Source organism: Aethalodelphis obliquidens, unplaced genomic scaffold (assembly GCF_003676395.1).
Source record: "Aethalodelphis obliquidens isolate GAN/ISIS:26980383/991018 unplaced genomic scaffold, ASM367639v1 scaffold40, whole genome shotgun sequence".
In the NCBI taxonomy this organism is placed as follows: Eukaryota; Metazoa; Chordata; class Mammalia; order Artiodactyla; family Delphinidae; genus Aethalodelphis; species Aethalodelphis obliquidens.
The window spans coordinates 18128404-18200492 of NW_020837984.1; the positions used below are offsets into that span (position 1 = coordinate 18128404).

General features: G+C 38.8%; 1 protein-coding gene and 1 pseudogene across 7 annotated transcripts; one reads left to right on the top strand and one right to left on the bottom strand.

The window, feature by feature from the left end:
• Window positions 1–4378: 4378 nt before the first annotated feature.
• Window positions 4379–47394, bottom strand: LOC113633667 (RNA/RNP complex-1-interacting phosphatase-like). Of its 7 annotated transcripts, none has more exons than XM_027132050.1 (12): window positions 46951–47394; window positions 45208–45307; window positions 34265–34387; window positions 28623–28669; window positions 27843–27926; window positions 19941–20016; window positions 16885–17008; window positions 13275–13335; window positions 8016–8062; window positions 7324–7399; window positions 6924–7095; window positions 4379–4870 (listed from the first exon to the last, which is right to left on the bottom strand). In XM_027132050.1, the coding sequence occupies exons 6-12, from the start codon at window positions 19983–19985 to the stop codon at window positions 4688–4690; spliced, it is 708 nt and encodes a 235-aa protein (XP_026987851.1). In that variant the 5' UTR covers window positions 19986–20016; window positions 27843–27926; window positions 28623–28669; window positions 34265–34387; window positions 45208–45307; window positions 46951–47394; the 3' UTR covers window positions 4379–4687. The 7 variants fall into 7 exon arrangements, with proteins under 7 accessions (XP_026987851.1, XP_026987854.1, XP_026987852.1 ...); XM_027132053.1 differs by lacking the exon at window positions 34265–34387 and having other exon boundaries at window positions 46951–47205; window positions 47304–47336; XM_027132051.1 differs by lacking the exon at window positions 34265–34387 and having other exon boundaries at window positions 46951–47220; window positions 47304–47330.
• Window positions 10853–13326, top strand: LOC113633668 (RING finger protein 11-like; annotated as a pseudogene).
• Window positions 47395–72089: the final 24695 nt, after the last annotated feature.

A 72089-nucleotide genomic window follows, 5' to 3' on the forward strand; every position in this document is an offset into this window, starting at 1 on the left:
TGGCCTACAGTCCTGAGATACGAGGCATAAAAATCAAGCTTACCAGACTGAGGTTAAACCCAAAACCAATTTAATGGCAAAGTCTCATTACACTGGCTAGATTGAACTCATGCCTATATCTCTACTCTTTACTCAAACCCTACCAAGAAGATAAGACTCCTAAAGATTAAGAACTCACAAGAGAATGGGAGGGATGATGAATGGTAGACAGAGAGAGAGAGAGAGAACAATAAAAATTTCAAAGATATTAACTCTTAGAATGGAGAAAAATAAAACCTAATTGTGTGCAGCAAGGGGAAACTAAACAAAAAAGTCAAGGTGCCTGACCACCTTATTTCAAGTCTACCATACACTTCCATCAGCTCTGAGTGCCTCAATCTTAAGTACTAAATGACAGGCAAAGATCACCAGATATTTCAAGATCACATCTAACAGGAGAGAAAGGCATCAACAAACAGGAGAAAACAAAAACAGCTGACACAGGGAACAGAAGAAACTTAAAAACTGATAACTTTAGAGAGAGAAAAGATAATGCATTCATTTAAAAAAATAAAAGAATGAAGTGCCTGGGGAAAAAAACTATTCAGAAAAGAAGAGCTAGCTCTTGGAGATTAAAAACATATAGCAGGGGACTTCCCTGGTGGCGCAGTGGTTAAGAATCCACCTGCCAATTCAGGAGACATGGGTTCGAGCTGTGGTCCGGGAAGATCCCACATGCTGAGGAGAAACTAAGCCCGTGCACCACAACTACTGAGCCCACGCGCCGCAACTACTGAAGCCCACGTGCCCTAAAGCCCATGCTCAGCAACAAGAGAGGCCACCATAATGAGAATCGCTTGTTGCTGAGGAGCAACTAAGCCCGCGCACCACAACGAAGAAGAGCCCCCGCTCCCCGCAACTAGAGAAAGCCCATGTGCAGCAACAAAGACCCAAGGCAGCCAAAAATAAATAAATAAATAAATTTATTAAGAAAAACACATATAGCAGAAAAATATGTATATAATATGTAGAAGAAAACCTAAACAATCAACAGAAGGGTGGAAATAAAGCTGAGAAAATTCTTGTGATTTAAAAAAAAGAAGAAAGGAAAGGTTAAAAATGGAAAATAAAAGAAAAAATTTAATTAACTTAGAGGTACATTTCAGAAAATCCAATAGTCAACTAATAGAAGTTCCCCAAAAAGAAAATAGAGAAGATAAAGTGAAAAGAAAATTTCCCAGAACTGATGCACATAGCCTGCCAGACTGGAAGACCTCACTTAGTATCTAGCATTACGAATTTTAAAAATACCCACACTAAGTCATATCATGAACTTTCAGGACACCTGAAACAAAGATCCTAAAGCTTTCAGAAAGAAAAATTACAGTTCACAAATAAAAGTTCTGGAATCAGAATAGTACAAGGCTTCAAACAGCAACAATGAACTATGGAAAACAATGAATAAATGCATTTTAAAGTGCTTACCTACAATTGTACAGTCTATCAAACTATCAATGCAGTGCAAGAATAAAATAAACCCATTTCAGACATGCAAAAGCCTCAAAAAATTTACATCCCATTAATCCTTGGGAAACCATGGAAGGATATGCTCCACCAAACAGGGAAGTAAACCATGAATGCAGCAGCTGTGGATCCAGGAAACAGAAGAGGGATATAAGAAAGGACCAGGGTGAAGGCAAAGAGAAATCTCAGGGCAAGAGCTATGCCCCAGGTGTAGAGAACAACCAACGTGCCTGTCATGTGTTGAGCTGTGCTCCCGCAAAAGTCATATGTTGAAGTTGTCCTAACCACCTGGACTTCAGAATATGACTGTACTTGGAGACGACGTCTTTAAAGAGGTAAGTTTAAATGAGGTCATTAGGGTGGGCACTAATCCAATATGACTGGGTATCCTTATAAGAAAAGGAAATCTGGACGTAGACACAGAGGGAAGACCTTGTGAAGACCAAGGGAGAAGATGGCCATTTACAAGTCAAGGAGAGAGGCCTCAGAAGAAACCAGCCCTGCCAACACCTTGATCTTGGACTTCTGGCCTCCTGTACTGTAAGAAAGTAAAACATCTGTTGTTTAAGCCACCCAGTCTGTGGTACATTTTTATGGCAGCTCTGGCAAACTAAAAGCAGTGCCCAACCTATAACAGGTCAAGAACAAGTCCAATCAATCCAGGAAAGATTTCAAACAAAAAAGAATCTGATGTGTTTACCCTATCCACACTGAGAAATGTTACAGTGGTGTTAGAGATTTGGAGGATGAATTAGTGATAGGTTCATAGGAAAAGACACAAACAAAAATGAAGGGGACAAAATGGTGTAAGAATGGAAACATACTCGTGCACGATGGTTCAGAGGTGAATGATACTTACCTAGCAAATAACATAAACTTAGAATATTGATTAACCAAAAGTTGGGAAATAACTATCCTGAAAAGATGAGGGGAACAGAAGTGTGTATGTGGACAGATGATGTGAAAGAGCTAAATTCTCGCCTTCCACAGTAGGAAGTCAATAGACAGTATCAGAAACTGAAAAATCAAGACGTGGTAATATAAGTCTAGTATTTAAATATGGAGGCAAATATTAGAAAATAATGCTAAAATACTTAAAGTGGTTGCCTTTGGGTAGAAAATAATGCAAAAATACTTAAAGTGATTGCCCTTGGGGAGTGACAATCAGGGGATAGGGCAGGGGTGCTGATGGGAAGACTACTCTCTTTCATAGACATCTCAGTAGAACTATTTGAATTTTAAACTATTGGGTTGGCCAAAAAGTTCGTTTGGGTTTTCCGTAACATCCTGCAGAAAACCCCAAATGAACTTTTTGGCCAACCCAATACTTACCTGTGTATTTTTAATAAAAATAAAAAAATTAAAAGCTTAAAAAGACCACTAAAGACCTTTAAAAAAAGTTGCTTGTCCCTTTAGCCAGAGGACTTTCAGTGGTGTGATGTGAGCAGAAGCCGGGAAAACAGTGTGTTGAAGAATAAATGAGACACGAGATAGCAAAAGGAGACTGGTTTTCAATAAGCTGTGTTGATAAACGAAATGGGATGGGGACAGAGAGGACAACACGATCAAAGAAGGTTTTCAAAGGTGGCAGTGCTTAAGATGACACTTCTGCTGGCAATGTCCTCCTCAGAAACTGCTTGCCCAGGAACTCCTTAAAACTATTAGATTAGCTGGACTCACATGCCTGTCCCTGGTGGTTCTTTTTTTGCCTCACCAGTTGTCTTGCTGCGCCAGTATCTTTCCAAGGGAGAGTTCACGATGTATGCGAAGGAACAATTCCACAGAGCAGCCTTCTGGCAAGAAGAACTCTTGTATCTCTGTTAAATGTGGCGGGCAGAAAAAAACTTTCTGAGCCACCACCTAGATGAAAGGTAGTAACCTGACTGAGCTCATCAGACACAGACCAGGGAGTAGCTGAGTTAGAGCACATCCTTAGGGTCAGGTTCCACATGATGTTCATTTATAACACAGAACAGAGAAAACAACTATCATATGCAATTTCAGACTTCCCATGATACAACACTTCAAAATCAGAGACTTAAACAATGCAGCCAATTTGCCCAAGTATTCATAAAATATTTACCAAGGCTTATGATGTCATGGCAGTTAGACCCTTTCTTGAGCCAACAAAGGTTTCTGGCTTCCTCTGCAACTAAAAATAATTAACACCTCCCACATGATCCAGCTGTGTGTTCCAGAGGTAAACTAGCAGAAGGGGCAACTTAGAAAAAGTCAAGGTCAAGGCACCATTCCACTGTGAGAGGCAAGTGGAGAAAGACTGCAGCAGGTTATGGTCAACAAAGAAGCAACAACACAAGGAGCCATGCAAGTCTCCCCAGATATTCCAGGCTTTAAATGTCGCACCCTATTCTGTTCATCAAGCAACCTTTATAGTCTATAAAAGTTTTCAAGTTTTCTAAGTAGCTCCACCCAGTTGATAACAATTACCTCGTCAGGTAAATTACCCAGCATTTAGCATTTACATTTACCAATTGGTCTCTCCTGCTCAATTGACAATAAATCCCTAAAAGTTTATCCAGTGTTAGATGGTGTATCTGACAATTCAGTGAAAGGAAATTGGTCAAATCCAACAGTAGACTGCCAAAAGAAAGAAAGAAATGTCTAATCACAAAAATACTACAACTAATTACAAATAGTGATTAGGTTCTAAAGAGATTATCTCCTAGGTAGATTTTGATAGAAATCTTGAACAGTTTGTGGGGGGGGAGATATCCTGATGATTGGGTAATAACAGAACATGACAGAAACACTAAAAATTTTCTGCACACACACACACACACACACACACACACACACACACACACTCTAACATTACAAGTCTAGTCAGAAGGAAATACACCAGAAAAGGAAGATAGAATTTTTAAAAATAATTTACAAGCGATGTTCTTTATTACTTTTTATCAGTTCTAAAATATCATCCTCCTTTAAAAAAAATTTAAGATTAGAATGACAGACTATTTCCTTCACTGTTGTAAATACTGCAAATTTATCAGCGGAGCTAAGTATCAATATAATTTTTCCTTAAGCTCAAACACATAAGGGAGCACTAAAATAGATTATAAACCTCATTTGACCTGATTTTATAAAACGTCACTCTGGCTGTCTTCAGTCCTGTTCTGTCTCCAGGTAGATTTCCAGGGTAGGCTTGTGTCACTTGGTCCATCTATAATAGGTCGGATAGGGTAGTCTGTAGTAATTGCCAGGATACCACCTTCTGTTCTGCGCTGCTTGACTGGCGTTTGGCTCTACATTCCAAGAGTACCTCCTTTGTAAACAGTCCTCTCCGTGGGGACCAGGAGTAGGAATATGGCCTCTCTGGTAAATGTTTTGATTCTGTGAAAATTTTCTTAAACAAAACAAAAGTAATACACCATTATTAGTTTTAATAAATATATATAATAAGCTTTATAAAATTATACATAGATACTCTGGTTCTACTGTTTTCTACCTGTGTGATTTTAGCAGATAAAATTGCTTAATCTGGGCTTCCCTGGTGGCACAGTTATTGAGAGTCTGCCTGCCGATGCAGGGGACACGTGTTCATGCCCCGGTCCGGGAAGATCCCACATGCCGCGGAGCAGCTGGGCCCGTGAGGGCCGCTGAGCCTGGGCGTCCAGAGCCTGTGCTCCGCAACGGGAGAGGCCACGACAGTGAGAGGCCCGCGTACCGCAAAAAAAAAAAAAAAAAAAAAATTGCTTAATCTTTGGATTTCGTAGTTCTTTATAAAATAGAGCTAATAATACCTTCCATCTTCATGGATTGTTTTGAAGGTAAATTAAGATGATATACTTCAATTACCCACCACAATGCCTTGGCACACTGTAGGTTCCCAGAAGCCTTTCCATCTTTCCCTATAAATGCCCATACTATTCTAATCAGATACATTCTCTCCAAGTGTGGCAGGGTTGACATGAAACAGAGTAAGCTATTTATTTTTGAAACCAGGAACCTACTTTCACTTTATAAGTAAACACATATATAAATTAATTATAAAATGTAGAAATTCTAACCATGGCACATGCAGCAAATTTGGAAAATTAGAATTTAATTGTTTCAAAAGTAACATCAGTAAATCTAATATAATCATACAAAAGAAAATTTGGAGATCTGAGAAAAGTAAACACCTCCCAAAACCCCTCAATCCCACTTAATCTAAGTAAACTGGTTAATATTACTTTTGGTCTTTTTCCCCCTAGCATCTTTTTTTGACTGCTGAATCATAACCTATTATTTTCACTTATCATAAGTAAGCTATCACTTTCAATGGCTTTATAAAATATCATAGTATGGATATAATAATTTACTTAGCTATTCTTCATCGTTAGAAATGCAAGCTGCTACCAATTTTTCCACTACTGTAAATAATGCTGGGATTAACATCCCAGAACATATACAACTGTATCCTAAGTACCTAGTCCAGAGTCTGATACATAGTAGGGAGTTTGAGGAATGTGCTGAGTGATTAAATGCATGTAGATTTTTCCATATTTTAAAGTATTTCTGTAACCTCATGGTGGAATTACCAGGTATGAACATTTTTATGGCTATTACAGTTATGTTTCGAAAGGGCTATACCATTTTTCAGTGCCCCTGGCAACACAAGCAACACCTTTTTGAAATGTTTACATCTGCTAAAAATGTCAAAACATCTTTTTGAAAACTGAAAGTTTACAATGTGCTAAAGTACTTTATTAACTCATGTAATAATCAACAACAATCCCAAGGTATACGTTATTAAAAATTTATTTATAATATTAGTAAAATTTCCATCTAATTGATAAGAAAATAGGAATTTAGAGATCTTACTCAAGATCACATACAGGGTGAACAGCAGAGCCAGGATGCAAACCCAGGTCCAGCCTTACAATCAATACACTGGACTACCTTGTCAAAAACTTGCTAAATTAATAGCAAAATGGCAAAAACTGTTGTTGTTTTAATTGTACTGAGGTTTTTCCTGTTTCCCAAGTAAAAGTATGTTTGTGATTTATGTGTTCAACCCCTTTGCAAGTTTCTCTACAGGAATTTTACCATTTTCCCTATAATTTGTATTTACTCTTTAAATAAAGCAAACTTCCTTATTCTGAAAACTATACCACTATTAATGCAGCCTAAGAATGTAAGATCGTTTCTGACACTCACATCAAATTATTGGCTTAAACTAAGTTTAAGAATCAATGAAAATTTCTAAGTCCTCTTCCCAACTGCCTCTAAAAACTCACCTATTCCCCCTCCTATACTTGACTTTCCATCTCTAAATGCAAAATATGGAACAAACAATACCCCCTGGTTGACACTGATCAGCAAGAAAACACCAATTCTTCACATTATAATGTGTTTGCACTAATTTATAATATTAATTTCTATTTCAATTCTAGAAAAAGGGAAAGCAGAGATACCTTTCTGCAAATCTTGGGTCTGGGTATGGAAATGCCAAGATGTTGGGTAACCTGGGGTCTAATGTAGGTTATACTTCCTTGGTTAACAGACTTATTAGCTGTGTGAACTGGTTCCATCATATGTGTTGAGTCATCAAAACCACTTGTTCTGGATACACTGGAATCCCGATTCCTCAAACAGAATGTTTCCACAAAATGTTACTGGTCTGCAAATTCAGTAGCCAATTTAGTGACTATATTTTGGCCCGTGAAAATAACAATTCCATCCTCCCCCCATTCCTATTTGTTTAGGTTTCCTCGAGCAAGTAAACAAGATACAAGAAGAAGGGACATGTGCAACTTAAATGATATAAAAATAGATCTTCCTAACCACAAATTTCATATATAAAATGCAACTTACTTTCTGATGAGACCATTCTGAAGGTTTTCAATGTAGTTTTGTCTTTCTAAGCAATGTCCACGGCTCGTATTAAATACTGAGGAGCGGATGAACTGTTAGAAATAACTGTACAAAAAGCAAATCTTTCCCAGAGAAAGCAGATCAAAGCTGAAATCCAGGGACTTCCCTGGTGGCGCAGTGGTTAAGAATCCGCCTGCCAATGCAGGGGACAGGGGTTCGAGCCCTGGTCTGGGAAGATCTCACATGCCGCGGAGCAACTAAGCCCATGCGCCACAACTACTGAAGCCCGAGTGCCACAACTACTGAAGCCTGAGTGCCTAGAGCCCGAGCTACACAACGAGAAGCCACCGCAATGAGAGGCCCACGTACCACAACAAAGAGTAGCCCCTGCTCGTGGCAACTAGAGAAAGCCCGCACAGCAACGAAGACCCAACGCAGCCAAAAATAAATAAATAAATAAAATAAATTTTAATAAGAAAAGAAAATGCTGAAATCCACTGACTAATTATTTAGGCTGTTATATCTCACTATTTCCAGATACATCCCTTTATAAACTTTTGGTAAAAGGTTATCTTATGTCAGAACAAATGAATTACAAACTTTTCTCTTTGTCCAAAATTTGAGAAATTCCCCTACACTTCTACCTTCAAATTTTATAAAAAGGGAAAAGTAGTGACAACCCTTATACTTATATCCAATTGCATCATCTGCCCACATGCCTTCTACATCAACCAAATATCTAAAAAACAACAAAATTCGAGTCATTTGTAAATAAAAAGAAAAGAAAATCAAGGTTTTGCAAAAAAGGTCCAATTTTGCTTTACAAATATAGATATAAAAATCCTAAGAAAATATCAGCACATCTAATCAATAATTATTAAAGAATGATATATACCATGAATACAAAAAGGCTTTATTCCAAGGATGCAAGGATAACGCAACTTTAGAAAATCTATTAATATTTTCTATTAATATTAATATAGTTGTATTAATATTACACTAATACAACAATTTAATTAATAAATGAAAGAGAATAAAATACAGGACCAAACTGGCAGATGTTAAAAAGTTATCTGAGGGCTTCCCTGGTGGCACAGTGGTTGAGAGTCTGCCTGCCAATGCAGGGAACGCGGGTTCGTGCGGCTGGGCCCGTGAGCCATGGCTGCTAGGCCTGCGCGTCCAGAGCCTGTGCTCCGCAACGGGAGAGGCCACAACAGTGAGAGGCCCGCGTACCAAAAAAAACAAAAAAACAAAAAAAGTTATCTGATAACATACAACAGTCAGTTTTGGTCAAAACGCTTTGTACACTCAAAACAGGAGACTTAATATGACACAGTATTCATCAAGAACCAACAAATAACAAAAGACAAATTAGGATAAATATTAACATCATATCTAAAAACCCTATCTAACCAACCATAGGAGCCAGAAACTTAGGAATCACCATCACTGACAGCTATTTCTCCCTCACCCTCATCCTCAACCCACCACCAGTGCTAACAATGATACTGCCTACATACCTCTAGAATCTGTCCACATCTTTCCACCAAAATGACCACCATACCCTGGTCCAAGCCACCATTATGCCCAATTTCTACAAAAGTCTCCTAACTTCTTTCCTCGCTTCCACTCTTTCTCCCTGCAGTGTATTCTCCACTCGGTAGCAAAATGATAGGTTGAAAATGCAATTGGGTATGTTCCACACACTCACCTTCAACAAAAAAAGTTCAATGGTTTTCTATTACTCTTAAATTCTGAAACCTTAAACATAAGCCTGCACGATCGAGCTCCTGCCCACACTTGTAGCTCCATTATAATCACATGCTCCCCCAACAGCCCCACCTTCCTGGCCAGTTCCTCCAACACAGCATATGCTTTCCTCTTATAGGGTCTTCTGCTATTCCTTATGCTCAGAAATCTGTCCCCAACGTCCGTATCTGCTTAATACCTACGCAACCTTCAGATATCAGCTGAAACATCCCTAAATAAACCTTCTCTAATCTCCATGATGAGATCAAATCCTCCCTAAAATATGCTCTCATGGTACCATGTCCCTCTCCTTGGCACTTGTCAGAGTTGTAATTCTACGTGCACAGTATGATTCTTGAATATCTATTCCCTCTCTGGACTGTTAGAATTCACAAAGGGGAGGTCAAGTCTCTTCACTCACGAAATTTCACAAGTCTTTTTACTAGCACCCAGCACAGTGCTTAAATATAACAGATGCTCAATAAGTATTTCCTGCATGAACAACCATAAATTGGTACAGAGTAGCAACATCCACAAAAAGCAAAAGGACATAAACTCTTTGATGCAGAAGTCCCATTCTGAGTGAAGTTAACTGAGACAAAGCATATATATTCAAAGATGTTCACACAGGAATGTCCATTACTTTGATGTTTTATAATATCAAAAACTTCTGACTTTTATATGTTCATCAGTGAGCAAAGGTACAATGCAGCCTTAAAAAAAATAAGCAAATGGGACCTAATGAAACTTAAAAGCTTTTGCACAGCAAAGGAAAGTATAAACAAGACGAAAACACAACCCTCAGAATGGGAGAAAATGTTTGCAAACGAATCAACAAAGGATTAATCTCCAAAATATATAAATAGGTCATGCAGCTCACTATTAAAAAAACAAAAACCCAATCAAAAAATGGGCAGAAGACCTAAATAGACATTTCTCCAAAAGGACATACAGATGGCCAAGAGGCACATGAAAATCTGCTCAACATCACTAATTATTAAAGAAATGCAAATCAAAACTACAATGAGGCATCACCTCAGACAGGTTAGAGTAGGCATCATCAGAAAATCTTCAAACAACAAATGCTGGATAGGGTGTGAGGAAAGGGAACCCTCTTGCACTGCTGGTGGGAATGTCAACTGATACAGCCACTATGGAGAACAGTATGGAGGTTCCTTAAAAAATAAAAATAGAATTACCATATGACCCAGCAATCCCACTACTGGGCATATACCCAGAGAAAAGCATAATTCAAAAAGACATATGCACCCCAATGTTCACTGCAGCAGTATTCACAATAGCTAGGTCATGGAAGCAACCCAAATGCCCATTGACAGATGAATGGACAAAGAAGATGTGGTAAGTATATACAATGGAATATTACTCAGAGATAAAAAAGAACAAAATTGGGTCATTTGTAGAGACGTGGATAGACCTAGAGACTGTCATCCAGAGTGAAGTAAGTCAGAAAGAGAAAAACAAATATTGTATATTAATGTATATATATGGAATCTAGAAAAATGGTACAGGTGAACTGGTTTGCAAGGCAGAAATAGAGACACAGATGTAGAGAACAAACGTATGGACACCAAGAGGGGAGAGTGGGGCAGGGCGGGGGTCGGTAGTGGTGAGATCAATTGGAAGATTGGGATTGACATATATACACTAATATGTATAAAATAGATAACTAATAAGAACCTGCTGTATAAAAAATAAATTTTTTAAATTCAAAAATAAATTTTTAAAATTAATTAATAATCATTTAAAAAAAAGAATGAGGTTGGAAGACTGTCAAAACAGCACACAGATCACACACTCAAGCCCCAGAAGATGGGGAAGTGCCTTAAGTACCCAACTTCGGATGACATCTCCCTGCCTCACAAGTCTCAGTCCGACTGGGCTAGCTTCGGCAAGGGGACAGAGCTGGATCAGGAGCCACTGCTGCCATATCTGGATCAAGTTCCAGTTTTGGTCTATCATACAACACCTAGCCAGACTCGCCTAGCAACTCAGCTGAGAGGAACAGAATAGGATAGCTCAAAAGAACAGGCCTCATACAGCATCAGCCTAAATGAGTTTATGATCCTGGAAGAAATGGATCAGAAAAAAGGATCCGGGGGACTTCCCTGGTGGTGCACTGGCTAAAGACTCCGCACTCTCAATGCAGGGGGCCCGGGTTCGTTCCCTGGTCATGGAACTAGATCCCACACGCATGCTGCAACTAAGAGTTTGCATGCCACAACTAAGGAGCCCACCGGCTGCAACTAAGACCCGGCGCAACCAAAAAAAAAAAAAATCAATAAATAAAATAAAACAAATATTAAAAAAAAAGATCCAGGAGTGTGTGATCTGTGTGATGGACTTTGTTTATGACAACGCAATTTGATTTCTGCTGTGTATGCAGGTCACCTGGGCTGTACAGATGACTGGCTGATGAGATCCTTCACGTGCCCCTCCTGCAAGGAGACAGTTGATGCAGCACTGCTTTTGTCCTACGAGACTAACTGAGCCAGTGTCTCTCACCTGACTTCAAGAGAACCATCATTTTTGGTGGTTTTGATCTTCTGTCGTTGAGCCCAAAGAGCCGGGGATTAGGAATTAAGATCATGCATGAAAGTTTCCTAATAATTCCTGAACGGCTGCAGATGTTGGGGAAAAGTATGTGATATTTTAGAAATTTAGGGGGAAAAGTAAGATGCTATTTTTATGTAAAGCCTTCACCCAGTGTTTAAAAATATAATTGTATTTAGATCTTGTTATTGCTCCAGTACATAGGATTTGTGTAAAGTGTTACAGCAGCTATATATGTTTCAATTGTGTGTCGAAGATTAGGATAAAGATAGTGGTTGTTTTTCCTAAGTGAGATAACTTTCTTCTTCCCCCTACCCAAATTCTTTTCTGAAGTTGCTGGCATTTGGGTCAAGGTTTTATTTAAAGCTACATTTTATAACACTGGCACAAAAAAAAGTAGTTTTAAGCTTGTTTGCATAGTTATTTTTTTTTTTTTAGAATAAACATAGAGCATTTATTTTTTACTTTATAGGAACTCCACAAGTTAAGGTCCCATTGTTCTTTTACTGTGATTGTTGTTACTATTGATGTTGCTGTTTTCTGTCTTTGCTGGTTCTTTCTAATCTACCATTTGTCGTTATTGGCATATAATCATCTCATGGTCACAAAATGGCTGCTGTAAAACCAAGTATCATATTCTCACAAAACAAGGAGGAAGCAGAAAAAGAGTCCAAATGGTCATTTTCCTAATGCATATTTATCTTTTTTCAGAGAAAAATATCATTCTCGTAAGCACAATAACAGCCTTCTCCTGTTTACTTATTTGCCAAAACAGACTGATATGACCATTCATAAGACAATTCATGGCAAAGAGGGATATGATAATGATTGCCTCAGCCTAACAAGGATATATCCACCAAAGCTGAATGCTTCACTCCTCAAATAAATCAACACTTTTCTACATACAACACACAAGTCTCTTGAAGGGTTCTTCATAAGTGCATTAGGGAAGAATTTAGTATGTCATAAGCACTTAAGAATTTGACATTCAACTGTAGTAGTATCCATGTTGGTTAATTTTCTTATAAGCCCCATGATGAGTTTGAAAAAAACTGAAAGAATTAGAATATCAGGTTCTATTAAACTCTTACATGTATCTTGCTTAAGTTTTTGTTCATTAATTTATATCCAACTACATAAAGCAAATTTGGAGGAAAAAATAATAATAAATAAATAAGATTGAGGTCTCCAAATATTTTCATAGGAAGATGTGTACCATATAGTAAATTATAAACCAGAATGTCTAAATACTATACCATTAAATCACATGTACAGTCAGTTCTGTATATCCAACGGTTCCATATCCTGCAGATATGGAAGGGCGACTATACTACACCATTTTACATACAGGACTTGAGCATCCGAGGATTTTGGTATCCATGGGGAGTCCTAAAACCAATCCCCTGCAGATACCAAGGGACAATTGTATATGCTTATATCTGCATTTTTAACGTCTGAAAAAGTATGTGCTAAATAATTACTGGTCTTAACCTCTGAGTAGGGGGCAAAATTGCCTTCCACTTCATACATTTCTCTGACTGCATGTTTTGCATTCAGCTTACATTAGCTTACATTACTACTGTATACAGTACAATTTAAACAAGGTCTGCCTCCTGGGGTTGACAACTCACCTGCAGATGTGGTAGCCAGTCCTGTTTAAACCATGGGTACAGTGGACACCAATAAGCCTGTCTATAAAACAGTGAATATGGAATTAAGTAAGCAAAGTAGATACACTAAAAACAAGTTATACAATTTTCTGAAGAGTAGCCTTTATTAGTAACCACAACACTACCACTATCCTGAAAAGGAAAAACTCTGAAGAAAAGAGTGTTTTTGCAGGAACGTACTATAAAGTCAAAATTCATTGTCTCTGGGAAATTTTGCATAGCCTCCAATCAGATGCAATAGTGTGGACTGCAGAATGCCCCAAAGGAACTGATTTGACTATAGAAAAAGGGAGTGGAAAAAAACCAGGCTATCAGAAGAATACAATTTGATTTTGAGTGAAACAAATGGAATGCCTTCACTTTTAATGCTCCATATTAAAAAGAACAAACAGTTTCTGAAGGGCTCTTGGGGTCCCAAAGCACTTCCATTCCTTCTCTCATTCACTGCTGCTCACACGTCATGGGTCTATGTGCCTGTGCAGTTCTTGGGTAAGTAACACCGTGCTTATTTCACAATGAAAAAGTAAGGCTTGAGACGTAAGCCCAAGCTGCACAGCACGCAAACAGAAAAAAGACTAGAATCGAGTCTCAGATTTTTCCAAGTATGCCACAGTATTTCGTGGTCCAGCACTGGAAAAATTATATGAGAAAGTAAATAAAAAACAACAACATGTAGCTGATCTCTGCAAAAGGTATGTCTGTGACTAGGTGGTGTCTGGCATTCGTCATCTCCTGCCTGGATTACTGCCGCCCTACAATTCTAACGATCTCTTCTATTTCAACTGATCCAGGCTTCCCTGGTGGCGCAGTGGTTGAGAGTCTCCCTGTCGATGCAGGTGACACGGGTTCATGCCCCGGTCCAGGAGGATCCCACATGCCACCGAGCGGCTGGGGCCATGAGCCATGGCCGCTGAGCCTGTGCATCCAGGAGAGAACACGGCAATGAGAGGCCTGTGTGCCACAAAAAAAAAAAAAAAAAAAAAGTCTATTTCAACTGCTCCTCCACATGGAAGATGTTATCTTTCTAAAATATAAACTTGGCTGGATTGCTCTGTTGCTTAAACATCTTCACTTAGAATAGAACAAAGCCCAAGGTTTTAGCATAGCATTGAGCACTCTATATAAACAAATATCACTCTGTCTCTCCAACTGAATTATAAGTTCAAACTATGACTTACAAGGACCTACATCATCCACCTCCCTCCTTTCCCCTGCCACCCTCCCTGATCTTATTCTCTACTGCTCTGCCCTCACTCACTTACCCCTGTCCAGCCACACTGGCCTCCTTACTATTCCTCAAACATGCCAAGCACAGTCATGCCTCAGGGACTTTGCACCTACTATTCCTTCTGCTTCAGAACACACCCTCCCACCTCATCTGCACTCTCCTAGAACACACGATCCCACACCATCTCCTCTCTCCCAGATATCCAATGGCTTGTTTCTCACTCCAAGGCTCTGCTCAATCGACATCTTAATAGAGGGGACTTCCCTGATCACCTACCACATTCCCTCACCTCTTCATCTTCTTTTGTTATTCTCCAAAGCATTTACCACCAATTGACACTCCATATATTTACTTATTTATTCATCTCTCTCTCCCACTAGAATGTAAATTACGTAAGGGCAAGAACTTTGTTCTGTTCCTACTTCCTAGAAGAGTGCCTTCAATGTAGAAGGTATTATACAAATATTTGCTGAAAATGAATGTATGAATTCTCTGCCCTTTCACACTACCCTCTAGTCACACCAGAGGCTGCCCCTCCAGAGCACAAGTTCAAGCCCTGTGCCTTCTGTACCTGTCCCCAATACCTGGGCTGTCCTTTCCTCATTCCGGAAAAATCCTCTTCCCCAAAGCCCAGCTCAAATGCTGTCTCCTCAGTCAGGCCTTCCTCAATTTCTCCTCTATATTCCTGCTGCATTTGATTCTTCTATTATAATTAACCCACTTATAGTCACTACATGTTTCTCTTCCTAGATAACTGTAAGTTGCTACTGAACAAAGACTTCTACTCACCTCTGTATCCCCGTGCCCTAACAACAAACCTATAAGGCTCTCAGTGTTTACTGAAACAATTTATTTTCTGAGTCTCTACCAATTCTAGGGAGTGGATAGTATAGTCTCCTCATTATCAGTGAGCCTGGCACCTGTGGGAGGGGCTTATACCACAGGAAGTCACCCATGGATCATAACTAAGGTTGTGAGACTGCAATGGCAGAGAGCATGGTGAAGTTAGCCCACTGCATGCAGAAGACCCACAGAGGAGTCAGCATATGCAATGAACTACACTTGGTATAACATGTGAACAATCAAGGTTTTACAAACGTGTTTTCATGCACTTGTAAGGATCTACTAGCCCACGCGGAACAGACAGAACACACACAAAGGAGCCTGGAGGAAGTGAGTAGGCCGGCAGCTGCACCCTAACATCTTAAGAGGTAATATTTCTGTGACTACGTTTACACGAATCAGATAATTTGCCTCCTTTCTAGACACCCTGGTTATCACACGCAAGGTCAAGTTTCTCAAATTTTAAAGCTAAAGTAAAGGGAAGATCTGTGAATAGGGCTTAAGATATTTAAGAGCTAGTACCTGCATTAAGCAACCAGGTTACAGAATGAAAAGTTATCTTGAAATTCCAGTCTCTCCCTCTCTCTCTCACCTCCTATCCCCTATCTTCCCACCTCCATCTCTATTCCTTCTCCCCTACTCCCTGTTTTATGTATATATGTGCATCCTTTTATATATACACGGAATATTTACTGTCTGTTAGATTTATTTAATAAAGTGCACACTCCTCAGGCTAAATTTAGAAAGAGGACAAAATGAACACTTTCTCATGGGCGTCAGTGGTGTTCCAAAGACAAAAGATTCCTCAGTCTTAAAACATGACAAATACGATGTTCTTTCTGATAGCTAGATGCTAGAAATAGGCAAGTGGAACCTTAAATTCACACGCTATTAAGACCTACTATTAACAGAGTAGATCTTAAAGTGGAAACAAGAAAACACCAGCCTTTTAAGTTCTTCCTGTCTGAAGATAAGAATAAGAGGTGGGAGTGTTCTTCCTCACTTGCACCCGAAGTGTAAAAGCGGCAAAAATATCTTAAACACATATACGATGAGGAAGCCGCTCTTCTTGTCCACTCTGTTTTGTTTTGCTACTACGGATCGGTCTCACTCCGAACCTTTGCTTTTTGTTTTCTCTTTTATATACGCTAAGACCCTGAGAGTCTTAACCTTTTCTTCCACCTCTCAACCAATAAATAGGACAAAAGAACATTTTTATGTTTTTATGTATTTTCCATTCAAATTTTTAAAAAAGAGGTAAGTAAGCTAGTTCAGTTGAGATTTCTCACAAAAATCACTTTCCAAACTAAACTAAATTGTTGTGACCATAAACAGGAAAAACACCGTACTCTATTAGCACCATCTGACATTTCCACCTTAATGTTACCAAACACAACAGGCCTAATATCAGAACTATTAAAAATGTTAAAAATCCCCAATCCCACTCAAAATGCATACCAAAGTTCAGGTAAAGGAAAAAAAAAAACAAAAACAACTCACCATTATCTTTATTTTCTTTCAGAAACCCTTTAACAGCACATTGGAATTTAAAAATGGTGTGATCATCTGGCACCAGATGCCCAATTGTACAAATTTTTAAATAAGGAATAATTTCTTGTAAGTCCTACAAGGCAAAACCGTGAAAATATATATTATTTCCAAGCTGCTTCAAGATAATATGGAATGGGGTGAAACAGGTGGGGGTACAGATAAAACATGACAGCCAGGGCTTCCCTGGTGGCGCAATGGTTGAGGGTCCGCCTGCCGATGCAGGGGACACAGGTTTGTGCCCCGGTCTGGGAGGATCCCGCGTGCTGTGGGGCGGCTGGGCCCGTGAGCCATGGCCGCTGAGCCTGCGCGTCCGGAGCCTGTGCCCCGCAACGGGAGAGGCCACGGCAGTGAGAGGCCCGCGTACCGCAAAAAAAAAAAAAAAAAAAAAAACATGACAGCCATCAGTTGGTAAATAATAAAGCTGTTTGATTTCATGGGTATACAAGGAACACTTACAGTATTTTAATACTTTTGTATATGCTTAAAATTTGTGATAATTGTTTAAAAACAAGACGACACTGTAGGAAACAGTTTGGCACTTTCTCAAAGGTTAAGCGTAGAGCTACCGTATGATCCAACAACTCTGCTACTACCTACGCTGCACATCTAACAGAACTGAAAGCAGGGATTTGAACACATATTTGTACACGAATGATCATAGCAGCATGATTCACAATACCTACAAGGTGGAAAAAACCCAAGTGTCAATCAACCGTTGAATAACAAACCATGGTATATACACACAATGGGATTTATCAAGCCAAAAAAGGAATGGCCTTTTGTTACATGCTATAACATGGATGAACCTTGAAAACACGATGTTTCGTGAAATAAGCCAGACATAGAAAGAAAAATGTTGTAGATTCCACTTACACGAGGTACCTAGAATAGGCAAATTCATAGAGACAGAAAATAGAATAGAGGTTTCTAAGGGCTGGTGGGAGGGAAAATGGGGTTGTTACTGTTTGATGGTTACAGAGTTTTTGTTGAGCATGATGAAAAAGTTTTGGTTATAGACAGTGGTGATGGTTACACAACACTGTGACTGTATTTAATGCCATTGAACTGCATATTTATAAATGGTTGAAATAAATATAATTTATCTATATTTTACCACAATAAAAAAAAGAGAAATAACTGAGCTGAAATTTCAGTTCTTCCTTTTCCGAGAGTCAGTTTCATCGCCTGTAAAATTCCTCTGAGCTTAGTGCAGAGTAAGCACTCAGTAGGAGATATCAGTACTACTTCCACTTCAACAGCAAAGGATTGCTGTGAAGATTAACTAAGTCAATGCATATGAAAGAACTTTCTAAATGGCAAACTGCTATACAAATCTTAACGAACATTAGGTGTTACTGTCTCCCAAGGCCATGGAACAGGTCAGAAGAAGGATAATTCTTTTGCACTGGTATGTCCTACATGGGCCAAGAGGATACATGGGTTTCTGTATTATATCAGAAGATATTAGGGAAAGAAAGCATAAAACTTAGAGAACAATTGTCTTTTACCGTGATGCTTAAACATGCTCAGGCAACTGCTTAAAATAAGTGCTAAAGACATAACGGACATACCTTTCTTTCTTTTTAGGATACTACTATTCTTAGTAAAAGTTTACTTCATTTTCAAAATATAGAACATGGAAGCTTATAGAATTTCTTAAGCATATCTAGAGCCTACTGCCAAATATATAGTTCAATTCATATCTTTAATCTCATTTTGAAACAGCAATTACAAATGTGTATTTAAGGAAGCCACTAGCTTCCCTTTTTGAACCCATGAAAGAGGGCCAGGATTCAACTTAGCATAAGATGATAACTACTGAATTACTATGAATTATTCCAGTATCAGAAAGAAGGTCATTTTCAATTATGGGTTCCATTTACCTCTGGCTTATAATAGCGGCGAGTATATGTTAAGTCAATAATCAGCCCAAGTTCTTCATTCTGCTCTTGCAGTTGTTAAAAAAGATCGAAGGGGGAAAATTATTCTTCTGGAGCAAGATTCTTTTCAAAACTCAGAAAAGAATCAGAAAGAATAAAATAAGAAAGCACATGTGTTTAAAATCCTTTACTGTATTATCCATTTATTCAAACCCTGTGATGCTAACATATGAGATTCAAAGTAAAGTCTCCTCCTCTGGAATTTACAAGCGATATTACAATCCTTTCTTCCAGAGAGATTAGACGGAAGAAAATAAGTTCACTTCTCTATATTTATTTCTATGTTTCTTTGTTTCATTTTGGTCTCCTAACCAGACTGTAAACTCCCAGAAGGCAGGTACCACATCAATTGTGCCTACCACTGTATTGCTGGCTCCAATCAGAGTGCCTGAAAATAGACACAGAAATAAATACTTCTTGAATATCTACATATAGGAAGGATGGCTTTCACTGCTAAATATTCTTTCATGTATTTGGCTTATACATGTACCCTGTTCCATTGATCTCTTTGGTTATTCAAGTGTCAGCAACACACACTTTTTTAAAAATTAGTAGACTAGTTTTAGAGCAGTTTGAGATTCACAGCAAAAGTGAGCAAAAAGTACACAGTTCCCACTTATACCCGCTCTCCTTCATCCCTCACAGCCTTCCCCATTATCAACATTCCATACCAGTGTGCTTCATTTGTTAGAATTCATGAACCAACACTGACATATCATTATCATTCAAAGTCCATAGTTTATTGCATTCATGGTACAAGTAACTGACTATTTCTATATTTCTAGTATGGTCATCTCTAAACATTTACATACTGAGATACATATTACTTTCTTATAAATTACTTTATTCTTTATTTATAGTTAGGGCATTACATTGTTGTTGTTTTTTTCAATTAAGTACAGAATTAGGTTGTATTTATCTATGAATTCCATTTCTGGAGAGTAAAGGAGGTATTAAAAAGTATTTGCTATAAAAAGGGAAAATGGAGTACGACGGGGTTGAGAGCCAGGGCTCTGTATGGTGAATTCAGATTTCTGGAAGAATACGGTATTAACTTTTGCTTACCTTTCTGAAAGGAACTTTGAAAGCAATGAAACGAGTCCCAGGCATCCGCTGTTCAACTGGGAGATAGTCCTTCCACCTGTTAATATATTTTTTGTTAGGAAAATTTTATGTTAGGCTGTCTCCCTGCATAGGATGGATGCGCATTGAAAATGGAAATCATATCCCTATATAGTAGGTCGTTCTTCTTTATGCTTTGCATTTTGCTGCTCCACTTATTCAACCCCACCTAATAATAACCTATACTTCCCTTGTTCCTGTTTTCCCATCTTGAAAACAGATAAAAGGCAACGAAACAATGCAAAGGTCTCAACAAATAAGGGATATCTAAAACCAGAGATGGCCAGAACTTCTGTATCCCTGATAAAACCTAGCCTGCTGTTGACTACTAAGGTATCATTAATACATGCGTGCTGACTGAAATAGCTCAAACTCAATTCTTCCACTTCACAGTTTATTTTCAGTCCTCATACAAAACCTGATGATAAAATTCCTTAATGCTAGGAATCACAGTGAAAAATAATATCTGAACTGACTTCTGTAAGATGAGTTAGAACTAAGGTTAATTCAGTGTAGCTGAAGCATAGAAAGTGAGGGCAAAAGTGGCGCAAGATTGGGCCAGAGCAGAAGAGAGGATTCTAGACCACGCAAAGTCTTAAAGGCCAACGGTTTGTTTTCTATTCTCAAAACAATGGTTTTGAGCTATGTTTATGGGGAATGTTCCAACTTGCTTTTAAGGTTTCTTGTGTGAAGAATGGATTGGAAGGAAACAAGATATATGGACACTAGTTAGGACCTAATTGCAACAGACAGGAAAGTTCAGTATTAGGATGTTGAGGAAGAGTTGACAGATTCAGAAGAAATTCAGGAGATAAGCTGAAGCGGGCTTAATGGGGTATGAGATGGAGGAAAGGAAGGTCTTAGGGAACTAAAGCGTTTACTGCACATATGAGCAAAGTCTCAAAATTAATCATTTCATCGTACAGAGGTAGATCTCTCAAATGACATCAGTTAGGAAGCAACAGTATGCCCTTTATCATTCCAAGAGACAACACAAATCAACTGTTTCGATGGAAAATTCGGAGGTACCCGTGTGTTTTTTCACTCAAACTTAGTTCCAGTTCCTCTTACATTTTCTGTGCCAAATCAACACAGCTTGAGGAATTGCAGGGGATTCCATTTTGGTAGTTAAGGAGTGTCCCCAACACTGACAGTCCCATCTTAAAAAGCAGTCACTCTGCATTTTACCCAAGGAGCAATGGCCAGAGCCTCCCTTTTAAAACGGTGGGGAGAAATCAGAACATCACACACTGTCCCTTTCAGCTACTGTGAACTGAGCTGCGAGACGACCAATACCCCCTAGCACAGCACGGATGGGCCAGCGCGCGGGAGCAACTGTGACAGGCGACAGCACAAGAGACGAAGCCAAGGCCCAGGGCTCTGAGCTCCACCGGCAACGCCCAGGGGCCAAGGCGTATTACCTTTCCAGGATGTGCTTTCCGCCCTTCCTCTTGGCCGACGAACGTCCGGAAAAGCCGCGACGCTGGCCCCAGCGCCCGCGGGCATGATGCCACTGGCTCATGTGACCCCCAAGATATCGTCCACCCAACGTCAAGAGTGCCAAAGTCGCCAACCCGGCGCCCCCGGTGCCAGCACAAGGCCATGAAACATAGGCGCCTAGGCACAAGCCCACGCAGCTCGCAGACCTCCTTCTACTGCGCAATCACCATCGCCCGTCGAGATGATGTCATCACGTCGGCCTACTGAGATTCTTCATTAGTAAAGAGGATTCTGATGCCTGCAATTTCCCTCCTTAGCAGGAGGCTGGTAGCACACGTCCATTAGTTCGTGTGTGTACCCTTCAGAATTCCAATCATACGGGACATGGAAAGTTGTCCCACTCTCCCACTTTCTTGTGTGGTTCTTTCACATATTTCCCAAGTGCTTACATACACACTTGTATCTTGTATGTATTTGTACGTAAGGGATATCCTGTATTTTATAGAAGAGCAACATACTGTACATAGTCTACAATCTGTCTTGGATAGTGATTCTCCCAGTCAATTTTTGCGTACATCCATTCTATTCTCTTCAATAGCTGCGTAACATTACATAATTTACATGACCAGCCCAATATTGATGGACTTTTAGTTGTTTTCAGTTTGCGGTTTTTTGTTTGTTTTCTGGTTTTGTCCTCTGTTTCAGATAGGCTGCAATGTGAACCTCTTTACACATGTATATAACTATATATAAATTTCTAGACATACAAATTCTGGAATGAAAGAGATGCAAACTTAAAATATTGAAAGATTTTCGATCAATCTAATCTGCCTTATCAACCTTCAAAATTATTCTATCAACTTATACTCCACTCACAGTGAAACATTTATTGGGTTTCTATTATGTGCCTGGTATCATGCTGGAGGTTGACAGTATGGATTTACATTTTAGACAATTCCAAAAAATGCCTGAGAGAGTTAAGAGTGGAGCTCAAGTATAACATTTCCTCACAGTATCAGGCATAGGGATCTGTACCTGTTAGAAAAACTATGAATCCTGCCACAAGTGGAACAGCAAAGAACAGCATGTTCTACAGTAGTTCTAAGGGTATAATAGCATACTAATTTCCATTGTTATTTATAATAACAAATGTTTTTTGTCAGTTTTACTTTTTAGTTTCTAATTTCATTTTTATTAACATCTGTATTGGAATATAATTGCTTTACAATGGTATGTTGGTTTCTGCTTTATAACAAAGTGAATCAGTTATACATACACATATGTTCCCATATCTCTTCCCTCTTGCGTCTCCCTACCTCCCACCCTCCCTATCCCACCCCTCTAGGTGGTCACAAACCACCGAGCTGATCTCCCTGTGCTATGCGGCTGCTTCCCACTAGATATTTTACGTTTGGTAGTGTATATATGTCCATGCCACTCTCTCACTTCGTCACAGTTTACCCTTCCCCCTCCCCATATCCTCAAGTCTATGCTCTAGTACGTCTGTGTCTTTATTCCCGTCTTACCCCTAGGTTCTTCATGACCTTTTTTTTCCCCCTTAGATTCCATGTATATTTTTTTCCTTAGATTTGTGTTAGCAAATGGTGTTTGTTTTTCTCTTTCTGACTTACTTCACTCTGTATGACAGATTCTTGGTCCATCCACCTCACTACAAATAACTCAGTTTCGTTTCTTTTTATGGCTGAGGAATATTCCATTTTATATATGTGCCACATCTTCTTTACCCGTTCATCTGTTAATGGACACTTAGGTTGCTTCCATGTCCTGGCTATTGTAAATAGAGCTGCAATGAACATTTTGGTACATGACCCTTTTTGAATTATTGGGTTTCTAAGGGTATACGCCCAGTAGTGGGATTGCTGGATCGTATGGGTGTTCTATTTGTAGTTTTTTAAGGAACCTCCATACTGTTCTCCATAGTGGCTGTAGCAATTTACATTCCCACCAAAAGTGCTAGAGTGTTCCCTTTTCTCCACACCCTCTACAGCATTTATTGTTTCTAGATTTTTTGATGATGGCCATTCTGACCGGTGTGAGTTGATTTCTCATTGTAGTGTTGATTTGCATTTCTCTAATGATTAATGATGTTGAGCATTCTTTCATGTGTTTGTTGGCAATCCGTATATCTTCTTTGGAGAAATGACTATTTAGGTCTTCTGCCCATTTTTGGATTGGTTTGTTTATTTGGTTTTTTTTTTACATCTTTATTAGAGTATAATTGCTTTACAATGGTGTGTTAGTTTCTGCTTTATAACAAAGGAATCAGTTATACTTATATATATGTTCCCATATCTCTTCCCTCTTGCGTCTCCATCCCTCCCACCCTCCATATCCCACCCCTCTAGGTGGCCACAAACCACTTAGCTGATCTCTCTGTGCGATGCGGCTACTTTCCACTAGCTATCTATTTTACGTTTGGTGGTGTATATGTGTCCATGGCACTCTATCACTTTGTCACAGCTTATACTTCCCCCTCCCCATATCCTCAAGTCTATGGTCCAGTACGTCTGTGTCTTTATTCCCATCTTACCCCTAGGTTCTTCATGATCTTCTTTTTTTTTTTTTTTTTTTAGATTCTATATATATGTGTTAGCATACAGTATTTGTTTTTCTGCTTCTGACTTACTTCACTCTGTATGACAGACTCTTGGTCCATCCACGTCACTACAAATAACTCAGTTTCGTTTCTTTTTATGGCTGAGGAATATTCCATTGTATACCTGTGCCACATCTTCTTTATCCATTCACCTGTTTATGGACACTTAGGTTGCTTCCATGTCCTGGCTATTGTAAATAAAACTGCATTGAACATTTTGGTACATGAGTCTTTTTGAATGATTGGTTTATCAGGGTATATGCCCAGTAGTGGGATTGCTGGGTCGTATGGTCGTTCTATTTGTAGTTGTTTTTTTTTTTTTAACATCTTTATTGGGGTATAATTGCTTTACAATGGTGTGTTAGTTTCTGCTTTATAACAAAGTGAATCAGTTATACATATACATATGTTCCCGTATCTCTTCCCTCTTGCATCTCCCTCCCTCCCACCCTCCCTATCCCACCCCTCCAGGCGGTCACAGAGCACTGAGCCGATATCCCTGTGCCATGCGGCTACTTCCCACTAGCTATCTACCTTACGTTTGTTAGTACGTATATGTCCATGACTCTCTCTCACCCTGTCACAGCTCACCTTTCCCCCTCCCCATATTCTCAAGTCCGTTCTCCAGTAGGTCTGTGTCTTTATTCCTGATTTACCCCTGGGTTCTTCATGACATTTTTTTTTCTTCTTAAATTCCATATATATGTGTTAGCATACGGTATTTGTCTTTTTCTTTCTGACTTACTTCACTCTGTATGACAGACTCTAGGTCTATCCACCTCATTACAAATAGCTCAATTTCGTTTCTTTTTATGGCTGAGTAATATTCCATTGTATATATGTGCCACATCTTCTTTATCCATTCATCCGATGATGGGCACTTAGGTTGTTTCCATCTCCAGGCTATTGTAAATAGAGCTGCAATGAATATTTTGGTACATGACTCTTTTTGGATTTTGGTTTTCTCAGGGTATATGCCCAGTAGTGGGATTGCTGGGTTGTATGGGTGTTCTATTTGTAGTTTTTTAAGGAACCTCCATACTGTTCTCCATAGTGACTGTAGCAATTTACATTCCCACCAACAGTGCAAGAGTGTTCCCTTTTCTCCACACCCTCTACAGCATTTATTGTTTCTAGATTTTTTGATGATGTCACATCTGACCGGTGTGAGATGATATCTCATTGTAGTTTTGATTTGTATTTCTCTAATGATTAATGATATTGAGCCATGTTGCATGTGTTTGTTGGCAATCTGTATAGCTTCTAGGGGGAAATGTCTATATAGGTCTTCTACCCATTTTTGGATTGGGTTGTTTGTTTTTTTGTTATTGAGCTGCATGAGCTGCTTGTAAATTTTGGAGATTAATCCTTTGTCAGTTGATTCATTTGCAAATATTTTATTTTCTCCCATTCTGAGGGTTGTCTTTTGGTCTTCTTTATGGTTTCCTTTTCTGTGCAAAAGCTTTGAAGTTTCATTAGGTCCCATTTGTTTATTTTTGTTTTTATTTCCATTTCTCTAGGAGGTGGGTCAAAAAGGATCTTGCTGTGATCTATGTCATAGAGTGCTCTTCCTATGTTTTCCTCTATGAGTTTGATAGTGTCTGGCCTTACATTTAGGTCTTTAATCCATTTTGAGTTTATTTTTGTGTATGGTGTTAGGGAGTGTTCTAATTTCATACTTTTACATGTACTTCTCCAGTTTTCCCAGCACCAATTATTGAAGAGGCTGTATTTTCTCCACTGTATATTCTTGCCTCCTTTATCAAAGGTAAGGTGACCATATGTGCGTGGGTTTATCTCTGGGCTTTCTATCCTGTTCCATTGATCTATATTTCTGTTTTTGTGCCAGTACCATACTGTCTTGATTACTGTAGCTTTGTAGTATAGTCTGAAGTCAGGAAGCCTGATTCCTAAAGCCTCATTTTTCATTCTCAAGATTGCTTTGGCTATTCGGGGTCTTTTGTGTTTCCATACAAATTGTGAAACTTTTTGTTCTAGTTCTGTGAAAAATGCCAGGGGTAGTTTGATAGGGGTTGCATTGAATCTGTAGATTGCTGTGGGTGGTAGAGTCATTTTCACCATGTTGATTCTTCCAATCCAAGAGCATGGTATATCTCTCCATCTATTTGTATCATCTTTAACTTTTTCATCAGTGTCTTATAATTTTCCGCATACAGGTTTTTTGTCTCCTTAGGTAGGTTTATTCCTAGATATTTTATTCTTTTAGTTGCAGTGGTAAATGGGAGTGTTTTCTTAATTTCACTTTCAGATTTTTCATCACTAGTGTATAAGAATGCCAGAAATTTCTGTGCATTAATTTTGTAACCTGCTACTTTACCAAATTCATTGATTGGTTCTAGTAGTTTTCTGGTAGCATCTTTAGGATTCTCTATGTATAGTATCATGTCATCTGCAAACAGTGACAGCTTTACTTCTTTTCCGATTTGGAAATCGAACCTGCATCGCCTCCATTGGAAGGCATATTCTTAACCACTGGACAACCAGGCAAGTCCCCACTCTTGTATTATTTTAAATTTAGTCCTCATTTCTGAATGTTTTTTCTTTTATTTTGAATTCTGTCCTGAGTTCTATCATCTTAACTAATTCTGGTTTATGCTGTTCGTTCATCTTTTTTTTATTATGGTAAAATATACATAAAACAAAATTTAGTATTTCTACCATTTTCAAGTATACAATTCAGTGACATTAAATACATTCACAATGCTGTGCGACCATCACCACTATCGAAATTCAAAATAATTATGTCTAAAGATTGAGCAGGACCTCAGAAAGATGGAGGCAGCAGCATAGTTTCTGAATCTCTCCAAACCGTTTCATGGAAGAAGATCAACTAAAACCAAACACCCATAGGTGGCATTTATCAGCATTTACCATTGCCAGAACTTTTTCACCATCCTAAACAGAGACTCTAGAGCCATTAAACAATAACTTCCCATTCCCTCCTCGATTCATGTTCTTTCATCTTTTCCATTGTTTTTCCTAACATCTTTTAGCCCACTTTGAAATAATAGGTTACAGTTTTGATCTGTTTTGTGGACCTGTCTTTTCCAACTTGATTTTATTGTCTGAAGAGATCCTATTCTGCTCCTTATTCTCTTTTTTCTTACACTACCTCTGTGCGGGATTTGATCCCAATCCTTTTCTTTTAATGATTTTTGGTTGAAAAAAGTTTTAAAGCACTTTGAAAAGGAGGTGCGAGGCCATGTGGAAACGTGTTCCTCATGGCTGTTTCATCAGTGCTTCACACACTGTTTTGAAATAACTCTTTTCCAGGAGACATAAACCAGTGGGCTTTATCATTGGACAGGGTGCAGAGAAAGGACCCCACAAAGGCTGATCTCCTTAGCAAAAATGATTTAGTTATGGTTTCACCCAAGATTGGTCACAATCCAGCCTGGGAAACTCAATGAACCAGAGACAAGGTATAATGCCATCTTTCCTTCTCTCTGCCTCAGCTCTCAAGGATTGGTCACCTACATGTTATTCGTAATTATTAGTTGATTTCTGTTCATAATTACTATCAGAAGACACAGCACTTATGGGCCTAATTACACTGCCCGGCTACGCACCATTCTTCTTCATTTTGGCTTCCTGTCCACCAGCAGGAACCTGATTTATTTTGTTCTCCCCTCACCACAGCCCAGTAATTTTTGTGAATGACTCTCAGTCTCGCCGGAATCTGTATCTCTCACTCTGCCCCAACATCCCACCCCATCATTCGCTCCCTGAAGTGTACTCTAGAAATTTAGGTAAACTGGATGTTTTACCACTGTTCACCATCTCTTATGAAACCAGAAGAAGAGCAGCTCTCTTATGGAATGACAGAGAACTTGTAAGGATAAAACACCAGTCTGCAGGAGAAAGGGAAGAAGAGAATGATGGAAATAGTTTCCAGGAAAACCATTTTTACATTTTGTTTTGTTTGTTCCTGGTAAATAAATTGAAATCTTCTAAACATTAAAAGAAAATCTAAACCACTAAATTCAATAATACAGGAATATAACTTGTTAAAAAAAATTTCTTTGGGTGCGCAGCATGTGAGATCTTAGCTCTCCAACTAGGGATTGAACCCACGCCTGCTGCATTGGAAGCACAGAGTCTTAACTGCTGGACCACCAGGGAAGTCCCAGAAATATAACTTTTAGAGGAGAAGTTATAAACCCATTGGTTATATGAACTGGAGATTTTTAGTAAGAAGTCATATATTTTAAATGACTTGGAGCTTTAAAGGAAGGAAGGAAGGAAGGAAGGAAGGAAGAAAAAGGGACTTCCTTGGTGGTGCAGTGGATATAATATCAAAAATAAAGTAATTAATTAAATAAATTTTAAAAAGAAAAAAATGCTGAAATCCACTGATCAATTATTCAGACTGTTATATCTCGCTATTTCCAGATACATCCCTTTCAAAACTTTTGGTTAAAGGTTATCTTATGTCAGAACAAATGAATTACAAACTTTTCTCTTTGTCCAAAATTTGAGAAATTCCCCTACACTTCTACCTTCAAATTTTATATAAAGAGAAAAGTAGTGACAACGCTTATACTTACATCCAATTGCATCATCTGCCCACATGCCTTCTACATCAATCAAATATCTAAAAAACAACAAAATTCGAGTCATTTGTAAATAAAAAGAAAATAAAATCAAGGTTTTGCAGAAAAGGTCCAATTTCGCTTTACAAATATAGATATAAAAATCCTAAGAAAATATCAGCACATCTAATCAATAATTATTAAAGAATGATATACACTAGGACTACAAAAAGGCGTTATTCCAAGGATGCAAGGATAACGCGACTTTAGAAAATCTATTAATATAATTATTTACATTGATACAACAACTTAATTAATAAATGAAAGAGAATAAAATACAGGACCAAACTGGCAGATGTTAAAAGGTTATCTGACAACATGCAGCAGTCAGTTTCGGTGAACATTCTCTGTACGCTAAAAACAGGAGGCTTAATATGACAGAGTATTCAAGAACCAAGAAATAAAAAAACACACAGTGTAGTGACTCTAAGTGGGTTAATTATGATAAAAGAATCAAGTGCAGCAGGATGTTGAGTGATGATTAGTGATGTTGAGCAGCTTTTCATGTGCCTCTTGGCCATCTGTATGTCTTCTTTGGAGAAATGTCTATTTAGGTCTTCTGCCCATTTTTTGATAGGGTTGTTTGTTTTTTTAATAATGAGCTGCATGACCTATTTATATATTTTGGAGATTAATCCTTTGTCGATTCGTTTGCAAACATTTTCTCCCATTCTGAGGGTTGTCTTTTCGTCTTGTTTATACTTTCCTTTGCTATGCAAAAGCTTTTAAGTTTCATTAGGTCCCATTTGCTTATTTTTTTTAAGGCTGCATTGTTCCTTTGCTCACTGATGAACACATAAAAGTCTGAAGTTTATGATATTATAAAACGTCAAAGTAATGAACATTGCTGTGTGAACACCTTTGAATATATATGCTTTGTCTCAGTTAACTTCACTCAGAATGGGACTTCTGCATCAAACAGTTGATGCCCTTATGATTTTGTGTACGTTGCTACACTGTACCAATTTATGGTTGTTCATGCAGGAAATACTTACTGAGCATGTGTTATGTTTAAGAACTGTGCTGAGTGCTAGCAACAAGACTTGTGAAATTTTGAGTGAAGAGACTTGACCTCCCCTTTGTGAATTCTAACTGTCCAGAGAAGGAATAGATATTCAAGAATCATACACTGCATGTAGAATTACATCTCTGACAAGTGCCAAGGAGAGGAACATGGTACCATGAGAACATATTTTAGGGAGGATTTGATCTCATCATGGAGATTAGAGAAGGTTTATTTAGGGATGTTTCAGCTGATATCTGAAGGTTGAGTAGGTATTAACCAGATAGGGACGTTGGGGACAGATTTCTGAGCATAAGGAATAGCAGAAGACCCTATAAGAGGAAAGCATATGCTGTGCTGGAGGAACTGGCCAGGAAGATGGGGCTGTTGGGGGAGCACGTGATTATAATGGAGCTACAAGTGTGGGCAGCAGCTCGATCTTGCAGGCTTATGTTTAAGGTTTCAGAATTTAAGAGTAATAGAAAACCATTGAACTTTTTTTATTGAAGGTGAGTGTGTGGAACATACCCAATTGCATTTTCAACCTATCATTTTGCTACCGAGTGGAGAATACACTGCAGGGAGAAAGAGTGGAAGCAAGGAAACAAGATAGGAGACTTTTGTAGAAATTGGGCATAATGGTGGCTTGGACCAGGGTATGGTGGTCATTTTGGTGGAAAAATGTGGACAGATTCTAGAGGTATGTAGGCAGTATCATTGTTAGCACTGGTGGTGGGTTGAGGATGAGGGTGAGGGAGAAATAGCTGTCAGTGATGGTGATTCCTAAGTTTCTGACCCCTATGTCTTTTAAGATAGGGGTTCCCTCCTTGTGCCTGGGAAAACGCACGTATGTTTTAGCAGTAGGACACCAGCCTCTCAAACAAACTTAAAGGCGGTCGACTCTAGTCACACTAGGATACTAAGCTGAGCGCTTCTCATCATTCGGCTGAAGAGGAAGAGGATTAGGGCAGAGCTCTGCAACCGTTCTAACACACTGCGCCCTCTGGTGTGCACTCTTGGGCAGAGAGTACAACATAGGCGGAATTCCTTTTCCCTCAATTTGACAAGACGAAAGTATTTCTAGTCGGAATACGGATCGTTTCAGGCAGTGGCAACGATTTCTAGGCAACTCACCGTTGGCTCCCTTACCTGAAGGCAGCTGTAAACTAACGTGCGGAAACCGTTGCGGCATAGGCCTTGCAGAGGGACTGTAGCCTTATTCCAAAGAGACCAAGGAGTTTCAAAGGCCGAATCGATACAACGGGTGACATTTCTGAGGTCTGGCACTCAGGAGACTCACCCATGGTCTACAGAGAGAAGCTAGGATGACACACATTTCACACAGCCTTCACTCTAGATGAATCCACCGTGTACACTGGCACGAGGGCATGTTTCAAGGGCATGCCTCTTCTTAATTCGCACGGCTGTCCCTTTAACAGGGCTCACCTCGCACTTGACTTCCATTTGACCCTCCACCTAAGGAAAGGGCTCTGCCACTAGACTCTGCCTGCACTACCCAGGAAGCAAGCGCTACTCCTCGTGGAAGAGGAACCCGTCTAAGCAGGTAACACTAAAGACTCCGCCTTCCGAACGCTTCCAGTAAACGGTCAACGTTCGCCCTGAAAGCTGCCCTGGAAAAAACTCCCGTCAGGCTTCCACGCAAAGTGCAAGTTTTTCCTTCTGCAACATTACCACTTTCTCACACCCCTGGAGCACAAGGCTGTGTGGGGTCTTCGTGAGAAAATCCTGAAGCATACACGTCTGCACATTCCCTTTGAGGCATGTGGAGGGGTCTGCTTCTAAAGAGTTTGTATTAGCAACTAATCAAGATGTTTTTGCAGAAGGCTCCTGATTAGCTGTTGGTATACTAAGAGTGAATCAGAGTTAGCATAGTTTCTGATTTACATTGTCAATGTGGATGATCATTTTTTACTCCTGGGTGTGGTGGTGGTGAGGAGTGAGGGAATGTTCCTTTCCTGCTGCTGCTGTTTCAGTCCTGTCAAGAGAGCTCTTAGGGTCATTTCAGCCCTACTTCTTTACTGACTCTGCCCCAGGGTGATCAAGTGACTTATATAGAAATCTTGAAAAGAATTAAGTGAGCATGCTTGCCTTGACTAATTCTGTTCTCTCCCTTGAGAGTGTGAGTGAGTGTCTTCTGTTTCTCTCATTCTGTGTATTACTAGTTAGTAAATCTGCCCAATTCTGGAGTTCTGTTATATGATCATTTCATTGAAACTGGATTCTCAAGCCAGGGCTATCAACAGTAACAGGAATATTCGGCCCTCCATCTTTTCGCTTTTATCTTGTTTCCTAATTTATTCCAAACCAAATGGAATTAAGGCATTGTACTTGCTGGAAGGTAATTAAAAAACCCTAACACTTGGTGCATTACCTGGGAACACTGAGAAATAAAAAGAAAGGAGCAGACATTTTAGAGAGCAAACTGTCCTTGTGGAAGATATTTTGTTACTGCCAAGGAAGGTAGCCTAGTGCCTTGGATTTTAATGTATGGTGGGATTTTGAGACCTTTGACTGTTTGAAAATATTTAGGTTTGTGCAGTAAACTGCTGAAGCCTAGAAAAGGTTTAATGCATGCTGTATAAGTGTCCCGTGCTTGCTGGGAGACTAATAAACTTGGAGGCTTAACACAAGAGAAATTTACTATCTCACAGTTGTAGAGGCCAGAAGTGCGATATCAAGGTGTCAGCAAGGCTGCTCTCCCTACAGATGCTCTATGGGAGATTCTATCCCTTGCCTCTTTCAGGTTCTGGTGGTTGCCATCTTCCTTGGCTTGAAGCCACATCACTCAGTTTTTGTCTCTGTCTTCACATCACCCCCTTTCTGTGTCTGTATCTTCTCTTTTGTCTGTCTCAAATGTCCCTCTGCCCTTCTTGTATAATAAGGACAACTGTCATTCTATTTAGACCCATCCAGATAATATAGGATGGAAATCCCATTTCAAGATCCTTAACGACATTTGCAAAACTGTTTTTTTTCAAATGAGGTAACAGTCAAGGATTAGGACATGGATATATCCTTTTGGGGGCCACCCATCCAACCAGCCATAAGATACTTTGATTTTGGCTGATGGCTGCAGCTTATGGTGTGGGAGAGTGGCTGTTTCTTTCGAGTCACTTAAGTAAAGGTCTGACATAAAGAAAAGGGGCATTAGGGAGTTGCAGGTGACTGAGCAATACCTGGAGCGGAATGAATAAGGCACCTGGAGGGTCTTTAGTATACAGAGATCTTTACCTGGCACTTGACTTGAGAGTGTGCAGGAGTTTACAGGGCAGGAAAGTCTCAGGCAGCCGTCCACCTTGCCTTACTCTTCAGGTACAGTTTTTCCCAAGCAGGCTTGACTGAGACAAAGACTCAGTTGTAAGGAAAACATGTCTTGTAGAACTTGTCAGCATTGACACATATGGTCTACCATAGGCTGAAGTGACTCCCTTTACATGTGGACCCAAGCTGACACTGGATTTGTCAATTATGCTGGAGAAAGAAATGTTCTCTTAAAGGCAGCCGCCTTTGGTCTATGCAGTTCCATAGCAGGAGGCAGTGAAAATGGCCATGGCGGCATAGGACTGTCAAATCTACGCATCAGAACTGGAGGTGTAATGTCACTTGACATAACCCGTAATCAGTTCAGTACTGCAGTGTGAACCACAAGGTCATCAAAGAGGAAGGATAACTCAAGAGTCCATGTGTGACAGATGCTCAGGGCTGTGCACTGCACGTGGCAAATTCATAGTGACAACTCAACGTCAGGCTTCAAAGATTCCTCCTGGTTCGAAGTTCGCAAGTCAGAAATTTCAGTTAAATGGCATAGACTAATGGACATCCTAGTGAGGTTAAAATGAAAGAGACTTTATCTTTCTCTCAAATGCCATTGAGTTTCTGCTTTGTTCTTTGGTCAAATTCTGTACTGGATTCTGGGAACAAACATGTGCCTAGTTTCTGTCTTCTTGGAGTGGGGCATTGGCTTGCTTTTGAGATTGTTTTTAAATTTTGGGGATAGTGCTGTAAAATCAAATTGTATCTTAGTAACTCCTTAGACTCTTTAAAAGCATGGTTCATGAGAAACTTGATAAACTGATAAAACAGCCAAGGCCCTGAGAGACCCACACCCGTGTCAGTGACAGAAGTCCAAGCTACAGATACTGAAGGAGCCCTCAGTCCTATTCAGGCAATGAAAGCCCTGTCACTGAGAATGAACCAAATGTACATCTGGGAGGATGGTTTATGGACATTTAGGACTTTGGATTTTTAACCTACAGTAACAAGGAAACTTGATTTCAAAATTGGGCTTTAATACTTTGGGACCTTAACTCATAAGAGCGTTTAATGTGTGCCCTTTTAATTTCTCTGTGAAGAATTTGATACTGGCAGAGGTGTACTTTCAAATTTGCAACATTTCTATGATTTCTGAATTGTATTACTGGATGCTTTTATGTATTTAATCTTAGTTTGTCACTTAACCTCATCAACTTTCTATGGTTAGCTGTGCTGTGGATGGCTGGTAGAACAAAAAGTTGTTTCTGATCATTGGATATGAGTAGCCATGGAGTTAATTTAAATTAAAGCAATTTCTCACCCATATCAGAGACTTCTGGGATGAAACTCTAAGTCGTCCACCAGCAGTTCCCAGAAGCCACTCAAACGAGTAGCCCCATAAAAGTGCGAGCAGGACTGTCCCGATAAAGGTCTTTTCTTTGTCCTGAAGGGAGAGCCATATTCCGTTAATTACAGGCTTAACGGCATAGTTGAGTGGGTTGAGATTGAAAAAAACAGGGAAACATTAGTGAAACAGGGAAGCATTAGTGACAATTTCCCTTCTCGTTCCTAATGGTATCAGCATGTGAAGGGAATTTGAGTAGTATAACTTTTAACCTCCCTGCTCTTATACTCACTGACACTGGCTAGGTGAGGTGACCTACTTGACTGGCAAAGTTGGGAAGAATAACTGGCCATGCTTTGCTAAGCTCTTCTTTCCTTCATCTTGGGAGTGAGTCTGGTGATAGAGAGACAAAAGTTCTCTGCTCCATTGTGGACATGCCCCTTTCACATGGGTTTGCCTGGAACCAACTTGCTGCAACAAAGTGTTGGTAAGTCTGGATAATTCTAGAATTCACTTGACAGACTCACTTGGCTGTCTCATGAAACCCCATTTTCCAACATGGGCTCTAAAAGTAAAAAGTGACATAATGTGTGGGCTCCAGTGCAAAATGAAAATATAGTGCCTCTTGTTCAAACTGCAAAGAAAAAGTGTTGTTGAAAGTATTTGCACTGGGGTGCATAGTGTCCTCCCCAAATTCATGTTCACCTGGAACCTGTGAATGTGGCCAAGTAAATTCTTTTTTCAGATAGAATCGAGATAAGATGACATCATACTAGATTAGGGTGAGCCCTAAATGGGATCTATGGGTTGTTCTCTCTTCTGTTTTTCATATATGTCATCTTTTTCAGCAGAAGTGTTTGGCTAACATTGGGAAGTAACACGAGTAAGAAAGGATATGATAAGATTCCTTGGATATTCTTGTTTTTTAAAAAACAACTGCTTTCTTTCTGTGTTAGAAGTAAGTTCAGATTCAAATGGAAAGCATGGCCTCCCAGAGCTGTTAACACCTTCACTTAGTCTTGTATATGAGCAGTAGCACAGAATTCTGGTGGAACTCAGTAAGACTCCAAATGGGTACCAAATAAGCATGTCATGGAAAGCACACCATAAGCAGGGTGAAAACTAGATGTGAATGGGGCAGGAGGAATGGTGGCAGACACACATATTGCACATGTCTCCTCTGCTCATGTGTTTATTTTATTGTCCTATAAATTTTACTTACAGAACGTAAGTTCAAAGATAAAATCATTAAGAATTTCAAGACAGCAATAGCACAGCATGAAACCAATAAGCGTGGGGCCCTTCTGAGCATGGTTCATGCGGGACTTGATCGACTGGTAAAAGAGCCAAGGCTCTGAGATACCCACACCATGTCAGTGACAGAAGTCCAAGCTACAGATATTGAAGCAGCCCTCACTGCCACTCAGGCACAGAAAGGCCTGTCACTGAAAATGAACCAAAATGTAAATAGGAGGATAATTTATGGACTTTTAGGACTTTGGATTTATAACCCACAATAACAAGAAAACTTCATTTCAAAAGAGAGTGTGAGGTCGTCATGTTTGCTTTGGTTGTTGAGGGTCCTTTGTGGTTACATATCAATTTTGGAGTTGTTTCTTCTATTTCTGCAAAAATAGGGTATTTTGATAGACATTGCATTAAATCTGTAGGTAGCTTTGTGTAATATGGACATTTTAACAATAGCTCATAAGCATGGGATGTCTTCCCATTTATTTATGTTTTCCTTAGTTTCTTTCAATAATGCTGTAGTTTTCAGTGTACAAGTCTTTCATGTCTTTGGTTAAGCTTATTCCTAAGTATTTTATTCTTTTTGATGCTATTGTAAATGGAACTGTTCTCCTAATTTCTTTTCCGGATTGTTCATTGTTAATGTGCAGAAATGCAAGTGATGTGTATATGTTGATTTCATATTCTGCAAACAAATTTTGCTAAGTTTTATTAGTTCTAATAAATTTTTTGTGAAATACTTAGCATTTTCTACATCTTTTTCAATAGTTTCCCTTTCAGCCTAAGTGTATCCTTAAATCTAGGGGACATTTTGACCTCCATCTTAGGCTTTCATCTTAATTCTCAACTTCTTCAGAGTCTTAGCTGGTTAGTGTTCTCCTTATTGTTTGCCACTTTGGAGAATCCAACAAAATGTTCTACTCAAGGGGAGACCTCTTTTCTCTTCCACCTCTGAACCTGATATCACTTATTACTTACTTCATTCTCTTAGAACTTAGCATTCGAAATTTAAATGGTGATCTTTCTTAAAGGAGGTCAATACGCTCACCGAATTCAAGACCTCTGGTGAGTTGTGTTAAGTGTGTAGGAATCATATTAACTTCTTGGCTGTTACCCCCCTGGAAACATTTCTAAAGTGGCGTTTGAGCTTGATATTCAGGTTTATTGGACACCGCATTGAAGAGTTTAGCAGAATAAGAGTAAGCTGGTCTTTCCTAAAGCAGACTTTATCCAAGGGTGACCTTGTAGCCACCTGCATCAGGCTCATCCTCGTTGAGTCATTGAGTGTCCTCAACTCCCCTAAACTGTAAACTCCTTATAGACAAGAATTATGTTTTATAGCTCTTGTTCCCCTTCCCTATACCTAAACATGCCTGGAATAGAAGGTGCCTCTACGAACAGGTGTTGCTTTATTTTAAACTACAGTTAGTACATGTATATGTTCATTTCCCTCTGGGAAAGGAGGCTACATTCCACAGGATTCAAATATCAAGCCTTTAAACTTTCTTGAACCCACAGATATATAAATAGTTGCATAACTATCCTCCCTCTATACAACTCTAAGATGATCATATCAAAGTATGGTCATTAATTGTTTTGTTTTGTTTTGTTTTGTTTTCAGAACGCGGGCCTCTCACTGTTGTGGCCTCTCCCGTTGCGGAGCACAGGCTCCGGATGCTCAGGCTCAGCGGCCATGGCTCGCGGGCCCAGCAGCTCCGCGGCATGTGGGATCTTCCCGGACTGGGGCACGAACCCGCGTCCCTGCATCGGCAGGCGGACTCTCAACCACTGCACCACGAGGGAAGCCCCCATTCATTGTTTTTAATTGCAAACAGATAATAAGCAAAGTGAAAGGAACTTCTTCCACCAAAGTAAAGGCCAAAGTTCAAAAAGTCAAATTAATATGGGGTTTGTTACTATCCTAAAGAACAATGACAAGAAATATCACAGTGCTGGTTGCTATTATCATCTTTTCATTTTCCATTACAGTTGTTTATATTATCTTCATGGGATATCACTGAAGTTATCAAGGTTTCTTAAAAGTCAAATTAAAAAACAAAATCCCTTGAAATGCCAATACAAAGGAAAATTAGTCAGAACATGAAAAAATGTTTTAGACAATTTGACAACATATATTCTTTGCTCATATCTCTTTTTGAGAGAAGTTCCATCTTATTCACACCCACATGTACTAGACTGAATAAAATACAACCCCATCACTCAATGGTGATAAAAAAAGGAAAGACAAGCTGGTTCCAGAAACTTCCTCTATTTATTCCTAGTATCTGGTTGCATCTGGCAAAAAAGAGCATTTTGAAATATTCTATAAATTTTTGTATTTTATTTTATAATTTGCTTATCTCAATGTAAATATTAAAAACGCATGAGAAATATTTTAACGTTTGGCATTTGACTATTCCTGTCTATTTCCTTAATGTTTCCTTTGTGTCCTATGATGATCTTTTGGGATAGACAGCACACACCTCTCTCATACTCCCCAGACTCTACAGCCCCATACACGTGCAAAATAGCTTGTGGGGATGCGTTAACATACTCTTGGTTGAGGCAGGAAGGCTGTAGAGTACATAGTTTTTACACCTGAACATTTTAAGTGTTTTTGGAAAGTAACCCTAGTTTGAGTGCAAGTTCCATCGATTTATCAAATGCATCTCTGGTATACATAGGTATGTCCAGTAAAATGGTAAGGCTATATTACTGGGAGACTATTTACATGAGCAAGTGGAAAGACATCCGTGAAAGAATATATTATAACCAAGAGTCACATATAATACGTCAATCTAATAGAATGTAGATCCCAGAAACGTATCCACACATATAAGAACAATTGATTATTCAACAGAGCTGCAAAGCGAATTTCGAGGAGAAAGGATAGTCTTCTTGACCAATGGTGCCAGAAGCACATAGCACACGGATACTGTGCATAGATAGCCATATGCAAAAGTATGACCTTTGATCCTTACTTCACACCATATAAAGAATTAACTAAATGTAGATCAAAACATAAATCTCTAAAACGTGGACAAAATCTTTTTGACCTTGGGTTAAGCAAAGATTTCCTAGAGATGACACCAAAAACAAGATCCATAAAAGAAAAAAAGTGATAAATTGGGTTTCATCTTTGGAAGCCATTATTAATAAAAGAAAAGCCACAGGTTGGAAGAAAATATTTAAAAAAAAATTATATACCTGAAAAGACTTGTGTCTCCAACACGTATAGAACTCTCAAAACTCAGTAATTAGAAAAAAAATTTTTAATTAACAATATGGGTAAAAATATTTAAAAAGAGATCCTGCCAAGGAGGTGTACAGATGCAAATAAGCACATGAAGTTGCTCAATGTAATCAATTATTAGCTAAATGAAAATGAAAGCCCCAGGAGATACCACTACACACGTATTGAATGGCTAAAATTAGAAAAGTCCAACCACACCAAGTATTGGTGAGGCAGTGTAGGAACTGCAAGTCTTTTACACTGCTAGTGGGAAGGAAAATGGTACAGTCACTTCAGTCAACAGTTTGGCTGTTTCCTTATAAGTTGAACATAAACCTACCGTATGATCCAGCCTTTCTGCACCTAGATATTTATGCAAGAAAAATGAAAGCGTATGTTCATACAAAGACTTGTACATGGATCATCACAGCATCTTTATTTTTAATAGACAGAATTGTAACAACCTCGAGCACCCATCAATAGGCAAATGAATAAACATACTGTGGTATACTCATACAGTGAAACACTACTCAGCAAAGTGATTAATTATTGCTACCCACAAAAATATGAATTACTCTCAAAATAATTACATTGTGTGAAAGAAGCCAGATAAAAGAGTCCTCACTGTGTGAATCCATTTATGTAAATTTCTAGAAAAATGCAAACACATGTCTAACGATAGAAAGCATATCAGTGGTCACTTGGGGATGTGGAGGGGTGGAATGTGAGGGGAAAAAAAGGGGCTTTATGAATGAGGCATAAAAACACTTGCAAGTGATGGATATGTTCTTTCTTTTCATTGTGTTGGCAGGTCCATGGGTATATGCATATTTCAAAACTTAAATTGTGTTTTTTTTTTAACATCTTTATTGGGGTATAATTGCTTTACAATGGTGTGTTAGTTTCTGCTTTATAACAAAGTGAATCAGTTATACATATACATATGTTCCCATATCTCTTCCCTCTTGCATCTCCCTCCCTCCCACCCTCCCTATACCACCCCTCCAGGCGGTCACAAAGCACCGAGCCGCTATCCCTGTGCCATACGGCTGCTTCCCACTAGTTATCTACCTTACGTTTGTTAGTGTATATATGTCCATGCCTCTCTCTTGCCCTGTCACAGCTCACCCTTCCCCCTCCCCATATTCTCAAGTCCGTTCCCCAGTAGGTCTGTGTCTTTATTCCTGTCTTACCCCTAGGTTCTTCAAGACATTTTTTTTTCTTAAATTCCATATATATGTGTTAGCATACGGTATTTGTCTTTCTCTTTCTGACTTACTTCACTCTGTATGACAGACTCTAGGTCTATCCACCTCATTACAGATAGCTCAATTTCGTTTCTTTTTATGGCTGAGTAATATTCCATTGTATATATGTGCCACATCTTCTTTATCCACTCATCCGACGATGGGCACTTAGGTTGTTTCCATCTCCAGGCTATTGTAAATAGAGCTGCACTGAACATTTTGGTACATGAATCTTTTTGAATTTTGGTTTTCTCAGATAATTTTGGTTTCACAGATTCAGAAACAGGTTGATCAAGGTCACACAGCTAATAAGTAACCCAGCTAGAATTTGAAATCTGAGTTTAGAACTAACACTCTTTATTAATATATTTTGCTGCCTCTTAAAGGATAGTGCAATCCTAAAAGTGAATTCAGTTACAGGTATTAGGACCTTATTCAGGCAATATCTCTGTGATAAAGTGAGGGAGAAAATCCATTCTCTTGGGGAATCAGACAGCAAGCACACATTGAAATCTCATTAGAAATTAGTTACAGCAAATAATACGTTTAAATGTTTCAGTATATCATCCTCCTCCACAAAAAGGACACTTCCACTTTCGCTTAATATCCTATCCTTAATTAGCAATGACAAGAGCCTCAATTATGGATTGCTTTCTATATGTGCCTAAAGCCATGCTTAGCAATTTATATAAAATATCTCATTTAATCCTCACAACCAGACTATTAAGTCTACGATTTCTTCCTGTCAATCAAGGGAACAGTATACAAAGCTCAAAGAACTCGAACAGCTACTAACCTACCTAGTTAAGGGAAGCAGAGCAATTCTGGCCCACAAACACCTTGGAAGCTAATCATCTCTGCCTTTCACATGGAAGCCACAGTTGTGAGATTATTCAGCAGTCACCCGGTGAGATGTAATACATTTTATCTGATACGACTGTGGGAAATGTGCTATAAAAATAAACCCAGTGTGCCTTGCTTGTTGTGCCAAAGAAACCTCCCTGGACAGTGTGAGTGGATAAAATATTGAAGAAATATTGCTGCCCATGATTAGAGTTAGAGGGATGGAAAACAATGAAGCATATATTTGAGAAGGGGATAAACAGCCACAGACTTCCTGACTTTTGTCCAGAGAATGTGAGCAATTCAGCAAAGAGCTCCTAGCCTTCGTCTGTGTAAAACTATTGCTAGATGTTAACTTGCCAGGGCTGCAGGACCCAACACCTCCTGCATGTATACCCTGTCAATGGAATGTGAGCAAAGGTAATGAATGTCACTTCTGGGATGGAGTGATTAAGAGCAGAGCCTCTACACCCTTTTCTCCTCTGTCTTCCAACTACATTCCAAAGGCTTTGAGGCCCTAGGAAATAGAGTCAGGACATAGAAGAAGCCTGGGCTCCTAATTCACTTCATGGAGAAAAGATCTCAGCAAATAAAAAATATCATGTTGGATTATGTCCTTAAAAGTACAAACTCTATTAGATAGATTTCCATCTTGGGCAGGTGAATACTCAAATACATAATAAGACTAAATAGAATATTTTTCTCCTGATATTCTGTTCATAAGACTATAATGATACTTGTCCAACTGTACAATAATTATGTGTTAACCTCTATGACTCCCCTCAAGACTGGGAGACCCTCCAAGGTAATGATAATGACTTTTTCACCTTTCCAGCTCAGCACCTAGATCAATACCAGGTATAGTATCCACAGTAACAAATATTTTGTGAATATATGAATGTGTAAATAGATGAATACAAGTATAAATAAATGAGTGGAGAGACTGGAGTATACAGAGAATAAAACTATTTTCATAACAAGACCACACAAATTACTTTCCATTTGACTTTAGAATGCATTTTGGAACTTATATTTAAATGTGGGTGTGTCCAAATCAATTCAAAATCATTCAAATAATAGAATTAAGTCAAACCATGAGAGGTTAAAAAAAAGAAAAGGAAAAAGCTTGTCTCTTTTGTTCTTCATCCTCAATTTCTCTCCCTAAACCTTTCTGGCTTAGGCAAAGCACCAACCTAACTTGAATTGTCCTTTTTCATTCAAAGTGTGTTACCTTCCTGCTGAGCGTCTGAAGTAAAAGATAAAGAATAAATATGTTCTCAGCTCCTGTGAGGCTGCAGGTTTAGTCTAGGTAAAGAAAGGGTAAAATAGAGAAGTTTGCCATTTTTTATATTACTTTCAAAGTTCTTCAAGGCTGTTTTAAGTCACATACCTGAATCAGAGGGTACCAAGCAGTCTGCTTAGGTATACAGTTCTGAATCTAATGTTTGTAAGTGGGACATGAGATAATGATCCCCTCAACCCTTGGGGCTGCCTGGTACAGCCTGGGTTACCCAGAACCCTACAACTATTCACATTCAGCCACAAATAGCCTCTGTAGGGTCTCCCAGGAAGGTTACCTGAGAGAGAGAGAGTCAGACAAAAGGTCAAAAGTGGTCTCGGATGGCAGACACAGTGAGAAACGCCACACCCATGGGTCCATCAAAGTTCTCTCGCCATTCAACCAGCGGGCATCAACTTGTGCAACAGCCAGCGGCAAGTATGCCAATGCTCATGGTGAACAAGAGATTGCTAGGATTGCTACAAGAACTAATGATCCAGAGCAAAGATACAGCAGGTCAGGGGCGGGAGTCCCAGGAGACCTTGTCAGCGTGGGTTTAGGTGGTTCCCCGCCCATCTCTATCTTCATGTAAAGATGATATGACCGCCTAGTGGATGTGAAGGCTCTACCACAGTCTGTGCCTTCTACCATCATTATTGGGACATACCTTACAAAAGCAACCACCAACTTGGAACGAAATCAGTCTCATACACATCATCAGATGATACTGCAATGAGTTTTTGTGTGCCAAAGAAAGAAGAAACTAGATTCTTTGAAAAACACTGGCTTAAAATTTTTGATCGTAAAAATGATTAAAATTTTGTCTAATGTGACAATCAAAAATAGAGAGATGTTATTAAAACATTGATTAGAATTAATTCTAATTCAATTAAATCTAATCAAAGTCACAACTTCAAGAATAAGACCTGGTAAACAACACAAAACAAAACACCAAAAAACACTTATGTTTGTGGAAGCAACTACAAGTTTCTCAGTAAAAATCCTGAAAAGCATTACCTGAAAATTATGTAAATTAAGTATTTGATATCTTTCCCAATACTTTATACTTTATTATGGCTTGTTATTTTAAATTTTTATTTATATTAGTTGTTTTACTTTATCATTGTTTAATATAAAGGCTATACAATTTTTACCAAGCTCCATTTAGATCCCCTCTAGTTTATTCTAGTATAGCATACAAGTATCATTTAATAAGCGTGCCATGAAGTGAAAACAGTAAGCAGTAGTACCTAACTATATAAGCAGCATATTAATATTCACAACTAGACAATGTGTTCTAGAGTCGAAGGGGGCAGAACCCAGAAGATACCCTTAGCCTACTGATTAGGTAAATATTCAATTTAAGATGACATATTCCCTAGACCACACAAAAAATAGATACCAGTGTAATCATAAGATTTGAGGTCTGTAATTTTATCTAGCAATGTAGCCCTTAAGGCAGCAATCGCTGGTGTTTCATGAATTAATTGCCTACCGTGGAGCTTTTCAACATAGAATACAAATTAATCCCACACACCTTACTATTATAAAATTTACTTACATTTTTCATGACACATGCAGAATCTAAAGATTTATAAATATGGAGTAGATAATGCTTTCCATTTAAATTTGGCATCAAGCCATCGCTCTGAGCCCAAAATAACAATGCAGACAACGCTGGTTTAAAAAAAATCCCAGATTTACTTAATTTTGGCTGTTTGTTCCTTTGCCTAAGTGTTTGGTTTTTTCTTTTTTTTTTGATCTTACTCTCTAAAGCCAAGCCAAAGTTCTTTCTTCGAAGATCAGATTTTTTGACTGATGGTGAAGTAGATGGATCACAAAATTAGGAGGTAGGACAACTGGATATTTCTGATTACAACTCTTTTACAGATTTGTTTGCTTGAGTATGGTTTTTTGCTTCTTATTTGAGCTACAGTTTCCTCATCACTAGAATGAAGGTTTTCATTAAATATTTCTGAGTGTTCTTTTGAGCATCATGTGAATTTGTGATCCTGTCTAACTTGTTGCAGAAAAAATTTAAATGTATATAATCTTAGAAGTATTTATACTAGTTATAAATTCAAACAGGGTAGGGATTTTAAACGCTGAATTATCCTGATTTTATGCCATGCTGCCACTAATAAACAAACAGCAAGTTCCCTGATAGTGATTCTCTATTATGGGATATTGATATCTTTTGGGATTTGGAGGTTGGATTGACCTTCCCGTTTACAAGACACAACTTTCTGATTTGCCACCTGCTATGTCTCCTATTCATCTTTTTGTAAGACTTTTTAAACATTAAGCAAAACCCTCATGGTACAGAATTTCCCACAAATGGCCCACATTTGAACAGTGGAATTCAACTGAGACTTGAAGATGGGCCACACGCAGCACACCCTGCTGACATGTTCCTCTACCCACGTCCCTCCTTTTCTCACTGCCTGGTAATTGAAGTGTATTTTTGTCAGTGGTGTCAAAGCCTGTCTCCTAGGCTGTCTTATTATTTTTAAATCCCCGACAAGTCCACCACAGTGATCCAGCTCCTTGCACTTTATAGGTGCTCAAGATCTATTGGCCAAGCCAACACGTCTCTCTCAGTTTCTCTAGACTTGCAGGTCCTTAACTGCGGACCCTAGGGTGACTGGGAGACACAGCAGCTGGCCTGGAAGAAACTGTGCATAAACCACAGATTTTTACTTATGCAGCTTAGTGCATTAATTCTGGATAAGCACATGATAGAATGTCATATGTGTGAATTTTATTTTTCAGGTGTAGTGATGGTGGGAAAGAGGCTGGCAATAGCTATTGTAGACCACACTGCATTACAAAAAATCTGATAAATCCAAGCAATTCAATTCAAAATGGTCAATTAAGGGGAAAAATGCAGTCATTTAACTTGATAATTCTACATGATACATGAAGTCTCTCACAGACTCCACCACAATGAAAGCGAAAAGAGTTGAACAAAGGTAGAGGAAGATTTTCTTTAAGGTCCACTACTTGATTTCTTTTAGCTCCTAAATATGTGGGAAGCAATAAAGCATGGTGCTCAGGCCATTGTACTCACCTGATCTTGGAGTTGGGCAGTGTAATTTGTGCACTGGCTGAACAGATGGATAACTGATCATAGGCAAATTCTTAACTCTTCTCTTCCTCAGTGTCTTCATCTGTAAAATGGGGATATTATTGGTACTTACTGCTTAAGAGCTTTGTGAGGATTAACTACACTAATCCATGGACAAGAGACATGTTGTCTACATAACAGGTGCCCAATAAGTTACAGTGATTGTGTTGTGTTGTTGATACTGCCCATGACAACAATGATGGCATGTGTCTATTTTTATCATTATAGTGTGATTACACGTCATATATGTTGTATCTCCTTGTTCTGAGATTAACATAGCCTCTTTTAGAAACCACCAAAAGGCTCAACAGTATTGGTGAGAAACATCTGTGAGCAACAAACATTCACACAAACATTCAATTAAGACGACCGCTTCCAGAAGCAGTCTCTGAAGCATGTCTGATCTAGAAGGGATGCCCCCATGCACTTCCTGCTGGGAGAGAATCTTCTATTGTTGCCAGTCAGGATCATTCCCTGTTGGTTTAAATTAACCTGAAAGATCCTCAGCAGTTTAGGTATGTTTAGCTCAACATCGCAGATTGTTTATACCTGTGATGCAGGCACGTCAAAAAAAGACAACCACTGAGCCACTGGCTTAGGGTTTCCAGCTGAAGCTACAGCGGTTCTTTTCTGTAAGCACAGGAAATCAGCCAAGCTCAGTTTGCTTAAGACATTCAGGTAAACCGTTTGCTTTGTCAGAGCGCTCTCCCAGGAACGACCAAGATATTCCGAATCATTTACTTCTTTCCCATTTGCCATTCTTTTCATGAGGTGGATTCCCCAATCGTAAACACAAAGAAAGTGTTTAATCAGAAGCAGCCAGAAGTGATTGGTGATAACTGGGATTTAATGGCTCAATCTCAAATCTAGTTTCAGTTGTGTTTCACCAGAGATTTTTCAGATTCTTGCTATGAGAGTTTGGCAGAAGACAATAAAAATCATGATTTCCTCACTTTTTTCTCATGTTTTGCTATGGCGCTAAATAATATGTTCAGTATTCCCCTGGAAATATATAAAGCACTTGACGTGGTGTGTTCATCACTTGCCTCTGACTAAAATGTCCAAATGACTGAGAATTAATGAAAATCATTACGGATAGGAGCAAAGGATGTGTACCAAGATGTTCACTAAAGCATTGTCTACAATTGTGAAAATGAAAACACATATTATAAACTGTATAACAATAGGCATGAAGTATTTACTACTACATGGACTACTATGAAACCATTAAAATAATGATGTAGAAACAAAAAAATGTGAAAAATGGGTTTTAAAATAAAACAATAACACACTAATATTAGATTATTTAGTTATTATTCTGGGTCCAACCAGAAGAAAAACAAACTAATTTGAGCATGGAAAGTGTAATGAAAAAACTATTAATTATGAAAGACGATTAGAGTAAGGAAGGAATGGCCAGCGACAAGTAAAGAGAACGCCAAAACACACAGTTAGCAGAAATAAGGAGAGCCACTAACCCTCCAGTTGAAAAGAAGACCTCCTCCTCCCTGCCCACAGGACTGAGGTCCAGACCCGGTTGAAAAGAGCATGACTGTGGCTCACTGGATGGTAAAGAAGCTGCTGTGGTGTCTCATGGTGGAACTTTCTGGAAATATGCCCTCTGTAAGTCGCTGGAAATCCACATTCTAGGGTTCCAGTAAAACTATGCACGGGGAGATTTCTCACCTGAGGCGCTACTCCAAAACTGCTTGATAGAAGATGCTGACGGAAGCTGTCGTCCACTGCGCTCTCTACGCACTGCTGAAGCCGACTACCGGAGAAGTTGTGAGCCCCGGGAGCAGGGCTGAGGACGCCCTCGGAGCTGCAGGAGTGAGTGGGTGCTGAAGACGCCACCAAGAGCCTTCCCAGCAAGCACCGGGGCATCACGAAGCAACACCTTCCTCAGGTGCCATCAATTAGGAAAGCCTAACATCACACGAGCTGGCCAAGGAAAAACTATTTAAAGGACCCACAGCACTTTTCACAGAGCAAGTAACAAAAGTGTGAATTTCGAGCTGAGAGGCGGTAACCAATGTTACCTCAAGAAAAATTAAATTAAAACGGAGTTGTTTGTTTTTTTTTTTTGCGGTACACGAGCCTCTCACTGTTGTGGCCTCTCCCGTTGCGGAGCACAGGCTCCGGACGCGCAGGCTCAGCGGCCATGGCTCACGGGCCCAGGCACTCCGCGGCATGTGGGATCTTCCCGGACTGGGCACGAATCCGCATCCCCTGCATCGGCAGGCAGACTCTCAACCACTGCGCCACCAGGGAAGCCCTAAAAAGGAGTTTTTATCACATAATCAGTGAAATGCAAATTCAAGCAATAAGATGCATTTTTGACTAAAAAACAAACTGACACAAAGAGTATATAATATTAAAACGTTAACAATGGCTCTCTTTGGGTGGGAAATTACCAGTGCATTTCTCATTTTTCTTGGAGCATTGCCATATTCCTACAATATAAATGTACATAGATTTCCAATGCACAAAAATAAAATACAATTATACAACTCAGCTACCCAATAAACTTAATATTCACTCAATAACTTTTACTCTGTATTTAATTACAGCATAAAATGTAAGAACAAATGCAATATGGATGCTGCATATTAAAGGGACTCGATCAGTCTTACTCATTTTGTGGAATCAAGGAAAGGACCATTCAAGCGTTTCCATGAGTTTCTCTTCCATTCCACCTAAAACTCCCTCTTGCTGGAGGAATTCTGTCCATCAAATTCTAGTTATCCAAATCAACACATTTAATATATTTTACAGGAGTATTAGTGCTTTGTGTGTGTGGGGGGGAGGGGTGGTGGGTACTGGTAAAATAAGTTTAGGAAATGATCAATGTACCAAAGGGGAACAGGTTTACATATTATTGTTTCTATCTGTACATACCACACGGGTTTGTACAGAACTGCAATAGTGTTTGGATCTAGCTAGAGCCTGGATATGATTCTGCTTTACCAACCCAACAAGGAACTTCTTCTGTGCACATGATTGAATCAAGGTGAATGAACATGTTTGGGGGAAGTTTTAAAGGCTTACACAAAGCACTACAGCTCTGTCAAGTGATGTAATATAATTATAAAAGTTCTTCTAAAAAAATTTACTGTTGCCTTTCAGTCTACCTTCCTGTATTTTACTACACTCTACCTTATTTTAAATGTGATTTAAGGAAATGTTTTGCTCCATACTTTCTTAGTCTATCCCTCCCTTTCTTCCTCTCTGCCTTATAAAAGAATAAATATATAATCGAGCAAAAAAAAAACCCTCCAGCTTATTTGTACAAAAAAGCTTCAACTAGCAACCTAAGTGTCCATCGACGGATGAATGGATAAAGATGTGGCACATATATGCAATGGAATATTACTCAGCCATAGAAAGAAATGAAATTGCGTTATTTGTAGTGAGGTGGATGGACCTAGAGTCTGTCATACAGAGTGAAGTAAGTCAGAAAGAGAAAAACAAATACTGTATGCTAACACATATATATGGAATCTAAAAAAAAAAAAAGGCTCTGAAGAACCTAGGGGCAGGACAGGAATAAAGACGCAAATGTAGAGAATGGACTTGAGGACACGGGGAGGGGGAAGGGTAAGCTGGGACGTAGTGAGAGAGTGTCATGGACATATATACACTACCAAATGTAAAATAGATAGCTAGTGGGAAGCAGCTGCATAGCACAGGGAGATCAGCTCGGTGCTTTGTGACCACTTAGAGGGGTGGGATAGGGAGGGTGGGAGGGAGGAAGACGCAAGAGGGAGGAGATATGGGGATATATGTATGTGTATAGCTGATTCACTTTGTTATAAAGCAGAAACTAACACACCATTGTAAAACAATTATACTCCAATAAAGATGTTAAAAAAAAATAAGCTTTAAAAAAAGCTTCAACTACAAAGGGACATGTTACCGCCTGCTACCATCAATATAATACCTAACAATTTATCATTGACGCTGTAAGAAAGTTAGTGGTGTACCTAAAACCATCTTTTATTTTAAATATCCCTTGTTGTGCTAGTAATGATTTTCCTTTATTATCCCCAAGTCATATATTTAAACCTAAAGAGACAAACCCAATTTCATTTCTCTAAATTATTCTACTGTAACCACATGTACCCTAACTGTAGGAGATGCTTGAGCCATTTTCTACTTCAAATTCTGAAAGACTCGTGCTCACATAATCCCCACTGACACTTTTGCAAATGACCAAAAATTTCATCAAGGCCACTGGATCAGAACAATTAGTGGGTACATCAAGTAAAAAGCAATATAAAGGGTTAACACTAAGAATACCTTGAGGGAAAAGCCTAATTGTGGGCCTCTGTAGGTAAGACATCCATATTTCTTTTAAAATGCTTTTAGGGCAATACTACAGATGCATGTTAATATACCCTGCTTGATTTAAAAAAAAAACTTTAATGGTGGAACATATCAAATTCAAATCGCACAAGTTGCAGCGCTTGATTTTTCTTAAAAGGTCCATTTTTACTCCTTACTCTTCAATCTTGACATCACTTTTAGAATGCGTCCCCAACACCTGCCCCCTGATCCAGGCAGGCAGTGATATTTCCTTACGTCTATGTTTCTTTTATCACATTGCATCATAATCATTTACTTAATCAACTTTCTGCTTCACTACAATATGAGTTCTGTGAAGCCAGGATCCATGTGTTATTAAGTTTGAATCTCCAAAGTTTAGTGGATTTGCTGTTTCAACAAATATTTATTAAATGTCTACTCTTTCCCAGATGTGTGTGCCGGGTGTAAATAAGGTGGCTTGTCAAAAAGAGAGATGCGGTTCTTGGGCTCATGGAATTTAGAGTTCAGTGAGGGAAACAGTAAATTAACAAGAAAACATTCTAACAAATGATTACAAATTCATACAAGTTCTATAGTATAAAAGAGAAAGACGTTGCAACACATATTAACCTGGGGGAATTTCTCGGGATAAACAGGACAAGGCCACCCTTGGAGGCCACTTGGAAGCCACTTGGAAGCCACTTGGAAGTATGTGAGGCTCAACATAAGGGAATAGAGTGTGTGAAGTTTCTGAGTCCAGGAGAACTCAGCAGGAATAAATGGAGGAGTGAAGAAATAAATGATTTGGAAATGAACACTGTGGCAACATGATGGAAAGTTGAAACATTACCTGTGTCTCTAAGAAGCATATAAACAGCAAGGAAATTGAGCCCGAGAATCCCCATCCTTTCCGACCTGCAAGTCACTCAACCTATTTCTATTCTTTATTCTTTTAACCAAGGCAGACATTGCTAATCAATCACGGCATTCTTCCCCGCTAAGGCTGGACAGAGCTTAAATTTTTTTCTTAATTCAGTGCTTCTGCCAACCATTACCACTCATTCAAAATGGGCACTCAAGATGATACCCTTTTGCCCTTCCTGATGTAAGTGGTTAATACCATTTTTACCTAATTAATAAACATTTGATATTGGCTTGAGGGGGACAAGAGGTAGCAAACTGAGCTAATATATATAAAGCAGTGAAGGTTGTAAATGGATAAGCAGCCTGGCTCATTACAGGTGCTGAACTGATAGGAGTGATTATAATGATGCTGGGAAAATATGGGGCATCCAGTAATTGATGGGAGCTAGCATTTGAGGCTACTCCTGAGGGTGAGAGAAATTACCAAGTGGGAAGCACTGAGTCACTGAAGTCACTCTTTCATAACGCCATAGTTTTTAGCTAACATAACGTCATATGTTAGCTTGGGACAGCCAAGCTAATATTTTCTCAAAAATACAGAGAAAAGAATATCTTTACACTCAAGTAAAAAAAAAAAAAAAAAAAGATCATCATCAGAAAAGATATATGCAGTTGGAAACTAGCATCTTGACCTAGTCCTAGTACATTTAGAAATGAAACCTCATCAGCTTTACTGACTTCACCACTTAGTCCGTGAACCAGAACTTCAGCAAGCCAGAGTTAGCCAGTCTAAAACATTCAGTTTTCCCCCACCTGCACTGAGTGAACCATGCATCTTAGGTATAAAATGATAGCATTTATAATTCAGTAAGAGCTAAACCCAGAAGTACTCTAACATATTATTAAGGTTGAAAATTTCTTAGAAACCAAAGAAATACAGAGGTTTAGTTCTTATGATGATATTAATTGGAAATACGTTGCATCTACTACATGTTGAGAATCTCCTTGGATATGAATTGATGCACTGAGACCTAGCCATAGGATATAGCTACCCAATCCACTGCCTACTTATAAGTTCTTCTGAATAAGATTTTATTATATATTGTTTCACTTTAGAACTGCCTATGTTGGGCAGAGTAGTTTTCCTGAGTTATAGTAATAGTTACCACTTTGAGTGTCTGTTTTATGTCAGTGCCGTGCTAGGCCTTTTATATATATTATTTATAATGCATACAATAACCCAGTAAAGACTGACCTGATTTCTACCTCACAGACAAGGCAACTGCAGTTCAGAGAATTTAAGGAACTTGTTCAATTTACGTAACTAAATCAATGATAGGGATGGGATTTGGATGCAGTTCTGTCTCACTCCAGAGCTCATGTCATTTTCACTACCCTTTGTTTGCACGTTAGCTCTATCTCATTCCACAGCCACACACAGATTACGGGAAATTAGAGGACCACCCCAGACACCACATTTGTAAGGGCCTGCCTTTAGGAAGGGGGAAAGCGGGCTAGCTTGTGGGGGAGAGTGTTGTTCCCATCTGATGCTAGGGCTTGTATAGCCTCCATCAGCCCCGGAATCTCTCTGACAGCACCTGAGCAATGTATGTGATCAGTACTTTCCACCTTCCTTATGGTTACATATGCTGATTAATTTTTCCTGGTATAGATGCTCATTTTAACAAGTCACTCATTGTAAACAGGGCCAGGTGTAGGGCCCATTTCCTGCTCCACCCAATTTATTGAAGCCGAATGCTCCATCTATATCCTTCCCGAGTTGTATCTCACAGTTATAGACAATAGGCACTGTGAATCTTAAGCATGAATAGATTGACATAAAAGCATTCTCTCTTCACTAAAAGGAAAAAAAAAAAAGTACACTTACTGGGTGATAATATGGCAGGAAGTCTGCTATATATCTTTATAAACAGGGTACCGAGGTATAATTATTCCACTTTAGCTCACAGATGCTTTCACTCGTTTCCTGATTTTCGTTTTGTTTTGTGCGGCTCATGACAGACCAATCCATTTCTGCAGAGATCAGGCCCTGCAGCTCAGGGCCGACTCTCATAGATACTCTGAATCAAGTACAGGGATGAGCAGCTGGGAAGATGGGGGAGGCGGTCAGGGAGGCAGGGAGACCTGAACAGATGAGTAACGGGGACCAGGAAGGAGGACAGAGGCTCCATACATGATTAAACATGAATATGGGCCCTCTTGCCAACCAGATGCATCATCTTTATGCAACTGGAATGACCCCTTTTCCCACACCTCCCTACGCTACACAGAATGCTTTGACTGATTTTTATTGACAGCTCAGCATGTGCTATAATAGCAGTAGCACACCGAGTAGAACAGGTTGACAGTGTGGCAGATACCGCCATCCCTTTCCAACGTTTGTAGGCTTTCTGAGCAGGCCGTGGGCGTCCCGTGCACCTCACTCCTCTTCTAGCAGAGGCCAAGAGATGCAGACATTAACTATGCACCTAAATGAGACTCCTAATGAGACAGAGCAGGACCCTATGATCCTTTCCCCTAACCATGTCCTCTGCCTGCTTTTTGTCTGTGGAAAAACTTTAGCCCAAAATTAAGTTTAATCAGAGAAGTGAGAAAATGCAGAAGCAAAAAATAATAATAATTCATCAGTAAGCAAAGTTAAGGACCTTTAGTTCCTCCTCAATGGCTATAGATAATATTCTGAGCCATATCCTGTGAGCTGTGTGAAACCCCACTGGTGAAGAAGTTAAGTACATGATGACCAGACTGTAGGCATGACATAAGCGCCACAATTCACAATTCTGAGAACTGGCCTCAAAGAAATGAGAACCGACCCTGGAACTGAAGACTAACTGTACTTAAAACAATCAAGATGACACTGGTCAGACCACCGATGACCAATTTCAAGATGACGGTCAGAGCTGACTGTGCTGTTTCTGCGTGTAGCCCCCCTCCCTGCGTCTATAAAAGCTCTTGCCCCCTCATTGGGTGGGTGCGGGGAGTTGGCCTTTGGACAGGCGTCCTCCCTCCCACACCCCCTGGTCGCCGGCACCCAAAACAAAGTAAACTTTCCTTTCCACCAACCTTGCCTCTTTACTTGCTTTTGAGCGGCGAGCAGCTAGACCCCACCTCCGGTTACACTAACAGGAAAGGCAAAGAGAAAAAATCATTTAAAAACATGATGTAGAGAACACAGATGTAGAGAACAAATGTATGGACACCAAGGGGGGAAAGTGGCGAGGGAAGGGTGGTGGTGGGATGAATTGGGAGATTGGGATTGACATATATACACTAATATGTATAAAATGGATAACTAATGAGAACCTGCTGTATAAAATAATAAATTAAATTAAAAATTAAAAAAAAACATAAGTGGCATTTTATGCACCAGTTCAAATAAGGGGGAACCTAATCATTGTGAATGATAAACCAGTTTGTGAAAAACCCACTGCTTATTAGAACAGCACGCTCCATGTAAAAAGAAATTTTCTAATGGTAAATATAGCAGAAGGCTACAATTACAACCTTTCAATGATTGCAATCCACAGAAAAGCCATTTAGTGATAAATTGGAGAGCAAGAGGAGATTATCACCTGTTTAAGCTTCCACTGATTCTATCAAGTTGTTTGCCTGGCAGTAGCAAGGCTATGATGGAAAAGCTGAGAAAAACTCATTTTTCCCCTATCTAAATATTATTAATTGCAAGCATTCATTTTGAAAGATATGTGGCTCTTTGTTAGAAAAGGATCTGCTTGACAACTACTAATTATACTTAATAATAAATAATACTTATCATTTACATAATTATTTTCATATTTAAATCCTTTCACAGATTTTGTTTCCTCATATGGAATATCAGTGCAACTTGACTGCATATAATGTTATGATATTTCTGTGAAACCAGCCCCAAGTAGTAAGCTTTCATAAGAAAATTGGGGCCTTAATCTTATCTATATTAACAAGTGTTAACAAATCATTAGAATTTCCTTTTTCAGCACCTGAAGAGGCGGGCAGTATTGAACAACTATCTGAGGAACACTGAACTGACGTTTTGGCAAAACACCCACTTAACGCCAAAACTGTGCAAAAATATTTAGAAGAGGCAGAGACATGAGCCAACAAGACCAATGAGAGACGTATTAAATTAAAAGAAATGCCTCTCTCTCTCTCTATCTGCCTACCTATCTATCAACAGGGTGAAAACAAAAGAGCAAAACAAATGAAATCAATATACTTAATATAGTTGTGAATGTAAAGGTCTGAATATAGATTTTTTAAAAATTGTCTGCATGAGTTGGATATTTGACCTAGTGAGTACATGTGTAGAAATTTATTCTAAGGATTTCACAGAAATCTAGGTACCATGGCATTAACTGGAATACTATTTGTAAAAAAGAAAAACTTGGAAATAATTTGTTTCCAACAATAGGGCATTGTTTAAATAAGTGATATCATATGTTGAAATATTAAATAATTTTTCAATTTTCTAAATGAGGAATATTAGATCATGTGGGAAACTATCATGATAACATTAGGTGAAAAGATACTAGAAATAAAAATTATATAAACAGTATATCTTATCCTTATTAAATAATGTATGTATAAAATATGTAAATATATATGTTTATATAAATATATATGCACATATAAGTGGGAAAATGCAAAAATGGAAAAGTAATATTTATCTCAGAGTTCTGCAAGTGTATTTATATTTTTCCTTTACATTTTTCTGTATTTTATAATTTTTCTACCATATTAATTTAATTACTATGTATTTTTGAACAACTGTATTTTTTTAAATTGTTTTTACATATAGAGTGGTCACGTGTTTGCTTAACAGAGTGCAAGTGAAAAATAAAGGCTGTTTTTGTGGTTCTCATGATGTTTAAAAGACTAAAACAAGTTCTGAGACCTCGAAGTCTACCTCGGCCACACAATTCCACATCTAGTCTGGGAGCTCATCATAAGACTATCAAGCAACTGGGTGAAAAAGATATATGCTGCAACACTATTTATAATAGGAGAAACAAGGAACCAACATTAAGGTCTACCGAAAGGGGATTTATGAAATGAATGGTGGTACAACCAGTGCCTAGAGCTACAGCTATTAAAATGATCATGTTCCGGGAACACAAATTCACCCAGGAGGGGCTGTTCTTGCAGGCTGTTTGCATCAAACAGGAAACGCTGACGATGAAGCTCTCATTGGAGAACACCTCCCAGGGCATCAGATGTACCTGCGCTTCAACTTCCCCCACATCCAGGTAAGGCTGCACACCAAGTATCACCAGACTGTCCACTTCTCAGGAGAAGCTGCAACATGCCTAGGCTTTTCAGATGTTGTGCAGGCCCGGGGGTGGGACTGAGGGGTGGGAAATAAAATGTCTACGGGCTGAATTTAACTAGTCAGCCAAGAGTTTGCAAACTTTGATGCAGAATTAAATTTATAACTATGTAATAATGGCCAATGCTTACATGAAATTTTAAAACGGGTTTAAAACATTATGTTTTTATTTAGGTTAAACTATGCGTATATATTAGTATGTTTGTGTGATGTTCACACAAATGAACATACACACAATATAGGGAGATAAAAAGCAGAGATGAATGGATCTGAAAGTACTTTTCTTTGGGTAATGGGTTATTTTGAATGACTTCAGGGTTTTTTCCATACTACTCTATATCTATATTCTATTATATAAAATATTGTATATTTATACTATTCTGTATTTTTATTTTTGAAACAAACACATGCAGATTTTATGATATAAGAATTAGACAATTATACTTAATAGAAATATAGATTTCCCTTTTTGCATATGTTGTCTCATTGTGTCTCAAAAGGACCATGTCAGAAGCACTAGATCCAGTTCTGAGCATTGCCTTTTTGGGAGTATTTTAGAAAACAAAAGCAAGTACAAACATCAATAAACAAGATGGGGAAGGGCCTAGACATACTTTCACAGGATTTTTAGGAAAAAACATTAGATGTTTTCCTGAAGAAAAGTAGACTTCAGTTGTGTGATAATGGACTACAAAGATGTGAGGTGCAAACATGGGTATTTGAAACTCAAATATTTTTCTCTGTAGTTCCATCAGGTCAAGCTAAGACCAAGGGGTGACATGCTTCAGGAAGGCAACTATAAGGAAGTACTTTGTAGAAATTATAGCTGTTCATATGCTGGATGACTTAACTCACCAGGTAGAGCATTCAAGATACGAGGAGAGCTCAAACAGAGGCCAGATTACCAGTACTTTTATAGCATGAATTCTTACACTGGATGAGGTGATAAAACAGATGACGTCAACTTCTAAAATCGAGATATTTCCCTTTGAGTCCTAACACTATGATAATATAATCTCAGTTATGGTATAAAGCAGGTAACTGATTCGAGAAGGGTACTGAGTTTGAGGACATATTGACTGATTCATTCCACAGATACTTTACTAAGGGACTATGCTAAGGGCCTGGGATCCCAAGAAACAAAATGCCAGCAGAAGTGAATCTCTTTAATGAAGCAAAGTATGTGGAAGACAAATCATTAAATGCTTACTTACAGTAAAGCATGCAATGTATCCTGAAATAGGATATATAAATGACTATATGTCCAGGGCTTGCCCCAAGAGCAAGTCTTCTCTAAATGGATTCTTTTCTTTTCTCTTTTTTTACCTTGTCTTCCCCACTTATACCTCTACTCTCTGCTTCAGTGAAAGATATTTCTCCTTTCCACTTCTAGCTGAAAAAAAAACAAGTCTCAGGTGTCAATTTACTATGTAACTGTGGGTCCCTCTCTGTATTACAAAACAAGACTCAGGGGACAGTGAGTCCTGATATCATGACCTCCAAAAGGGTCACAAGGGATCTCTGAAAATTTCAATCGTTTTAGAGTCTTTTCTACATCTTTTCCAATGATTCAGGTATGGAGGTTTCTATATCTTGGGCCTAGAATTCCTTCTACTGAGTGGCGAGTCGATGTGGTTTTAATGCTTATATCCTATAAGTTCTTTTAATTAGTGTCTTATAGCCTCCCAAAGTGTTTATATATATATGACTGGCCACCATTTAAAATGAAAAAAATAATTTACATTGCTACTTATCCTCAGTGAGTTGCCCATTTAAGAAGCAGAACTGCACTGTCAGGGCATCCACTTTTGTAATACCTTAGCCATAGTATTTTAACATATATAGTAGTTCTCAATATTTACAGTGTATTGGAAGCACCATATTAGTCAGGGTACTCCAGAGAAACAGAACCAATAGGAGATATATAATAAACATAATATAATCTATGTAATTGCTTTAACATATGTAATTGATATTAAACATATTAAATATATTGTATATTAAACAGAAGCTGGAAACTAGGAAATCCAGGGGTGTAGTTTTCAGAACTGACGTAAGCCACAGTCAGAGGGCAGGGGATCAGATCAAACACTCAGGCAGAGAGAGCAAATTCTCCTTTCCTCTGACTTTTTATTCTTTTGGGGCCCTCAAGAGATTGGATGAGGCCCACCTACACTGAAGAGGGAAATCTGCTTTACTCCATCTACCAATTCAAATGCTAATCTCATCTGAGAACACCCTCACAGACCCACCCAGAAATAATGTTTAGCAAAATATCTGTGTATCTCAGGATATAGTTGAGAGTTGACACTTAAAACTAACCATTACATTCTGCAAACCTTAAAATATACCAATGCCTCAGTCCAACCCCCAGAAATTCATATTTAATTGGTATAAATTACAGGCTGGGCTTTAAGACTATCAAAAGCTCCCCAGGAGATTTCAATGAATCACCAAAAGTTAAGAACCATTAACATCATAGAACATTTCTTTCTTGATGAGAAATCAAAATGCTTCTCACTTTTAGCGTTGATGCCCTGGGAGAGAGATTATCTACCTGTGTAAGGTGCCTTCAGAGTATCCCACTGTACCCCATGTAGTCAGTATTTTCAAACAGGCCACTGCAAACATGTGCCTCCAAGTCTGGTCAAAGTCAATCCAAATATTTTTCCCCAATATGGTAGTAGATGGGTAGAATTTCTTTTATGATCACCACATTGTATGGTAGGCATAATTATTCCCATGCAGAGGGTGAACTGAGATTCAGAGAAAAATAGGGGTGCATATTGCCACAAAGCTAGCAAATGTAAAAAATTAGGAAAAGGTCAAGTTTTCTGATCCGAGTTAAATAAGTAGTAGGTATCATTATTTTATTTATTCCACAGATACTACTGTCAGGGGTGAGTAGAAAAAAAGCAAATGAATAAAAATGTAGTCAGCCTATGAACGGGAAGATTAGCTAGCATCCTTCACACAAAAGACCTGATATGTATTCGGCCACTAGAGAGGTTTAGTCAGCTGTATTTACAGTCCCATAAATGGAAAGAAGCATCATGACAAAAGGAAATGTACTATGTACATTTACACATGTACTATGAATCCAGGAAAAAACACATCAAATTAAATAAATAATTCACGGGCAGAGCAAAGATTACAGAGTTGGCTCTGATAACAAAGTATCTAAAATAAATGGTGATGTGTTTCTCCAACCACACAGGCTGCCAGTCCAGGTGCAAAGGAAAACAAATAAAACTATTATAGATCTAGTAAGAGTTAAACAGACAATAAAAACCAACAATGGAGATGAATTTTAAGTTGGTGATTCTTTGAACAATCTTCAAAAGATTTCATTTGCTCTGTTAACGCAATGTCAAGTCCATTTTAGAAATAAAAGAACATTTTTCTGCTTGCTAGAGTTTAGACATAAATCCTCAAACTGTATTATATCAAGATGCTTCCAGTAAAGATCATCAAGGATTATTAAAGAACTATAGTCACGCCCTCATTTTACAGGTGAGAAAACCAAGGTGGTAAATGACTGTGTGATGGGCTTAAAGTCCACATGATTCCCATCAGTGGCCAAAACAAGATTAGAATGCAGGTCTCCCATTTCCTCTTCACTTAATTAGTCATCATTCTTTAGTCATTTTGAGCACAACTAGTGCACTGCTGTTTGAAACCTGACCTTTCCAATGGCAGTCAAAATGCCATACTTTAATAGTGCTTCCATTGTCTTTGACCAGAATATTAAATAACTGGCAATCATGTTCTGAGCTTCTTTCCAGATGAATTATATGTTAAGCTCTATTTCAATATTGATTTGTAATATACTTTAAAGCATGTTGATCTTCCTCTGGTCTCTTCTTACAGTTCTGAGCTACATGAATGCTAGAGTTCCTAAAATTTGTGATTTTCTGAATGGCCATCTCTACTATGTCCACCAACCCAACAAGAGTCACTGCTTGTTGATAGACAGAAAAAAAAAAGTTAATAAATTTACAAGTGAAATCCTGTGTTCGTTTTTTTTTAAATGAAAAACAGAAACCTATTTGATTTAGAATCTAAACCCTAGAAGCATACACAGGGCTTAAAGAAATGTATGATTCTTCTATGGAATATTGGAGAATTCTTGTTTAATCAATGGAAGCACATCATTAGTTTACTCAGGTCCCTAAAAAGGTGGAGGACCTCACTTAAAAGAAACAAGTGACTATCTTAGTTAATGTAAATAGAAATGCATTTCCAGCTTATTTATGGTTGTTCATTTCTATACCATACAGTGGTCTGTTTCTCAGGACATCAGTATAAAAGGCAAGTTGATAGGTGAGAAGGATAAGTCGTATAATAAAAAAGTTACAAGCATGGGCTACATGACATGGACAAGTTACTCAGCCTTTCTAATCTTCCATATGCACATCTATAAAACAGGGAATAAAACATATTACAAAGAGATATGCTTCTCCTCCCACCATGCTTCGGCCTTCACATGTTTGGGAGGCATAGGAGATCCAGTGCCTTTCCCCTCCATCCTATTCTTGGAAGAGGAATTGTTAATGTTATTGGTCAGTAACCAGAACATCTATGGAGCAATGGGTAGAATTATTACATTTGAAAGTGACAAACGTGTCACATGGCTCTGTCCCAGTAGCTCAGCCTATGATTCACAGAATAAGGCATGTTAGCTTAAGCTTGTCCCATGACCTAGTCATCTGTGATTTGGGGGCAAGAGAAAGAGAGAAGGAAAGCCTCAATTAGAATTCCAAAATGAAGTAACAGCGGCTAGCTCACTAGTAATAAATAATACTTTGGTCTTTTCTGATTATCGTTTCTTGTGTATGGATCCCTTGGCAGGAAACTTAACCACCCACTTCAGAGGTCTGTTATGAAGTCCGATATGGTATAAAAAGTGCACAGTGCAGTGCCTCATATACAATAAGCTGTCAAAGAATATTATCTAGATGACCTTGGATTTGCACTTAAATGTTTGTTATTAAGTCAGTTTGCATGGGACTAGTATCCACAGTCTCAGGATAAAGTAGATTCATGTGAGTTAATAAATGAAAAGCTCTCTGAAATTCTAGATGGCAGGTCATGCTAACTCAGGTAAGTGGAAGCTGGTGGCTGGGCGTTCCCTCAGGACACGTGTTTTGATGGAATGAGGACTCAGGGTGAAGAAACCAGCTTGGCAGTGGATGGTAAACCATTGCCCAGCAGAAGGCTCTCATGCAAATTGCTTTCTGAATCATTAGCTGTCGGCAACCCTCATCTCTCCTCCTGCAGCTGTTCTTTCTGATTTTGCCTGCAAACTTTTCATATTGGGCAGGCTCCCAAGCCAAACAAGTTGCCCCTCTGCAGGCTTTGTTCCTGGGGGCGAGAAGTGAACCTCACAGATAAGTCAAAGTAAGGATGCACCATGGACTAATACACACTGAAGGAACAGATTCCTGCAAGCTAAGGTGATGAATGCCTTTGAAAGTAATTTTCATGCGGCTTCCTATGAGAATGTCAGCCAGGCTCCAGAAGTTACATGCTGCAATTTAAAAATTATCTGCCTCTGTAGACTTCTAAAGCTTCTATCAGCTAAGAAGTATCTTTTTTAAAAAAGAAAATATTTTTATACAATTTTAAAGACTACTTTCCATTTATTACAAAATATTGGCTATATTCCCCCTGTTGTATAATACATCCTGGAGCCTACTTTACACCAAATAGTTTGTACTTCCCACTTCCCAATTCCAACTCTTAAATTGCCTTTCCCCCCTCCCCCACTGGCAATTACTAGTTTGTTCTCTATATCTGTGAGTCTGCTTCTTTTATGTTATATTCACTAGTTTGTTTTATTTCTTAGATTCCACATATAAGCGATATCATACAGTATTTATCTTCCTCTGTCTGACTTGTTTCTCTTAGAATAATGCCCTCCAAGTCCATCCATGTTGCTGCAAATGGCAAAATTAATTTCATTCTTTTTTATGGCTGAGTAGTATTTATATATATGTATGCAAATATATAAATTTAAATTATATATATATTTTAGACACACACATATATATACATATATATATATAAAATCTTCTTTATCCACTGATCTGTTGATGGACACTCAGGTTGTTTCCACGTCTTGGCAATCGTAAATAACGCCTCTATGATGCTGCGAACGTTGGGGTGCATGTATCTTTTTGAATTATAGTTTTGTCTGGATATATGCCCAGGAGTGGGATTGCTGGATCATATGGTAATTCTATTTTTAGCTTTTGAGGGACCTCCGTACTGTTTTCCACAGTGGCTGTACCAATTTATTACATTCCCACCAGAGGAACATGTGGGAAATCTCTGTACCTTGTGCTCAATTTTACTGTGAACCTAAAACTTAACTAATTAATTCCCAGCAGTATTAGCAAATAAGACCATGCATTTTTTTAAAAATCTTTTTTGAAGGCGTAGTAAATATTTGCTGAATAAAATGAGAAACTCTATCTCGATTGGGTGGATTAAATCAGCAGAAACTAAGCTTCACCTGTGATTTTAGCAGCTGAACTGGTTGAGAAATTCAAAGCAGAACAGGCACAAGTCCTCTCTGAACAAGGTAAGGTACAAGAAAAGGAAGGATGGATGTTGTAGGCAAATCACAACACTCTACCATGGCTAAATATAATATCAGGAATTAAATAACTTGAAATCATATAAAAGTTTCCTTTACTCGTATGCCCCCTCCCGCATAAAGTGGAAGGTGAGCACAAATGTAAATCAAGCAGGCAGCGGCTCCCACTATCTTATATATGAAATCAAAAATTTAAAGTGTTTTCTTCAGAATCCCTTTTGCCTGGGTGCAGAAGAAAAAGTAGCTGATCAGTGCACCCAAAGGTAAAATGAAAAATAGTAAAAGAAAGTTTTTCTACATTTTTGAATTTAAAATCTGAAATACATTTCTTTAACACTCTTCTTATTTATACCCATGTACCTTAAAAACCAAAATTAAAATTAAATTGTATTAGAGCAGAGGAGCAAAAATTTCCAGCCAATCCAAAGGTTAAGTGGTGCCTGATACATTGTTTGAATAAAGTTACGAATCCATATCCAGACTCAGCTAGAAAATTAAAGCGTGCTGTGATCACTCGGTACGAAGAGGGGTCATGGCAATTGATTTTATTTATACACACTTTCATACATAATAATTTATCAAATTTGTCCTATGCCACTTTCCATGCTTATTTAATCCTCATTTAATCTCTACCAAATGAATACTGTGAAACATGTTTAATCATTATTCCCATTTCCAAGATGTGGAAACTGACGCAGGAAGTATGGTACATCAAAGTTCAGAAATTTTGTCACTCCAAATATCTCCAGGTCTAGCTCTTTAACCTGTATAATAGTCTTTTTCTCTTTTCCTTGCCGTGTGAACCTTTCATCTTCTCCCACTGTCAAATTCAAATGTTAACTCTAACCTCTCTTGACCTCCGCTATCTACTGGAGGATGCCTTCTGGCTTCCTAGAAAAGCTTCACCATTCTTAGCAGAGTACTTGAGATCTAGCAGGTGCTTTGTTAAGTGAATGAGTTAATAAACATATGAGAGAGCATTCAAATTGCCATTTAAGGGATGGAGAAACAGGCTCTGAAAGATTAAGTAACTTCCTTCATGGAAGGGGTCAAGCTGGAATTCAGATTCTGAAGCCCAAGTGATCATCCTCAGAATAATCTAAGTTATCTTCATTGGGATAGAATATGCTCAGTCTATATCCCTCACTAGACTCTAAGGAACAAGAAGGCAGTACTAGGTACCTAATGCACTTCATTTTGGGTAAATTTTTCATTTATGCAAAAATACTTGTGTAAAGATAGACTAAAGCCTTAAGCTTTCCCTGCTGGATTCCCTGCTCAACTGTGAGGACTCCTGTGATGAAAACTCGCCTAACGCACTGAATGACCTTGACCAAGCAGCTTTCCTTTACAGCCTCCATTTTCTTTTCTGTAAAATACTGTTGACAGGACATGTTCCACCTGCCTCATAGAAATGCGTTTATAAAGCACTTTGGAAAGCATGAAGCTTTCTTTTTTTTTTTTTTTCTCGGTACGTGGGCCTCTCACTGTTGTGGCCTCTCCTGTTGCGGAGCACAGGCTCTGGATGCGCAGGCTCAGCAGCCATGGCTCACGGGCCCAGCCGCTCCACGGCATGTGGGATCTTCCCGGACCGGGGCACGACCCTGTGTCCCCTGCATCGGCAGGCGGACTCTCAACCACTGCACCACCAGGGAAGCCCAAGCATGAAGCTTTCTTCAAAAGCAAGCAAGTATTTTAAATGTCATTATCACAGGACTCCTTAAAAGGAGCCTTTTTATGGGGAAAAGAAACCTTAGCTTATCAATTGTGCAACTCAACCACAGAAAAGTTAAGGCAGAACATGCATGACACAATCATAATTCCAAATAAATCCTTCTAATAGTTAAGTAAAGAGAAGTCAAAATTCTTCTCTGGACTATTTTGATTTCATACAAAGGGCATCCCTTTAGAAGTTATGGAAGTTCAGATACAGAGCCTCAAACTCTAGATTGCAATGCGACATTTGTTTCTGAACTTCTGCTGCCAGTCTTGCTAACAGTTCACTTGCAATGTAATATATTACTGCATTTCATTTCGAGGCAAGAACATTATTTACTCACAGGAGAAATACTTTCCTGAGGAAAGACTGTCTTTGGAAACTTTCAAGGACATTTGAGAAATGCTTCAGCCCAAGCCACAAAATTATGAGCATGCTTTTGTGCCTCTCTGTTCCCAGGGCACCATTTTTAAAAATCTTTCATTTAAGTTTATTGCAAGCATCCATCTTCCCTTTCCAGAAAAAATAGCAATTAACACAACTTCATTGATTTCCAGTTTTCCTAGGTGTCATTTCATAATGCATATATTGTAAGCAGTTCACATCATCATTTTCATCGCTTTCAACATTTTCCATGTTGTCTCCCTACCTGAATTGTGACTTTTTGTAGGGAAAGTTTTATTTATCACTTCCATCTTACTTTGAATAAGTCTGAAATCAACACTCCGTATTACTTAATTATTTTTATTTTCTTCAGTATGTTTCTAACTTAGCAAACTATGGGTAAAAATGCCATGTAACAACAATATGTAATATTTACATAGAGCCCATGTAGTGAACATAGTCCTAAACTCTTACCAAATCCTCACCAGACCCTATAAAGTAGGTACTATTAACCTTGTCATTTGATAGATGAGAAAACTGATGCATAAACTGGTTAACTAACCTGTCTGAGGTCAGATAGCTAGTGATTACTTTCCCCATCACCGCCACTGTTTAGGTAATGCGTCCTTCCCATCTCAGTTCAAATGGCACTGACACAAAAAAGCCTTTCTTTGACCTCCTGAAAATACTGGGTCTCGTTGCTTTTACAGCATCATATGTTTATTATTCATTTCACATATTTGTGTGATTATCTAATTATATTTGAACGTATTTTTCCTAAGGGTAACTCTAGTCCAGCTGTGCTTTCCAAATTATGAAATCCGGGACTACGTGGGCTATGTCTGTTTTGCTTATTACTGTAGTTTCAGTATTTGGTGCATGCTAAGTATTCAGGAAATGTGCTGGATGGATGAACACAGGACTTTGTAAGAACAAATAAATAAATGACTGGATCAATAAATTTGGTTGATCATAACATAAACAACAGTGCCATGTTAAAATTTTTCTCTGGGTCTATACACAAACTCTTCTCAGACAGGGTTCCTGTTTGCTGTCTACACCACCAGTTGGGAGAGAAAAAAGCCAATCAAGGTCTGACTGTCATTATGTGCACAGGCTGAAGCTGATGCATTAGGTTGAGAGACAGGGTGATTTAGGAATAATTTTACTTCTGGCTGAACTATATATAGAACCAAGTCTTACGTAATAAAAAAAAAATCTACTTTTAATATGTTTGTGTGAAGAATGAAATAGGAGCATCAAGCCCATTAATTGTCATATTTAATTATATCGTCCCATTTCCACATTCATTTCCATGAATTTGGATGCCTTTAGGTCAAGCTAACCCAAGCATTTACACCACCATGATAAATAGTGAAATATCAATGGACACACAGAAAGAAAATTTCCCAAATTTAGCAGAGAACGCATTAGCATGAACTTGTAAATTTAACATTCAAGTTCATTGGCGCGCAGAGAACCAAGTGACTTTTGTTAAAGTAGGAAACTTAATGACTATGTGAGGAGATGAACATTGAGAAAGTGCTCCCTATTTTAAAACCAGGACATTAGAAATATTTTAATGAATTTATGTTTTGCATATCTGCCATCTAGGTGACAGTAAAACTCAATATTTATACATCAGATTTTTAAAACATTGTGCATATATACCGTATACTGCCACAGAATATAAGTTGCCCCCAAATCTCCAAGATACAATATGGGATCAAACAAACAAACAGAATGACAAGAAAAACCAACTGTAATATTTTGACACCTCTTAATTATTAAATAATTATGTTTCGAGAAATACAAGTTTAAAAATTGTGCTCTGAAGAGTATTTAAAATATGAATGAACCTTCAAGATGGCAGAGGAGTAAGACATGGAGATCACCTTCCTCTCCACAAATACATCAGAAACACATCTACATGTGGAACAACTACAGAACACCTACTAAACACTGGCAGAAGACCTCAGACTTCCCAAAAGGCAAGAAACTCCCCACGTACTTGGGTAGGGCAAAAGAAAAAAGAAAAAACAGAGACAAAAGAATAGGGATGGGACCTGCACCTTTGGGAGGGAGCTGTGAAGGAGGAAAAGTTTCCACACACTGTGAAGCCCCTTCACTGGTAGAGACAGGGAGCAGTGGGTGGGGGGAAGCTTTGGAGACACGGAGGAGAGCACAGCAACAGAGGTGTGAAAGGCAAAGCAGACAGCATCCCGCACAGATCGGTGCTGACCAGCACTCACCAGCCTCAGAGGCTTCTCTGCTCACCTGCCAGGGCATGTGGGGGCTGGAAGCTGAGGCTCGGGCTTCAGAGGTAAGATCCCAGGTAGAGGACTGGGGTTGGCTGTGTGAACACAGCCTGAAGGGGGCTAGTGTGCCACAGCTAGCTGGGAGGGAGTCCAGGAAAATGTCTGGATCTGCCTAAGAGGCAAGACACCACTGTTTCGGGGTGCACAAGGAGAGGGGATTAATAAAGCACTGCCGAAACGAGCTCCAGAGATGGGCGCGAGCCGCGGCTATCAGCGCGGACCCCAGAAACAGGCATAAGATGCTAAGGCTGCTGCTGCAGCCACCAAGAATCCTGTGTGAAAGCACAAGCCACTGTCCACACTTCCCCTCCCGGGAGCTTTTGCAGCCCGCCATTGCCAGGGTCCCGAATTCCAGGGACAACTTCCGCGGGAGAACGCACGGCGCGCCTCAGGCTGGTGCAACATCATGCTGGCCTCTGCTGCGGCAGGTTCGCCCTACACTCCGTATCCCACCCTCCCCCCGGCCTGAGTGAGCCAGAGCCCCCGAAGCAGCTGCTCCTTTAACCCTGTACTGTCTGGGTGAAGAAAAGACGCCCTCAGGTGACCTACACGCAGAGGCGGGGCCAAATCCAAAGCTGAGCCCCAGGAGCTGTGTGAACAAAGAAGAAAAAGGGAAATCTATCCCAGCAGTGGAATACCTGAATAGACAATGAATCATCCCAAAATTGAGGCGGTGGACTTTCTGTGATTTTTGTCTGTATAGCTTTGCTTATACCATTTGTCCTATGGTTCTGTCTGTACGTCTTTTGTTTTTTTGCTTTTTAGTATAGTTTATAGGGCTTGTTATCATTGGTGGATTTCTTTTTTGGTTTGGTTGCTCTCTTCTTTCCTTCTTTCTTTTTTTAAATTACTTTTTAATTCTTTTAAATTTTTAATATTTTTTATTTTAATAATTTTATTTTATTTTTTACTATCTTTCTTTCTTTTTTTCTCCCGTTTGTTCTGAGCCATGTGGCTGACAGGGTCTGGGTGCTCTGAAGGGTGTCAGGCCTGTGCCTCTGAGGCAGGAGAGCCAAGTTCAGGACATAGGTCCACGAGAGACCCCACCCCCCGGCACCACGTAATATCAAAAGGCGAAAGGTCTCCCAGAGATCTCCATCTAAACGCTAACACCCAGCTCCACTCAACGACCAGCAAGCTACAGTGCTGGAAACCCTATGCCAAACAACTAGCAAGAGAGGAACATAACTCCACCCATTAGCACACAGGCTGCCTAAAATCATAATAAGGTCACAGACACCCCAAAACACACCACAGGATGTGGTCCTGCCCACCTGAAAGACAAGATGCAGCCTCATCCACCAGAACACAGGCACCACTCCCATCCACCAGGAAGCCTACACAACCCACTGAACCTACCTTAGCCATTGGGGGCAGACACCAAAAACAGCAGGAACTACGAACCTGCAGCCTGCAAAAAGGAGACCCCAAACACAGTAAGTTAAGCAAAATGAGAATACAGAGAAATACACAGCAGATGAAGGAACAAGGAAAAAACCCACCAGACCAAACAAATGAGGAGGAAATAGGCAGTCCACCTGAAAAAGAACTCAGAGTAATCATAGTAAACATGAGCCAAAAGCTTGGAAATAGAATGGAGAAAATACAATAAACGTTTAACAAGGACCTAGAAGAACTAAGGAGCAAACAAATAATGATGAAGAACACAATAAATGAAATTAAAAATTCTCTGTAAGGAATCAATAGCAGAATAACTGAGGCAGAAGAACAGAAAAGTGACCTGGAAGATAAAATAGTAGAAATAACTACTGCAGAGCAGAATAAAGAAAAAACAATAAAAAGAATTGAGGACAGTCTCAGAGACCTCTGGGACAACACTAAACACACCAACATTCGAATTATAGGGGTCGCAGAAGAAGAAGAGAAAAAGAAAGGGACTGAGAAAATATTTGAGGAGAATACAGTTGGAAACTTCCCTTATATGGGAAAGGAAATAGGCAATCAAGCCCAGGAAGCGCAGACAGTGCCATACAGGAAATATCCAAGGAGAAACATGCCAAGACACATATTAATCAAACTATCAACAATTAAATACAAAGAAAAAATATTAAAAGCAGCAAGGGAAAACAACAAATAACATACAAGGGAATCCCCATAAGGTTAACAACTGACCTTTCAGCAGAAACTCTGCAAGCCAGAAGGGAGTGGCAAGACATATTCAAAGTGATGAAAGGGAAAAACCTACAACCAAGATAATTCTACCCAGCAAGGATCTCATTCAGATTTGACGGAGAAATTAAAACCTTTACAGACAAGCCAAGGCTAAGAGAATTCAGCACCACAAAACCAGCTTTACTACAAATGCTAAAGAAAATTCTCTAGATAGGAAACACAAGAGAAGGAAAAAACCTCCAATAACAAACCCAAAAGAATTAAGAAAATGAGAATAGGAACATACCTATCAATAACTACCTTAATGTAAATGAATTAAATGCTCCAACCAAAGGACATAGACTGGCTGAATGGACACAAAAACAAGACCCCTATATATGCTGTCTACAAAGGAACCACTTCAGACACATACGAGGGACACATACAGACTGAAAGTGAGGGGATGGAAAAAGATATTCCATGCAAATGGATATCAAAAGAAAGCTGGAATAGCAATTCTCATATCGGACAAAATAGACTTTAAAATAAAGACTATTACAAGAAACAAAGAAGGACACTACATAATGATCAAGGGATCGATCCAAGAAGAAGATATAACAATTGTAAATATTTACGCACCTAAAATAGGGGCACCTCAGTACATAAGGCAAATGCTAACAGCCATAGAAGGGGAAATCAACAGTAACACAATCATAGGAGGGGACTTTAACACCTCACTTTCACCAAAGGACAGATCATCCAAAATGAAAATAAATAAGGAAACACAAGCTTTAAATGACACATTAAACAAGATGGACTTAATTGATATTTATAGAACATTCCATCCATAAAGAACAGAATACACTTTCTTCTCAAGTGCTCATGGAACATTCTCCAGGATAGAGCATATATTGACTTGTCACAAGTCAAGCCCTGGTAAATGTAAGAATTAAAATCGTATCAAGTACCTATTCTGACCATAATGCTACAAGACTAGATATCAATTACAGGAAAAAAACTGTAAAAAATACAAAAACATGGAGGCTAAACAATATGTTACTAAATTACCAAGAGATCACAGAAGAAATCAAAAAATACCTAGAAACGAATGACAATGAAAACACGATGACGCAAAACCTACGGGATGCCGCAAAAGCAGTTGTAAGAGGGCAGTTTATAGCAATACAAGCCTACCTCAAGAAGGAAGAAACAACTCAAATAAACAATCTAACCTTACACTTAAAGCAAATAGGGAAAGAAGAACAAGAAAAAAACCCAAAGTTAGCAGAAGGAAAGAAATCATAAAAATCAGATCAGAAATAAATGAAAAACAAATGAAGGAAACGAGAGCAAAAATCAATAAAACTAAAAGCTGGTTCTTTGAGAAGATAAACAAAATTGATAAACCATTAGCCAGACTCATTAAGAAAAAAAGGAAGAAGACTCAAATCAATAGAATTAGAAATGAAAAAGGAGAAGTAACAACAGACACTGCAGAAATACAATGGATCATGAGAGATCACTACAAGCAGCGCTATGCCAATAAAATGGACAACCTGGAAGAAACACACAAATTCTTAGAAATGCACAACCTTCTGAGACTGAACCAGGAAGAAATAGAAAATATAAAGACACCAATCAGAAGCACTGAAATAGAGACTGTGATTAAAAATCTTCCAACAAACAAAAGCCCAGGACCAGATAGTTTCACAGGCGAGTTCTAGCAAACATTTAGAGAAGAGCTAACACCTATCCTTCTCAAACTCTTCCAAAATATAGCAGAGGGAGAAACATTCCCAAACTCATTCTACGAGGCCACCATCACCCTGATACCAAAACCAGACAAAGATGTCACAAAGAAAGAAAACTACAGACCAATATCACTGATGAACATAGATGCAAAAATCCTCAACAAAATACTAGCAAACAGAATCCAACAGCACATTAAAAGGATCCTACACCATGATCAAGTGGGGTTTATCCCAGGAATGAAAGCATTCTTCAATACACGCAAATCAATCAATGTGATAAACCATATTAACAAATAGAAGGAGAAAAACCATATGATCATCTCAATAGATGCAGGTAAAGCTTTCCACAAAATTCAACACCCATTTACGATAAAAACCCTCCAGAAAGTAGGCATAGGGGGAACTTGCCTCAACATAATAAAGGCCATATATGACAAACCCACAGCCAACACCGTTTTCAATGGTGAAAAACTGAAACCATTTCCTCTAAGATGAGGAACCAGACAAGGTTGTTCACTCTCAACACTATTATTCAACATAGTTTTGGAAGTTCTAGCCACAGAAATCAGAGAAGAAAAAGAAATAAAAGGAATCCGAATTGGAAAAGAAGAAGTAAAGCTGTCACTGTTTGCAGATGACATGATACTATACATAAAGAATCCTAAAGATGCTACCAGAACATTACTAGAGCTAATCAATGAATTTGGTTATATAGCAGGATACAAAATAAATGAACAGAAATCTCTTGCATTCCTATACACTAATAATGAAAAATCTGAAACACAAATTAAGGAAACACTCCCATTTACCACTGCGACAAAAAGAATAAAATACCTAGGAATAAACCTACCTAAGGAGACAAAAGACCTTTATGCAGAAAACGGTAAGACACTGAGGAAAGAAATTAAACATGATACAAACAGATGGAGAGATATACCATGTTCTTGGATTGGAAGAATCAACATTGTGAAAATGACAATACTACCCACAGCAATCTACAGATTCAATGCAATACCTATCCAACTACCAATGGCATTTTTCACAGAATTAGAACAAAAAAATTCACAATTTGTATGGAAACAAAAAAGACCCTGAATACCAAAAGCAATCTTGAGAAAGAAAAACAGAGCTAGAGGAATTACACTCCCAGGCCTCAGACTATATTACAAAGGTACAGTAACCAAGACAGTATGGTACTGGCACAAAGACAGAAATATACATCAATGGAACAGGATAGAAAGCCCAGAGAGAAACCCACGCACATATGGTCACCTTATTTTTCATAAAGGAGGCAAGAATAGACAATGGAGAAAAGACAGCCTCTTCAATAATGGTGCTGGGAAAACTGGACAGCTACATGTAAAAGAATGAAATTAGAACACTCCCTAACACCATACACAAAAATAAACTCAAAATGGATTAAAGACCT

What these genes read in the sequence shown, in the direction of transcription:
- LOC113633667 (XM_027132049.1), bottom strand. Translation starts at nt 21,519, where the DNA reads ATGAGCCAGTGGCATCATGCCCGCGGGCGCTGGGGCCAGCGTCGCGGC. An exon ending in ACTGGCTACCACATCTGCAG is followed by an intron (nt 8,063 to 13,274) that starts GTGAGTTGTCAA and finishes GTTGTTTTTTAG; the next exon opens with ATATTTGGTTGATGTAGAAG. An exon ending in GGCAGATGATGCAATTGGAT is followed by an intron (nt 7,400 to 8,015) that starts ATAAGTATAAGG and finishes TCCGCTCCTCAG; the next exon opens with TATTTAATACGAGCCGTGGA.